Source organism: Argopecten irradians, chromosome 15, assembly GCF_041381155.1.
Source record: "Argopecten irradians isolate NY chromosome 15, Ai_NY, whole genome shotgun sequence".
NCBI lineage: Eukaryota > Metazoa > Mollusca > Bivalvia > Pectinida > Pectinidae > Argopecten > Argopecten irradians.
The window spans coordinates 17714-89802 of record NC_091148.1 but is presented as its reverse complement, the minus strand read 5'-3'; the positions used below and the strand labels follow the sequence as shown (position 1 = coordinate 89802).

The window sequence follows — 72089 nt, the reverse complement described above, 5'->3', positions numbered from 1 at the left end:
TTCTGGATTATGATTGGAGGGTCAACGATGATCTTTGTGGGAGCGATCACTTTCCAATTATACTAAAAAACATAGGGTCACCAAAACTTGAGGAGCCGGTTCCTCGTTGGAATTTACTTAAGGCGGATTGGGCTCAGTTTAAAACCTTATGCGCCGAGGAGCTCATCGAGGATAATTTTTTGAACCTCGATGACCCCATTAAAATTTTCACAGAAGCGCTCACTTCTATCGCTACAAAAACCATACCAAAATCCGTGCCAAAACCTACAAAGTTCCTTCTGTCAAGTGATTCATTTATCAATAGATCTGGTAGAAATGCAGCTCTTAGGCGGTACTTGGCTTCGCCAACCGTCTCAAACTACAACAATTTTAAAATATGGAGAGCTAAAGCTCGAAGGTCTATTAAGTCCGACAAGAAAAGTACTTGGAAAGAGTACGTTTCAAAAATTAACTCCAATACATCTTCTAAGAAAGTTTGGGAAATGATTGGCAAAATTAGTGGGAAAAGAAAAACAACACCATCCTCCCACCTCATTAACCAAAATAAAATCTTTTCTACAAAATCCGAAATAGCCGACGCCTTTGCCAAAAATTTTGCTAACAATTCATCCGACAAAAATCATTCAAAAAAATTCCAAAAATTTAAAAAAGAGAAGGAAAAGAGACGTCTAAATTTTAAATCTTCCAATAGGTGAAAGTTACAATAGGCCTTTTGAGATACCAGAATTGTTGGAGTCCCTCGAGAAATCAAAGGACTCGGCAGCTGGACCAGACGAAATTCCATATATGTTTTTAAAACAATTTACCAGACGCTTCACTAAACTGTCTTTTAATTATATTTAACCAAGTCTATTCTTCTGGCAAAATTCCCGAGTCTTGGAAGGAATCTACTATTATACCCCTTCCGAAGCCCGGGAAGGATGCTACTGATGCCAATAACTATCGTCCTATCTCACTGACGAGCTGCATTTGTAAAACTCTAGAACGTATGATAAATACTAGATTAGTTTGGTTCCTGGAATCAAACAATATTTTAAGTCCTTTGCAAAGCGGCTTTAGAAACCGCAGGGGAACGGTAGACCATTTAGTTAGACTGGAAACATTTATACGAGAAGCCTTTGCCAAGAAAGAACATCTTGTGGCCGTATTCTTTGACCTTGAAAAGGCATACGACACAACTTGGCAATATGGAATCATGAACGATCTTCACGATATCGGCATACGTGGTAATTTGCCAAAGTTTATTTCAAATTTTATATCTGACAGGCATTTCAAAGTTCGAACGGGTTCAACTTATTCAGAAACACAAAAACAGGAGATGGGTGTCCCTCAGGGTGGTATCCTGTCCGTCACACTTTTTGGATTAAAAATTAACAGCATAACTAAATGTCTTGGCCAATCTACGGAAGGGTCTCTATTTGTGGATGATTTCTTGATCTGTTACAGATCAAAAAACATGCACACTATAGAACGACAACTACAACAATGTTTAGGCAAATTACAAAATTGGGCTGACGAAAATGGCTTTAGATTTTCAAGATCAAAAACTGTCTGTATGCACTTCTGTCAAAAACGAAAACCACACAATGATCCTGACCTCACACTCAATGGAATTAAAATTCCAGTAGTTGAACAAACTAAATTTCTTGGACTAATATTTGATTCGAAACTGTCCTTTGTTCCACACATAAAACATCTGAAGGATAAGTGCTCGAAGGCGCTGAACATTCTACGTGTTCTGTCCCATTCAGATTGGGGTGCAGACCGTGAAATGCTTCTGCGTATCTACCGTGCACTTATTAGATCAAAACTTGACTACGGCTCGATTGTCTATGGATCGGCTCGCAGCTCCTATCTACAGATGCTTGACCCTATCCCTATCTAGACGATCGACGTAAGAAATTATCCTTACAGTATGCTGCTCAACTGAAATCCAATCCCAAAAACCCCGCATTCGATCTTGTATTTAATCCACAACACCAGGACATATTCGGACAAAGTCAAAAGCTCATACCAACATTTGGCATCAGAATTTCAAAGTTTTTGCAGGAACTAAAAATAAATTTCGACACCATTGACGAGTACACCATATCGGATGTACCACCATGGCTCATTCAAACACCGGATATCAATTTATCTTTGCATGAGAGGGCAAAGTCCAGTGCATTACCCGAAGAACATAAATCCTCCTTTCGGGAGTGCATCAGGACTTTCCCTGATCATGTTAAGATCTACACTGACGGCTCAAAAGATGGTGATACAGTTGCGGCAGCATGCTGTACATCTAATCACTGTTCCTCTATCCGACTTCCAGATGTTGCCTCCATTTTCTCTGCGGAAGCCTGTGCTATCCGTCTGGCTCTTGACCACATCGAAGAACACCGCATTGAAAAGGCAATCATCTGTTCAGACTCTCTTTCGGTTCTTCAGGCTTTGAAATCAAGAAACCCTAGAAATACTCTAATCCAAAATCTTTTAATCCGAACCTTTCAATTATCTTCTAAAACTCAAATTACTTATCTCTGGATTCCCAGTCATGTGGGTATAAAGGGGAATGAACAGGCTGATAAAGCAGCTAAGCTGCTCTTCGCCTAGCACAAACAGATTTGAAACTACCATACACCGACATCAAACCTTCAATTCAGTCAGCCATCAAACACCATTGGCAACAAAGGTGGTCTACCGAAACAAACAATAAACTGTTTAAAATTCAACCTACACTTAATCCTAAACTGTCCAGTCGGAGAGACCGCAGAGAGGAAGTTGTTCTCTCTCGGCTCCGAACTGGACACACATATTTTACACATTCCTATCTATTGAGAGGGGAGGATCCTCCCACATGCCATGCATGTGATTCTCCTCTCACAGTGGAACATATTTTAGTGCACTGTATTGATTTTAAGCACATACGAGATAAGTACTACGATGTCTCCGACATGTACACTTTGTTTCATGCCGTGAGACATAATCGTATTTTTAATTATCTCAAAGAAATCGGTATTTTAAACAAAATATAAACGTTTTCTCATCATATCATCGTATCAACTCAACATTTCATCGTTTCATCAACTTTGTGCATGAGTTTTCTCATGTGTTTTAGCCAAAACTATTTTATCCAATGCAAACCTTTTTATCAAATAAACGTTTACAATCTGTGTTTTAGTCCTTACCTGCCTTTTCTTACCCTGATCTTTTATCCTGATAATAATGCATGACTTGTAGTTTGGCCCTAAATGACCTTAGTTGTCGGTGGGCCGTAAAACTTAAACAAACAAAAACAAACAAACAAATAATGTTATGAGAGATGATAACGTTAATTCTAAGCCCTTGAAATTGCAATCTGATTAAAATACAGGTCCTTATTATCACTTCGTTTGATAAGAGGATCTGAGAAAATCCCATTTGGGGTCATGTCCAGGTGACCTTTGAAAATATCGCTTGCTACATCAATTGAAAACGACATTTCGTCCCAGTTTACATAAACAATTAGCTTTGTTGTGCTCTTTGGGCGAGATGACTACGTAAACCAAAATAATTCTGACATTTTTCAAACTATTTCGTCCCCTGAAATTCACTGTCAAAATTCTTTTCCAGTATTACTGGTTAATCAATAACTTGTTTTTACCTGGTTGCAAAGTCCTACGTTTAGGAGTACACTTTGGTGGAGGGGCAAGAAATGACTCTCCAGCTTGGAAAACTGTAATGAACAAAATTTGATGAGTTTGGATTCATGAAACAATATACTTTCACATCAATTCTAAATTGCTGCTTCTATGACACAAAACTAATCATTTTCTTAAGTAATAGTTGTAAACATTTTTTGACACATTTGAATAATACAATTATTGTAAATTCTTTTAGTATTTTACTATTTTAGGTACTAACAATGAAAGTTTATGAATTGTTCAGTCGCCAATGTTACCTGGAACTGTCACCAGAGTGGACCACTAATATCCCCCTCCCTACCACTGCACAAATTTAGTAATAATTATATTGATAGGGGACATGTGGCAGGGCCCCATGTAGTTTATAAAACCCCTTAATGTCAGGGTTCTGTGTACCAAATTTTATCAAAATCTGTCAAGTAGTTTAGGAGTTAGCCGGACAAAGTTGTGTCCACAGACAGACAGGCAGGTACAGACAATCTGATTCCAGTATACCCCCACTTAACTTTGATATGGGAGGTATGAAAAAACATGTATGCAATATGGTTGAAATGAATCATGCCGATTATCCTTAGAGAATGTCATGACAAATAACAGCCTCCACTGGATTTTTTTGCAACAAATTTTAATAAACTAACAGTATTCTTAATTCAGGTTTTGTAGTTATGACTTTGTGCTCATATTATGAGTTTTTGTAAAACAATATTTTTTAGCCAATAAAGTTCAACAAATTTTTGTAAACTAAAGTTTCTGAATTTCTTACGCTGTCTTTTAACTGGCTTTGGAGAGTGAGTGAGGTTGGGGTCCTCTGCACCTTGACTTGAATGTGCAGTACCTGAGGAAAAGAAAATTGATCTAATAACATTCTCAACGCAGTTGCTAATAAATATGTTATTGACAAATCACTAATCTTTTAAACTTTCTAACTGACTGGAAAATGCCATAAAACTTAGATTAGAAATTGTGCAATTAATCACGAAAAAAAACCCACACAAGTTCATGAAATATTTAAGTCAATGTTGAACATATGCTTTGAATATTATAGCTTTCACTCACATTTGAAACATGGACAGGACAAATGGAATACAAATGTAGTTCAAATAATTGATATCAAATTGTCTTATAAATTATGTAAACAATTTACTCACCTGAAAATTATTTATTTTATCAACAGATTATACATACATCTAATATACATAGACTTCAGCATATAATTACAACTGATTATCAATTAAATTTCAAATAAAAGATGTATCTTTTGAATAGTTTGCTATGAAATGAATAACAAAATATCTTTGTTAATATGTTTGTAAAATCGTAACATGTTTTTTTCTACTGAAGAACATTTAATTACATTGTTTTTAAGAAATGAAAGCAAAATCATATTCTTTTGGAAGTAACTTCATCATTGTTTGGAAATCAGTAATTTGTATATTGTGGAAATTTGTGAATATATTGATACTGATTAAACATACGTGAGAAGCATGCACAAGATATACATTCATACATCAGAGGTTTTACATCACACAATGTTTTCTTTAAATTTCAACAAAACTAAAGTATCCTGTAAAGTTTAGTAAGCACACCACACCAAGTGACAACACCAAATTCATATTGTTTGTTTCAATCATTTCAATATACAATTCTATTTGTATTAATTAGCATGCAGTGAACAGGTTTACATTAATTTATAAGGTATCTGGGGTTACTGAATGTTTGTTTAGAAAGTAATGGTTAAAAATTCAGAAGTAGAGTACCTAGGATTACATAATCTCATTACAGTATTACAGTTGTTATCTATTGTTGAACAATAATGGTTTTATAAGAGTAAAACATTAAACATAGCAGTCTAGCATCTATTGGTAATACTGGTAAGCAGTCAAATGGGCTTGTGAAACTAGAAGTGTTTGCAGATCATAAATGCTCCCACATATAAATCAAAGCAAGCGAGGTAAGGATGGGACACATCATTAGAGGATATACATGTATATGACTTTCACATAAGTATAACTTTATAACCCATTCCGAACTTCTATTAACTACCAGTTAATTGGTGATCTGATAGAAAAAAAACATCTATAAGTACCGGTATTTTGATTAACAGAGAGAGAAAACCATCACCAAAATAAAACCAGTAGTCAAATGTTTTCCCAAAAAGGGAAAGATTTGGATTAGGATCTAACATTAATATATTTCCTATCAAAAGAATATTTATGGACAGATCAGGTTTGGTTGGTATAAGGTAGGCTGAGATAAAGACATTAAGCAATCAATAGAAAGTATATATGACAGCGGTACAAAAGTAGCAAGCAAAGGTGCTAATAGCATAGTTACCAAGACACCCACAGAAGTCACAACCACAATTGGTGCTTACGATATATATATATATATATAGCTTAGTCCACATATGATGGAAAATTTTCCAATGCCATCAGATCTATTTGCATGTTTGTCAAAACAGAACAAATGAACATTTTTAATAAATACATGAACATTTAAAATTTTTCTGATCTCATGGCAGTGGAAACTTGAACTTACCTTATCCTGCCTATCATTTCAAGTAACAAAAAATCAGGATTGATAAGACATTCTTCACAACAAAACCTATCATCCAAACCACATCATACATAAAATTAGAGGATCAGAGTGTTTTCATGCCATGTCAGACAACAGTTAACTCTTTTCCTAAGATGTTGGGACAAACCCAATTTACAAGTTTTACAGAACTGTTTATAGGGTGGGTCCCAACACTGAAGGGAAAGGGTTTGCCTCTTGACTGACATGGCATTAAACAACTGTTTTGTTACCTGAAGAAAACATTGTAAAGCTATCTTAAGAGTCAATGCAGCTGCTTATGAAAAAGAGGTTCATTGAAAAATATTTGCTTCAACACGCGGCACATCTTTGTTTATCAACAATCAAACACATGCAAAAATTCACTGCTGATCAGCAGTCAAAATATTTACTGATCAATAGTTTCTCTGAGGATTTGTACATTTGAAATGATATTCAAGCAATTTCCTGTAAAAACTGCAAATTATTCATTTATATAGATTCAGGTAACAAAAAGTTTTGTTTAATGATGATAGTATGTAAACATTTTGTATATTTACATAATACTTTAAGGCTTTATAAATCAATTATTAGATCATGAAAACTCTTCCTATTTTCTTCATCATAATTTTGACATTTCCTTTCTGTTATACACAAACATACTTATACTTACATAGATGCTGATGGGCGATCTCGTACTGGTCCAAGCAATCAACCAGCTCACGGTCATCTGTGCTCGGAATGTCTTTTAAAGTAAAAAAAAAAATAAATAAAAATAAAAAATAACAAATGATGCATTTAATACATTATATTTTTAGACCCATCATTATAAAGGTGTCTTTTTCAAATTTCATAAACTTAATGATTCATAAAGCAATGTTCAGTATCTTCTGTAACTAGAAATTCATCATAATTAGTTATATACATGTTTTACAATGGTGATACAAAAAGATATTGGGTCAACGATAAAAACATAGCAGTCTAGAATCTATTTGGTAATCAAGATAGCAGATATCGCGAAATTTGAGGGTCTGACAGACATGTCCGTCAAAATTTGACTCAGACTGCCTATTTTAATATCCGGTCCGGACCGACCGTCTGGTAGAAATGAGGTCGGTAGCAATGGCGTCTCTTAAGTATAATGCGGGTGCCGAACCTCGCAAAAATGTAAACTGCATAAAATAATCATGAAAACAGCTGCCTGGATACTAATAGCAGGAAGTTATGTTTAATTCCAAAATTCACATTAATGTTCGGCCCGGCTAACTCGCAGTCCTTGCCAGTCCGAAAGTCCGGCCATTTTTTTAACTTTCACAATGTCTGAGATAGGACATGATGTGAAATGATGGGATATTGTCATTACAGGCAAAACCTCGTCCATTACAACATTTTTCAAAGACCCTATATATTTCTGTATCTCATCACCCCTGTAAAACACTGATATGGCTTCCCAATGGTCATGTGGCCTATACAAAATCAGGTTTGCCTCACTTTAAACGTAATTGTCATTTTCATTTATGGTTTACTTATCGATTAATCAAGTAGATTTGATGTAAGTGATAATTCATTTATCATATGCTTACATATATACAAGTCAGCTACTTACTTGGTTCAACCCGTGGTGGAGATGACCACCTCCTAAGTAGCCTCTGGTGAGCACCCGGAGGCTTCCTCAGTAGCTGGCTAACCTGGCTTGGAGTAAGCCGTCCCCGTTCACTTGACTTTTTTTTCACCAGCTCTCGCCCGTCGTCAAACATCAGTATGTAGTCCTGAAAACGAAATCAGTTCCAAATGCATACAAACGTAAACATAACTTTATTGAGGTTTTCAAAAGACGTTACTTTGATTATACTATTGGAATAACATAATAGCATTTACTTTATGTAAGTGAGCTACCACAAATATCATACCAGACATTACAGTTATCTCCCTTGTGGAGAGGTATCCCCTCAACGAAACTCGCATAATTTTTTTCTGGGAAGTAGAATGTTATGCTCACAAATGCATGATTTCACAATTAATACCTATCCGCAAAGGTAGATAACTCTGTATTATGCATACAGAATACTAACAACAGAAAGCTATGAATCTTAATTTAAGCTCAATACAATGTATCATGCAAATTGCCTTAGTGTTGTGGCATAAACATTTAATGTGAACCTGATTTATTTACCTTGAAAGCAGTTTTGATTGACCGTGTTGGGATTCCAGCCTGTTCCTGCTCCTCCTTCATGATCTCCCCAACAAACCAACCAACATATCCTGGTACATTCTCTGCCAGCCACCGGAACCTACGCCCCCTGTACTTTCCACTCTGCAGAGCATATTTACCTGCCAAATAATCATTATCAAATAAGCACTGAATTTGGTTACATTCTGGTAAGATGAATCAAAAGAAAACAAATCATCACATATAACTGGTCTGTTCAGCAATGTGTTGAATATTGTGCGACACATGATTAATCAATTTAACAGTAATAAACGCGAAATTCATTTTGTCACAGGAAATAGACAGGCCTTGGGAAACCAGAAACTTGCTATATAATCCCTAAACTGCATACTTTAGCTGTTTGATAATATACATACAGTATAACTTGTCTAAACCAAACCCTGTATAAACCGGAAACTTGTCTATACCGATTAATGTGTTTGGTCCCCGCAAATTTCTTAATAAACTATAGTACCCAAAACCTGCATAATCCGGAACCTGTCTTCTCTGAAAACCGGAACTGTCTAGGTAATGTTACTTAACCTTTCTTTGTAAAATTAACTTGGGCAAACCGGCAGCAATGTTTTCACATGGGACTGATCATGGGGCGCCTAAGGGAATTTACCTGTACCGGTATACTAAGGGCTAGATAGTTGACCACTTTTCATTTTTCATTCGACGGTTTTGTTACATGTACATTGTATTTGTGAAAAAATTATTTCCCTTCAAGGACATCCCTTTTCATCAGCCAACTTCTCCCTGTTATTGCGATTGAACCTATCATCTAAAGACTCTTCCTGATAGGCCTCTCCTAGAGAGAGCCGGAACGGTGACCATGCTGGTTTGGGGCTCTACCCCTGCAATTCTGGCCTTCTGCAGGAGTCGTGAGTATCAGGCTCCCCAGCCTTGGTTTTCCTGAAAATTCTGGATACCTGGGGCCTCCCAATATTCTGTGGATTAACATAATTACACAACATTTATCAAGTGGAAACACACAAACCACACCGAAATTTTATACTTGTGAATTATAATCTAAATAATATTTTGAAGAAAATTATGTATTAGATTGAATTGGTGTTTGTCATTGGTGTAAAGTGTGCTTAACTAAACTTATACAGGATATCTTTCGAGTTTTGTTGAAATTTAAAGAAAACATTGTGTGATGTAAAACCTCTGATGTATGAATGTATATCTTGTGCATGCTTCTCACGTATGTTTAATCAGTATCAATATATTCACAAATTTCCACAATATACAAATTACTGATTTCCAAACAATGATGAAGTTACTTCCAAAAGAATATGATTTTGCTTTCATTTCTTAAAAACAATGTAATTAAATGTTCTTCAGTAGAAAAAAACATGTTACGATTTTTACAAACATATTAACAAAGATATTTTGTTATTCATTTCATAGCAAACTATTCAAAAGATACATCTTTTATTTGAAATTTAATTGATAATCAGTTGTAATTATATGCTGAAGTCTATGTATATTAGATGTATGTATAATCTGTTTATAAAATAAAATAATTTTCAGGTGAGTAAATTGTTTACATAATTTATTAGACAATTTGATATCAATTATTTGAACTACATTTGTATTCCATTTGTCCTGTCCATGTTTCAAATGTGAGTGGAAAGCTATAATATTCAAAGCATATGTTCAACATTGACTTAAATATTTCATGAACTTGTGTGGGTTTTTTTTTCGTGATTAATTGCATAATTTCTAATCTAAGTTTTATGGCATTTTCAAGTCAGTTAGAAAGTTTAAAAGATTAGTGATTTGTCAATTACATATTTATTAGCAACTGCGTTGAGAATGTTATTAGATCAATTTTCTTTTCCTCAGGTACTGCACAGTCAAGTCAAGGTGCAGAGGACCCCAACCTCACTCACTCTCCAAAGCCAGTTAAAAGACAGCGTAAGAAATTCAGAAACTTTAGTTTACAAAAATTTGTTGAACTGACAGATTTATTGGCTAAAAAATATTGTTTTACAAAAACTCATAATATGAGCACAAAGTCATATCTATAAAACCTGAATTAAGAATACTGTTAGTTTATTAAAATTTGTTGCAAAAAAAATCCAGTGGAGGCTGTTATTTGTCATGACATTCTCTAAGGATAATCGGCATGATTCATTTCAACCATATTGCATACATTTGTTTTTTTCATACCTCCCATATCAAAGTTAAGTGGGGGTATACTGGAATCAGATTGTCTGTACCTGCCTGTCTGTCTGTGGACACAACTTTTTCCGGCTAACTCCTAAACTACTTGACAGATTTTGATAAAATTTGGTACACAGAACCCTGACATTAAGGGGTTTTACCCTGCCACATGTCCCCTATAAGATGATTCACTTGGCTGTTTACTACATGTTTGCAGTATACGGATTAGAACCACAGGGGGATATTAGGAGTCCACCTACGGAGATTATGCCAGCCAAAATTCAGGTAACATGTCCTTCGCGACTGAACAATTCTTAAAATTCATTGCAATTAAGCACCCTAAAATAGTAAGGAATATTAAAAGTAATTTAAGATTACAATATCTTTTATACAATGTGTCAAAGTAAAATCAGAAGCAACTATTACACTCGCTAGCAACGAAAATCTTATATTTCGAGTGTCAATAGAAGGCAGCATAATTTAGAATTGATGGGTTACATGAAAAATGTATATTGTTAGGCATAAATCCAAACTCATCAAATAGCGATTGGATTGTATTTACAGTTTTCCAAGCTGGAGATCATGTCAATTAAAATTGCAACCATTATTCCAATAGGAATCCGTCTTTCCTAAACGTAGGACATGCAACCAGGTAAAACAAGTTCTGATTATACCCAATCTGTTGTTGATATGTTTAGACAATTCACATCTTGAATTCATTACGTATTGAGATAACGTTAATCATGTTGAGGACAAGATCTAATTCATTTATACGGTCCACATTTTACAGTTATCAATTTAGTGACCCTTTTGTGCCAAGATCCTTCACCCAAATTCATAGTAGTTTACTTTCTGAAAAATTGATAGCAAATTGTTTGGGCCATCTAACCACCAAGGATCAATACGAACTCTCAGGATGTCAAAAATGTTGATAAGCAACATGGGACTGCATGACAATTTTTATTAGTCAATTTTTCTTCTGATCTACGCTCCTATTTCACCCTTAATAAACGAATTGATTTTTTTTGCCCAAAAGATCTAATTTTACGGTCGATGCCTGTTATACCATATTAGTTCGCAAAAGATGTTATGAGGGCGAAAAAATTCAAACAATGAACTCTATGAAAAATGGATTATTAGCCTCTCGATAAGACCTACATAAACACGTAGAACCCAATAAATAGGTTTGATGTCAAAATAATTGCTAACCCTTGCCCATGTGAACGGTGAGCATCATTTCCAAATGCGTTTACAAAACATACCTTACATGTTTCATACTATGTATATGATGTGTTTTTGTGCCAAATGTTTGTTTCGAGTTTTTACGGCCACAATCGACAACCCTAAGGTCGATTTAAGGGCCAAAACTACAAGTCAATGCATTAATATCAGGATAAAAGATCAGGGTAAGAAAAGCACAAGCGTAAGGACTAAAAAACAAGTAGATTGCCTAAACGTTTATTTGATAAAAAAGGTTTGCATGGGATGATAAAATAGTTTTGGCTAAAACACATGAGAAAACTCATGCACAATGTTGATGAAAACGATGAAATGTTGAGTTGATAAACGATGATATGATGAGAAAAACGTTCATGATTTTTGTTTAAAATACCGATTCTCTTTGAGATAATTAAAAATACGATTATGTCTCACGGCATGAAACAAAGTGTACATGTCGGAGACATCGTAGTACTTATCTCGTATGTGTGTTTAAAATCAATACAATGCAATAAAATATGCTCCACTGTGAGAGGAGAATCACATGCATGCATGTATGGGAGGATCCTCCCCTCTCAATAGATAGGAATGTGTAAAATATGTGTGTCCAGTTCGGAGCCGAGAGAGAACAACTTCCTCTCTGCGGTCTCTCCGACTGGACAGTTAAGGATTCTAAGAGTGTAGTTGAAATGATTAAAACCGTTTATTAGTGTGTTTGTCTGAGTACGACACCTTTTTTGCCAATGTGTGTTGATGGCCTGACTGACCTGAAAGTTTGATGGTCGGATGTATCAATGTAGTTTGTTTTTTCACAAATCTGTTTGTAGCGAGGCTGAAAAAGTGCAGGTTCTCTAGCTGCTTCATTTCAGCCGGTTCATTCCCCTGTTTTATTATATACCCACCTTGACTGGGAATCCCTTCACGATAAGAAATTCTGAGTTTTTGGAAGATAATCTCGAAGATATGTTCCGTGATTAAAAGATCTTTGAATTAGTGAATTTCTAGGGCTCTATAACGTCTTGATGTCTCAAAGCCTGTACTAACGCCGAAAGAGTATCTGAATCAGATAATTGACCTTTTCATGAGTATCAGGTTGATGTCTTCGACTGGTGTCCAGAAGCCTAGAACGTTTGCTCTAGCTTCAGTCTGGAGTTAATGGTGATTGCAAACATCCTGTGAAGTCGGATAGAGGAAAAGTAATTTGGATGTTAACAACTGCGCTATAGGGGCAACTTTCATCACTCATCTTTTGAGCCGTCAGTGTAGATCTTGACATGAAACGAGGGCAAGTCCCTGATGCCCATCCCGAAAGGAGGATTTAATGTTCTTCTGGTAATGCACTGTACTTTGACCTCTCAAGCCAAATAAATATGATATCAGGTGTCTTGAATGTAGCACACTCGTGTTGGTCCAATCCGATATGGTGTACTCGTCAATGGGTGTCGAAATTTATATTTAGTTCCTGCAAAAACTATTTTGAAATTCTGATGCCAAATGTTGGTATGAGCTTTTGATTTTGTCTGAATATGTCCTGGTGTTGTGGATTAAATACAAGATCGAATGCAGGGGTTTTTGGGATTGGATTTCAGTTGAGCAGCATACTGTAAGGATAATTTCTTTCGTCGATCGTCTAGAGATGGCTCATTAGCTTCCACATGGAGACTCTTCACAGGTGTTGTGTTCGAAAAGCTCCAAGTGCCAGACGCAGTCCCTGATTCTGGATAGGGTCAAGCATCTGTAGATAGGAGCTGCGAGCCGATCCATAGACAATCGAGCCGTAGTCAAGTTTTGATCTAATAAGTGCCCGGTAGATACGTAGAAGCATTTCACGGTCTGCACCCCAATCAGAATGGGACAGAACACGTAGAATGTTCAGCGCCTTCGAGCACTTATCCTTCAGATGTTTGATATGTGGAACAAAGGACAGTTTCGAATCAAATATTAGTCCAAGAAATTTAGTTTGTTCAACTACTGGAATTTTAATTCCATTGAGTGTGAGGTCTGGATCATTGTGTGGTTTTCGTTTTTGACAGAAATGCATGCAGACAGTTTTTGATCTTGAAAATCTAAAGCCATTTTCGTCAGCCCAATTTTGTAATTTGCCTAAACATTGTTGTAGTTGTCGTTCTATAGTGTGCATGTTTTTTTTATCTGTAACAGATCAAGAAATCATCCACAAATAGAGACCCTTCCGTAGATTGGCCAAGACATTTAGTTATGCTGTTAATTTTTAATCCAAAAAGTGTGACGGACAGGATACCACCCTGAGGGACGCCCATCTCCTGTGTTTTTGAGTTTCTGAATAAGTTGAACCCGTTCGAACTTTGAAATGCCTGTCAGATATAAAATTTGAAATAAACTTTGGCAAATTACCACGTATACCGATATCATGGAGATCGTTCATGATTCCATATTGCCAAGTTGTGTCGTATGCCTTTTCAAGGTCAAAGAATACGGCCACAAGATGTTTCTTTCTTGGCAAATGCTTCTCGTATAAATGTTCTCTAGTCTAAACTAAGTGGTCTAAACCGTTTTCCCTGCGGTTTCTAAAGCCGCTTTGCAAAGGACTTAAAATATTGTTTGATTCCAGGAACCAAACTAATCTAGTATTTATCATACGTTCTAGAGATTTAGGAACCAAACTTTACAAATACAACTCGTCAATGAAATAGGACGATAGTTATTGGCATCAGTAGCATCTTTCCCGGGCTTCGGAAGGGGTATAATAGTAGATTCCTTCCAAGACTCGGGAATTTTGCCAGAAGAGTAAACTTGATTAAATATAGTTAAAAGACATTTTAGTGAAGAGTCTGGTAATTGTTTTAAAAACATATATGGAATTTCGTCTGGTCCAGCTGCCGAGTCCTTTGATTTCTCAAGGGACTCGAGCAATTCTGGTATCTCGAAAGGCCTATTGTAACTTTCACTATTGGAGGATTTAAAATTATGACGTCTCTTTTCCTTTCTCTTTTTAAATTTTTGAAATTTTTTGGAATGATTTTTGACGGATGAATTTTTAGCAAAATTTTTGGCAAAGGCGTCGGCTATTTCGGATTTTGAAGAAAATATTTTATTTTTGTTAATGAGGTGGGAGGATGGTGTAGTTTTTCTTTTCCCACTAATTTTGCCAATCATTTCCCAAACTTTCTTCGAAGATGTATTGGAGTTAATTTTTGAAACGTACTCTTTCCAAGTACTTTTCTTGTCGGACTTAATAGACCTTCGAGCTTTAGCTCTCCATATTTTAAAATTGTTATAGTTTGAGACGGTTGGCGAAGCCAAGTACCGCCTCAGAGCTGCATTTCTACCAGATCTATTGATAAATGAATCATTTGAGAGAAGGAACTTTGTATGTTTTGGCACGGATTTTGGTATGGTTTTTGTAGCGATAGAAGTGAGCGCTTCTGTGAAAATTTTAATGGGGTCATCAAGGTTCAAAAAATTATCCTCGATGAGCTCCTTGGCGCATAAGGTTTTAAACTGAGCCCAATCCGCCTTATGTAAATTCCAACGAGGAATCGGCTCCTCAAGTTTTGGTGACCCTATGTTTTTTTAATATAATTGGAAAGTGATCGCTTCCACTTAGATCATCGTTGACCCTCCAATCATAATCCAGAAGAATTGATGGAGTTGGCATGGCAAACGATAGATCAATGTGGGTAAGCGAGCCAGAGGCAGGGGTGTAAATATGTTGGGGGCATTTGGTGTTATAAAGACATAAGCTGTTTTTTATCAATAAACTCTTCGATACGTCTACCTCTATCGTCATGTCAGTGCAAATGGGGAGCCCCAGAGGCTATTATGACCGTTAAAGTCACCCATGATAAATATATGGCACTGGTAGTTGTGATACGATAGGAAGGGTTACTCATTTTCATCACAACTAAATGGAGTATTTGGAGGTAAATATATAGAACAGATTGTTATTTTTTCGGTGAAGAGTTGCGCTTAAGCAACAGCTTGTAAGGTGGTATTTAGCTGAATGTGTCTGTGAGGGACGTTTTTTATGCACCGCCACCGCCACACCACCTGATGCCGCGGCCACCTGTTGTTGGAGTGTTTTGTGTAATAGTGTAAATGTCTGAGATTGATTGGTGTCTTTCAGCATTATTTCTTGAAGGCAGAATATGATGGGTTTTTTGTTTTGTATAAGATGTTTTTAATTCTTGAAATATGTTCGCTTTTAAATCCGCGTATGTTCCATTGTATGATAGTGTATGTCTCACATGTTGTATCCTTGAGATAGTTTTTGTCGGACCGACAGGACTACTTGAAGTAGGTTGTTTGGTGGCGATAAATGTGTTGTCACCAAACTCGCTGTCGTCCGAGAGAACATCATAGATGTTCCGTCCAAGGATAGGGTCATCTGATCCCTTACTGTTTGGGTTTGTTGTTTTTAGTGGCAGGGAGCCTCGCCAGCTTTACCTTTGTTTGTTTTTTGTCTGGCGTTGCCTCCTGCGGTGGTGTATTTGCTGGTCGCTTGGCTTTATCAGGAGTTTTTTAACGTCAATAGACGGTGAAGATGTAGCACGTCTATGACGAGCGGCGGTAACTTGGTCCGCGTAATTAGCTTGTTCGGTGTTGTTGATTTGGTGTTGTGTAAGTCCTGGAGACGTTTTAGTGTAATTTGCGTTTTAGCTCCAGGTGGCCCACGAAGGTGAAAACACAAATGGGATTTTTGTTTTGGTTTGCAGAATTTAAAGAATCGATAGATTATCTTTCCAGTCGACTCGAACCTGTTGGGTCCCCACATGACAGTTGCTTCACTTTGCAGGCCTGTGTTAGCATCAGCCATATCTGGGACATCATTGTCCCAGTTAGGAAGGTTTGTCAACCAAGCCAGGACCGACGCAATGTTTTGCTAAAACGAGTGACACTGTCAACAAGGCGTCTTTACTCCGGGTGTATCTGAATATGTATAAAATGTGGTGCCACATAGTGACATCAGGTCTGAACAACTCTCGACTATCCTCCTAGCCTTCATGAGGAAAGAGGTACAGTTTCGGGTTAATATGTTGGGTTTCTTGTAATAGTCGGTTCCCCAACTCAGGCAAAGGTTGATTAAGCAGACATGCATTCCATGTTTCAGTAAGGATCGGTTATTGTGTTGATTCAGTTTTTGCTACAATGTCACATTCGTCTTTGAAGATCGTCGTGATAAGATATCACCCCCGGCCACAGTGGCATCACAAACCCATACATGTGCAGACATCGTCTAGCCAATTAATCTCAGTAGGCCGTACCTCTGGCAGTTACTGGCAATCAATTGGATTGGAGTGTGTAGACAGTGATCATGTAACGTTGTAGTATCCAAAATTCAGTAAATAACTGACGCCCTGTGGTAATGTTGGTGTAGCGAATGTTAAGATAAATGTGTTGTTGGGACCAAGTGTCTTTAAAGAGCCAGACCTGTGGCGCCTTATTTCCGTACGAGTTGATGCGTTATTTTAACCATTGATATACCTGAATGGTTATCAACATAGAAATATGACAAGTGTATGTCAGCCTGAAATTGTCATTGCGTCAAGGGCTGGGTTACCTGGTATTACCCCCTTGATGCTGCAATTCAATGAAATACCGATTATATGGTTTTACACACCACCTTTGCTCTGAGGCCGTCCAAAACTATTGGTTAGATCAAGGAGTTCTCCGCGTGGTTGTGTCCGCTATTGGGAAAACCTTATTATGGGATCAAATTAATCCCAAAAGGCTTTGACAAAAGATTTGACATTGACCAGGCAATGCCTTTGTTTCCCTATCGACATATTAATGTACGATTGAGTTGTTTTTGTTTGTTTGTGTTTTACGGCCCATCGACAACTTAAGGTCATTTAGGGCCAAACTACAAGTTCATGCATTAATATCAGGATAAAAGATCAGGGTAAGAAAAGGCAAGTAAGGACTAAAACACAGATTGTAAACGTTTATTTGATAAAAAAAAAGGTTTGCATGGGATAAAATAGTTTTGGCTAAAACACACGAGAAAACTCATGCAAAATGTTGATGAAACGATGAAATGTTGAGTTGATACGATGATATGATGAGAAAACGTTCATATTTTGCTCTAAAATACCGATTTCTTTGAGATAATTAAAAATACGATTATGTCTCACGGCATGAAACAAAGTGTACATGTCGGAGACATCGTAGTATTTATCTCGTATGTGCTTAAAATCAATACAATGCAATAAAATATGCTCCACTGTGAGAGGAGAATCACATGCATGGCATGTAGGAGGATCCTCCCCTCTCAATAGATAGGAATGTGTAAAATATGTGTGTCCAGTTCGGAGCCGAGAGAGAACAACTTCCTCTCTGCGGTCTCTCCGACTGGACAGTTTAGGATTAAGTGTAGGTTGAATTTTAAACAGTTTATTGTTTGTTTCGGTAGACCACCTTTGTTGCCAATGGTGTTTGATGGCTGACTGAATTGAAGGTTTGATGTCGGTGTATGGTAGTTTCAAATCTGTTTGTGCTAGGCGAAGAGCAGTCTTAGCTGCTTTATCAGCCTGTTCATTCCCCTTTATACCCACATGACTGGGAATCCAGAGATAAGTAATTTGAGTTTTAGAAGATAATCGAAATGTTCGGATTAAAAGATTTTGGATTAGAGTATTTCTAGGACATCTTGATTTCAAAGCCTGAAGAACCGAAAGAGAGTCTGAACAGATGATTGCCTTTTCAATGCGGTGTTCTTCGATGTGGTCAAGAGCCAGACCGATAAAGCACAAGCTTCCGCAGAGAAAATGGAGGCAACATCTGGAAGTCGGATAGAGGAACAGTGATTAGATGTACAGCATGCTGCCGCAACTTTATCACCATCTTTTGAGCCGTCAGTGTAGATCTTAACATGATCAGGGAAAGCTCTGATGCACTCCCGAAAGGAGGATTTATGTTCTTCGGGTAATGCACTGGACTTTGCCCTCTCATGCAAAGATAAATTGATATCAGGTGTTTGAATGAGCCATGGTGGTACATCCGATATGGTGTACTCGTCAATGGCGTCGAAATTTATATTTAGTTCCTGCAAAAGCTTTGAAATTCTGATGCCAAATGTTGGTATGAGCTTTTGATTTTGTCTGAATATGTCCTGGTGTTGTGGATTAAATACAAGATCGAATGCTGGGGGGATTTTTGGGGATTGGATTTCAGTTGGGCAGCATACTGTAAGGATAATTTCTTTCGTCGATCGTCTAGAGATGGCTCATTAGCTTCCACATGGAGACTCTTCACAGGTGTTGTTCGAAAAGCTCCAAGTGCCAGACGCAGTCCCTGATTCTGGATAGGGTCAAGCATCTGTAGATAGGAGCTGCGAGCCGATCCATAGACAATCGAGCCGTAGTCAAGTTTTGATCTAATAAGTGCCCGGTAGATACGCAGAAGCATTTCACGGTCTGCACCCCAATCAGAATGGGACAGAACACGTAGAATGTTCAGCGCCTTCGAGCACTTATCTTTCAGGTGTTTTATGTGTGGAACAAAGGACAGTTTCGAATCAAATATTAATCCAAGAAATTTAGTTTGTTCAACTACTGGAATTTTAATTCCATTGAGTGTGAGGTCTGGATCGTTGTGTGGTTTTCGTTTTTGACAGAAATGCATGCAGACAGTTTTTGATCTTGAAAATCTAAAGCCATTTTCGTCAGCCCAATTTTGTAATTTGCCTAAACATTGTTGTAGTTGTCGTTCTATAGTGTGCATGTTTTTTGATCTGTAACAGATCAAGAAATCATCCACAAATAGAGACCCTTCTGTAGATTGACCAAGACATTTGGTTATGCTGTTAATTTTTAAGCCAAAAAGTGTGACAGACAGGATACCACCCTGAGGGACACCCATCTCCTGTTTTTGTGTTTCTGAATAAGTTGAACCCGTTCGAACTTTGAAATGCCTGTCAGATATAAAATTTGAAATAAACTTTGGCAAATTACCACGTATACCGATATCATGAAGATCGTTCATGATTCCATATTGCCAAGTTGTGTCGTATGCCTTTTCAAGGTCAAAGAATACGGCCACAAGATGTTCTTTCTTGGCAAATGCTTCTCGTATAAATGTTTCTAGTCTAACTAAGTGGTCTACCGTTCCCCTGCGGTTTCTAAAGCCGCTTTGCAAAGGACTTAAAATATTGTTTGATTCCAGGAACCAAACTAATCTAGTATTTATCATACGTTCTAGAGTTTTACAAATACAACTCGTCAATGAAATAGGACGATAGTTATTGGCATCAGTAGCATCTTTCCCGGGCTTCGGAAGGGGTATAATAGTAGATTCCTTCCAAGACTCGGGAATTTTGCCAGAAGAGTAAACTTGGTTAAATATAGTTAAAAGACATTTTAGTGAAGATTCTGGTAATTGTTTTAAAAACATATATGGAATTTCGTCTGGTCCAGCTGCCGAGTCCCTTGATTTCTCAAGGGACTCGAGCAATTCTGGTATCTCGAAAGGCCTATTGTAACTTTCAGTATTGGAGGATTTAAATTTTAGACGTCTCTTTTCCTTCTCTTTTTTAAATTTTTGGAATTTTTTGGAATGATTTTTGACCGATGAATGTTCAGCGAAATTTTTGGCAAAGGCGTCGGCTATTTCGGATTTAGTAGAAAAGATTTTATTTTTGTTAATGAGGTGGGAGGATGGTGTTGTTTTTCTTTTCCCACTAATTTTGCCAATCCATTTCCCAAACTTTCTTCGAAGATGTATTGGAGTTAATTTTTGAAACATACTCTTTCCAAGTACTTTTCTTGTCGGACTTAATAGACCTTCGAGCTTTAGCTCTCCAATGATTTTAAATTGTTATAGTTTGAGACGGTTGGTGAAGCCAAGTACCGCCTCAGAGCTGCATTTCTACCAGATCTATTGATAAATGAATCTTTGGAAAGACGAAACGTTTGTAGGTTTTTGACATTTGTGACAGAAGGAACTTTGTTATGTTTTGGCACGGATTTTGGTCCTCGGCGCATGGTTTTTTGAGAACAACGCCTTATGGAAGATTCCAGTAGCCCTATGATATTATTGAAAGTGAGCGCTTCCACAAAGTTGACCATGCCAATGAAAATTGATGGATTAACGATAGATGGGCGAGCCAGAGTCAGGGTGTGTAAATATGTTGGGGCATTGGTGTTATAAAGACATAAGCTGTTTTTATCAATAAACTCTTCGATACGTCTAACCTCTATCATCAGTACCTGGGGAGCCCGCAGAGGCTATTATGACCGTTAAAGTCACCCATAATAATATAAGGCACTGGTAGTTGCGATACGAGATTGCTTAGTTCATCACAACTAAATGAAGTATTTGGAGGTAAATATATAGAACAGATTGTTATTTTTCTGTGAAGAGTTGCACTTACGGCAACAGCTTGTAGGGTGGTATTTAGCAGGATGTGTATGTGGGGGACGTTTTTATAGCACCCGCCACCGCCCACACCAACCTTGATGCCCGGGCACCCGCCTTGTTGTTGGAGTGTTGGTGAATAATGTAAATTGTCTGAGATTGCTGGTGTCCTTTCAGTATTATTTCTTTGGAGACAAGAAATATGGATGGGTTCTTTTGCTTGTACAAGATGTTTCAGTTCTTTTATTGTTCGCTTTTTAAATACTGCGTATGTTCCATTGCATGATTGTGTTTGTCATGTTGTTCCCTGAGGATAGTTTGTCGGACTTGACAGGACTACGAAATGACAGTAGGTTGTCCGGAGTGGCGATAGTAGATGTGCTGTCGCCAAACTCGCTGTCGTCCGATAGAACATCATAGATGTTCCGACTTCATCACGACAAGGACATCGTCATCTGATCCCTTACTGGGTTTATTAATTTATTGCTGGGAGCCTCGGCAGCTTTACCTTGGTGGTTTTTGGTCCGGCGATGCTCCTGTGGTCAAGTGATTAGCTGGTCGCTTGGAGTTTCCAGACGGGAACCGAAAAGTTTTTTTAACGTCAATAGACGGTGATGATAATGCACGTCTATGACGAGGGCAACCGTTATACTTGCTCTGTTTTGTTCTGTGTTTGAGGTCTTTGTGTATTAAGTCCCGGTTATTTATCAGGCAGGGCAGTTTAATGTACTCGAAAGGAGGTTTTTGCTCTGGTGGCCGTGATGTTTTTTGCTGTGGATTTTACAATCCTACCTGTCATAAGTTTGAATCCTGGTTCCGGTGATCCCCCATGAATTAGCTTTGCAGGAACCTTGTGGTCATACAGCCAGTTTGCCATCAGACAATTTATGGTGGTGACATCAATTGTCCCAGTTAGGCTTGTCAACAAAGCATGGACCGAGCAGGTTTGACGGTAACACTCTGAGTCAGGTGTCTTTTGTAATTGTGATCTGAGCATAGGACACTATGCTAGTTAAGGTCTGTACTCTCGACTATCCTCCTGGTACCTTCAGGAAAGAAATGTTTCGGGTATATTTGACCCGAAACAATCTCCCTCTCTTTCTCCAGGAAGGACAAAACGCGATGACGAAGCTGCATGGTGCGAGCCTTGCAATTGTAGGCACAACTGTTTTTGCCTAGCTATAACTCTTCACAACGTCACATCTCGTCGTTCATGTGACCTCACGTCCACAGTGCTCACATACCTTTTGCGCATGCATCGATCCCTCATGATGGCCATATCTCTGGCAGTTGTACTACATCTACTAGAGGTTTGTGGTAATATATGGAGTGACTGCATTGCACAAGCGCACAGTACCCTACCATAGAACAGATGATATGCGTGGAGGTTGGGAACTGCGATACGTAAAGCTATGAAAGGTGTTTGTTTTTTGCTGACAAGTTTGAAAGGGCTTTATCAGTACCGTCAACCACCTACGAGACCGGGATATTCTCTGTTTGAAGTACCTGAAAGTATATCGGCATCGGTAATCATTCTGCAAGGTCCAGGGCATCTGATTACCCCTTGCAGCAATTAATGAATGGTGTGGTGCCTTAACATGTACAACAACACCGCAAAAAATCTGGTAAACTTCCAACAAGTTTTCCGATTGTTACAATATTCGGAAAACGTGTCTACATGGAGGTCTCCGATCTTGAATACGGAAATGTTTACGGCTATTTCAAGAACGAATGTCACCTATGGCTCCCTTGGACATAACCTTTTTATATCACAAGTAAGTCAATAGCATGCAACTTTTGTTTCCCAATAGTTAATGTCCTATGTTAACAGCTATAAGAAACTGGGGAAAAGATGGTAATCCGCCCTGCGTAGCGACTGACATGATCACAATGATTATTGTGGGTTTTGTTTGTACCGTACTTTTTGACTTCAATCATTATTCAGGAAACGATACTGTAGAGTGGTTGGTACACAAATAGTCCTTGCGTTAAGGAATGCTATCACCGTGACCCAGCCACGGAGTCCAACATCGCCAGCTATTAATACACGGATATACAATGTCACACAGTGCTCATTCGGCATATACAGGATAGTATCCCACCCTATGGCTAGTCAATGACGTTCGAGTACGCTGGTGTGACCCTCCAGGCCTAGGTTGCGCACAACGTCTGACATTAAAAGTACATTAAAACTATCGAATAAAAATAATTGTTCGTGCGGAACTATAACGTAATCGACAACTGATCTGCCCCTTCTTGAGACATGAGTAAAATCATCAGATCCAAATCTACCGTTAAGACACAAGTATTGGTTTCAATCATAAAGTCAATAAAAACATCACCATAATGATTTGATCCGTCGTCAATTGAGTGTCTAGGGGAGTAATTGTATCAACACCTTCAATAAAGTCAGCTGAATATCGCTTATTCTGGCATTGAAGTCTCCTGCTATACATATGTTACCCAAGGTTTGATAAGAATAAATACTTTCCAACAGGTTATGGAAAAAAAGCATCACTTTCCGCTGACCTTGTTGAATGTTGGGGTGGTAGGTAAACACACACAAAAAATAAAGGTCCTTCTCAGCTCCATTACTGAGTTTTATCCATAAAATGTCATCCGTATTATCATTTAAAATGTTAATTTCGTACGAATTGTAAATGTCATTTTTTTATAAAAACGCCTACACCGCCGCTTCCCCGCTTAGCTTTTTGATGTAAAGCTTTCCGGTTATTTCCAATCCATCGATATCCATTGATATGTGGTTCCTCATCACCTCTCAGGAATGTCTCGCACACCGCAAAAATGTCAAAGTTCATTGCGGTGATTACTTTTTGTCTAAAGTCAAAATTGTTTTTATTATTCACTGACAACCCTGCCAAATTCCAAAATCCTAGAGACAGACGGGATTCTCCGTTTCCCTATCTACGTTCATTATAGTGTCGTGTGTTTTGACGGTCCTTGCCCACGTGATGGTTGTTTACGTTACCACGTGTGGGCCTAGGCGTAAGTCGGTCACGCGTGTCCCTGTTATCGCATTCGGTTCTGTTATCAAACCTGTCATTTTGACGTCTATTTGAATTTGTGCCGTTGATTCTCCATGAGTTTGAAAAACTATTGTCTCTGTGTTGGTATCCCCCATTTCTGTGGTTTTCGTCCCGCGGACGACTGTCATGAGCATTCACGTGTGTGTCACTGTTATGCACTTGTTCACCACGTGCACGCGTACGCGCCGAGTCACTGTACGAGTCATCCTGGCCTGAGTTGCGCTCATGATCACGTGTACGACGCACTAATCGGGTACCCTGTACTCGGTATTTATTATTTCTGCCGATTTCTTTTAGGACTGTGTGTAGTGTACGTTCTGTCTCAAGCTCACTTTTTGATTTGTCACTGTCAATGTACACATTGTTGTAGTTGTCTGTACTTTTCAGTTTCTTTTTCTCTTTCATTATTTTTGTTTTGTTTTCAATCGTGTCCACTGAAGCGATCACAACACCCGCATATCTACCTTTCGGTTGTTTACGTTCTGCATGTGTGATTTGTATGTCCGCTAATTTTAGACCGTCACGTACCAATGTTTTCACATTCTGTAATGTCATTTCATTTTTGTTTTCACCATTTTCTTCTTCCAATACTGGTAAATTTTTTACCTATGTACTGTGATAGCTACATAGACAGTGCTTACCAGTGGTATAGTAGTGACTTTTTGTGAGTATACACACTATATAGACAACATGAATGATAAAACTTCCACAACTGATGAGACTGATAGTGTTATCAGCAGATCACTCAGAGAACTTTTAACCTTAGTGGGCAAGCTGGATTTGAGACTTAATGTAATTGAAGAACAGGTAAAAAAAATCGATGGTGTTCAAAAATCCCTGAATTCACTGACAACTCGAGTGCGATTCCTAGAAGATGAAATCCATAAGGTTAAAGACAAACACATTGAAATCGAGAAGAGTGCAGAAATGATAAGTGATTTGTATGACGACATGAAAGACTCCACATTAAAAACCAATTCAGAGATAAAAAGTATGAAGAAGACAGTAGAGATGGTTGACTCCAACACAAAACAAATTGAGACAGTGGTAATGACAAACAAAGACAACCAGCAGGCAATATTAGACACTATAGAGGACATACAGTGTCGATCAATGAAACAGAACCTGGTATTCCATGGACTCCGGGAAGACAAACACGAGGACACTGAAAGTAGACTGAAAGACTTTATCTACTATGAACTATGTATCGAGAAAAACATTGAATTCACAAATGTCCATCGTTTTGGCAGGCATGTATTTGGCAAATCGCGGCCGATCGTAGCAGTGTTTATGTACCAAAAAGACCTGCAGCTAGTTCGAAAAAACGCACATTATCTTAAGGACACAAACTTTTGGATCAATGAGCAGTTCCCCAAAGCTGTGGAACAACGGCGTAGAGAGCTATACCCTATTCTGCGATCGCACAAAAGAGCAGGCCACCAAGTTAAACTTGTGAGAGACAGACTTTACATCGACAATCAACTGTATGATGGTCAAGAGACACCTAGTAGAAGTTGTTCTATCATCCAATGTTAACAATGGTAGAATTGTCAAAAAACGATCACGTGTTCCCTCTTCCCCATCTATGCATAATAATGCCCCCGTTATCCAGTCGGCCACGTTTGTCATCTGATCGTGAGCCAGAACAGTCACGTGTGCCTCCTAGTACTCCTGGGCAACCAGTAGAGGAACGGAGGGTTAGCGAGGGTAACCTCGTCCTGGCCCAGTCAGGGCAGTCACGTGTGCCTCCTAGTACTCCTGGGCAACCAGTAGAGGAACGGAGGGTTAGCGAGGGTAACATCGTCCAGGCCCAGTCAGGGCAGTCACGTGTGCCTCCTAGTACTCCTGGGCAACCAGTTGAGGAACGGAGGGTTAGCGAGGGTAACCTCGGCGAGGCCCAGTCAGGGCAGTCACGTGTGCCTCCTAGTACTCCTGGACAACCAGTTGAGGAACGGAGGATCATTGAGTCTCGTGAGTCTAGTACACATGACACCTCGAGCTCCCAGTCAGTAGGGGAACAGAGGTAGGACAGGGAGGAGAGTGAGTTGTCGGTCCTGTCATGGAACATTGGTAAAGGGCTCCATTATTAAACTCACCGACGGAGATTTTTTAGAAATATTATATAAATATGATGTCATATGTCTGACTGAATGTTGGATAACGAGTAATGACGTAGTTGAGTTGAATGGATTTTGTACATATGTTTTTCCCAGACCTACTGGAAAAGGGGGTGGTGTTGTGCTTCTGCATAAAAACCATTTAAAAAATATGTTTTCTATCGTGGAAAATATTGTTGATTGTATATTTTGGGTAAGGATTTACTCTGGTAATAAGTCAATTTTTTTGTGTTTTTGTTATTTTCCTCCGGAAAATAGTATCTTTTATAATAGTTGTGATATTGATATATTCATGAGTCTAGAGGAGTCAATAAGCCGTTACAAAACAAATGGTAATGTGTATGTAGCCGGTGACTTAAATGCTCGAACAGGAACTAGGCCAGATTATATTGTAAATGATGGGCTTGATGATGAATTGTTTGATGATATGTTTTATAATAACGATTCAACTAGTTGTCCTCGTAGTAATATGGATAATCATGTAAATACATATGGTAGAAAATTACTTACATTGTGTAAATCTACAAGTATGCGAATAGTTAATGGTCGTCATACAGGCGATAAAAATGGAAATTACACCTTTTGTAACAACAACGGAATGAGCCTAATTGATTATCTATTAGTTGATTGTGATTTTATTTCAAATGTTTTAAAATTTGGCACGGGCGAGTTCAATACTATGTCTGACCACTCACCGTTGAGTTTTTCCTTCAATATGTGTAACACTAATATAATTGATGACCGCAATAATGTCTTATGTAGTGGTAAATACAACAAAAACTGTGAGATGGAACAAAGACAATGTAGATAGTATATGCAATGACGTTCAAGCAATAGTTCAAGACCTTCTTTAATATATGTGATATGTCGTTAAATTCTCAAGAAAAAATTGATGAATGTGTAACCAAATTTTGTGGTGATATAAATCATGTTGTTTTACCAAACTGTAATGTTAGAAATACAAGTAATAAGAATCAATACCCGCAACAGTATAAAGGTGATAAAGAGGACAAACCATGGTTTACTGATGAATGTAAAAATAGATATAATGAGTATAAACGTGCATTATTTAATTTTAATGTTAACAAGACACATGATAATCATGCGGTTCTTATAAGTAAAAAACAAACTTACAAAAAGTTGGAATATAGACTTAAGCGGCAATACAAAGACAAGAAGGTGATATGGTAGAGTTTCTCAGAAAGAATAACCCCAAGAAATTCTATAAATATTTTTCAAAGCGTAAAAATCATGTATCTCAACCACATATTAGTATGGATGAATTTTTAGACTATTTTAGTAATATTAGTAGTAACATTGATACAGATGACACTAGTGACGAATTGTCGCATAACGATATAGATTCAACAATATTTAATGAATTAGATGAACCATTTACTGAAGAGGAGATACATTTTGCAATTCGTAATCTGAAAAGAGATAAAAGTTGCAGTGAAGATCTAATTTTTAAACGAATTATTCTTAGATTGTGAAGATATTTTGATACCTTGTATATCAAAACTCTTTAGTAGAATTTTTGAATCCGGGTTCTTTCCAGAAGTGTGGTCACGTGGCTCCATTGTCCCAGTACATAAAAAAGGTGATATAAATAATGTCAATAATTATAGAGGTATAACTTTAGTCAGTTGTATGGGAAAGCTATTTACCGCAGTGTTAAACAGAAGGCTGATTAAGTGGGATAAGGAAAATTCTGTTATAACTGATGCTCAATTTGGTTTTAAAGCTGGTCACTCAACAGTAGATGCAATATTCGTCCTTCAATCACTAATTAATAGAACTCTTAATAAAAAGAAACGTTTGTACTGTTGTTTCATTGATTATAAAAAGGCAATTGATCTTATTGATAGAGGGAAACTTTGGTGTAAACTTATAAAACACGGAGTTCAAGGAAAATTTTTAAAAATTATTAAGTCTCTCTATGAAAATGTAAAATCATGTGTGAAATACAATGGTCATATATCAGAATATTTTGATAACAAAATCGGTCTCTTCCAAGGCGAAGTTCTCTCACCAATTTTATACAGTCTTTTTGTGAATGATTGTGAAATGAATTTTATAAAAGAAAGTTGTCAACCGGTTGAAATTGGTATGATATCCCTGTTTTTACTTATGTACGCGGACGATACAGTGCTTATTGCAGAAAGTCCGCATGCTTTACAAACTATGTTGGATGTAATGTTTTTGTATAATAATGAATGGAAGCTTACACTTAATGTAGAAAAAACTAAAATTGTAGTTTTTAGAAATGGTGGTATTGTAAGACAAGAAGAAAAATGGTTTTACAACCATAAAGAAGTAGAAGTGGTAGATGATTTTAACTATCTAGGTATGTTTTTTAATTATAATGGTAAATTTAACAAAACTCAACAACATGTAGCTGAAAAGGGCAGAAAAGCACATTTTGCATTATCAAATAAATTAAAAAGTCATTGTTTTAACACCGAAACATTGTGTTCAGTATTTGACACTTACGTAAGTAGTGTATTAGGTTATGCATGTGAAGTATGGGGTTTTCATAGAGCACTTGAGGTTGAAAAAGTACATGTTAGTTTTTGTAAAAGAATTCTAGGCGTCGGTAAAAACACTTGTAACGATCTTGTTTACTATGAGTTAGGTAGATTGCCTATGCATATTATCAGGAAAATGAAAATATTGAAATACTGGGTAAAACTTAAAGAAACCGATAATTGTATATTAAAAGCATGTTATGAGCAAAGAATATTAGATAATGATGATTGGATCATGAATGTACAAGCCGAACTGAATAAGCTAGGATTGGGGTATTTGTGGAATAGTACGTATGAGAGTAATATTGTATATAAACTAATTGAACAAAAATTTTATGATGTATGTACTCAAGAAATTTTAAACAGGATACAGAATTCCTCAAAAGGAATTTTTATATCAACATCTAGTAGACAATTTTGGTTTACAATATTATTTAAAGAAACCCATTGATCAAAAGTATAAAAACAGTATTACAAGTATACGATTAAGTAGCCATAAGTTAAAAATTGAAAGTGGTAGGTTTCAAAATGTAGCACGACCTAATAGAATATGTACAGTTTGTAATACCAATGATATAGAAGATGAGTTTCACTTCATCCTTAAATGTCCTCTTTATACCCAACTACGAGTTAGATATCTGAAACCTTATTATTTTTATCATCCAAGTGTGTTCAAACTTGTTCAATTACTCAGTGTAAATAATGTTAAAGTTTTAAATAATCTCGGAAAATTCTTAAAACTTGCATTCCAGAAACGTTCTCAGTCTCTTAATACACCGTAACTGTATAGTATCTGATGTATGATAATTGTGTACTAATGTTTGTGTTTTATTGTATACAATCACTCTCCTGTACATGTTTAAATTGTTCAATATGTATTAAAAATGTACTTTGTGTCTTATAAGCCGCAAGGCTTACGGAAATAAACAAATTGAAATTGAAATTGAAATTGATATAGATATATAATTAGCCATGTCTTTTGTTTGATGATTATGTAATACCAGGACCATGATGTTGTTTACCTGTACGCAACACCATTCATCGAACTCACCTGTAATTACCTGGCCGCGGGCAATTTGCTATTCGGTGGACTATATCGGGTATTTGGTATTGTCTTACTGTCAATCAGGCTTGGACATCCGTTAATTGGATTGTGATTTGAATTATGGAAAACCCCGTAACATCAATGCTCTAGGTATTTTATTGTCACCTCCATTTTAAAATGAAGATGTAAAAAGCAAATGGAAATGAAATATCCCTGATCATACCTAGGAAATATATATGACCAACAACACACACATATATATATATATGTCGTACACAGATAAAATAATAATGGAAGTTGACTTATTCAGAAACAAAAATGGTTCTAAGAAACTATTTCAACTAAGGTTTAACCTTAAAAGTTATTCCAGATCAAGTACTGAAATAACGTAATCGTGGCATTATAGCAATCTTCCGTAATTTCTAAGGTATAAGCAAGAATTCGTAAGCATGTATTTTCACCGTTTCGAATAGTCATACAAGAAGGGTTACAGCATTACCACACTAAATATACTTATTTAAATATCACTAAGTATGTTCATATATCACACTATTAAAATCTCGGTATGATATACAAAAGGATCGACAATGAATAGGCTATTTTAAGGATGTAGCATAATCGTTTAATAATTTTTTTTTAAATCTACACTTATACTGTATCCTAAAATCATATATCAGAAATATTAATGTTGTATGTCTGCTTTTTAGTAAACGGTTATGGATAAAGTTTCAAAGGCAACAATATAGATATACATAATTATTTTCGGTATAAGATCTGGGGCTACGGCACCATTAAAACTTTCTCAGGATTTTTTACTCAAGTCTATGAACAGACAGACAGACAGACATTCTTTATTTCCTCTGAATCGAGATTGTCATTTTAACATTTCAATTTAACTGCAAAACGGACGTATTTACATTATAATTACAAGAACTCAGTCATTAATGAGTACATTCATCTCCGTAAGCATTCCTTCCACTGCATTGCTTAGAGCAACCATCATATTCTGCCATTCGATATCCTCCAATTGAATAAGTGTCCTTCCGCCAAGAATGAATGAACACTTTTCATCTGGCTCTAATGTGTCAAAACTAACGTATTTCTCTACGCTAATACAGTTTACAATTTGTTCATATAAGTTGTCCCTGCTTTTGTACAGTGATGGACACTCAACTAAGAAATGCTTTACGTCATTGTCCACTCGTTTGTTGCACAGTTTGCAAATTGCATAGTTAAGTTCAACCCGGTACGAAAGTTTGACCAATTCACAAATTTTCCACGTATTCTTTGGAAATTTCAGTGTTAAATCCCATAAGGGATTTGGTCCGAGAAAATGGTGAACTGCCTTATAATATGATAAACTAGGACGATTTTTACATATTTCCGAACATATATCAAAGTAAAAAATTGTCACTGCGTTTTTAATGAACGATTTCCACTGAAATTCTCTATAAAATTCACCGGAGATAACAAAGTCAAAGAAGAAGGCTTCAATGCTAAATTTCACCATTGTGTCGAGGATATCCACGATAAAGCTGACTTTTCTAAGTTTTTGTGGCGTAAACATCAATGTACATAAACGAATAATAAAGAGAGTTTTCCAAACAAAAGACGACTTAGCACGACACAGCTTGTTCCATAGATACAGTTTCCTAACTTCCACATCCGACCATATATCGTCAGGTAGATCTATAGCCCTGGCAGTTATAGCTGAGGGTGATGTTTTGTCAAAGCCTTGGCATCTTCGCGCAGCGTACCGTATTGTTGTATTCAATATATCATTCGATTTCTGCGTAGTATTCGCCCAAAGTTCACATCCATAGAGAATACCTGGTATGATAATTCCCTTAATGAGTTTTGCACTTTTTAGAGGGTTTAACCCGCCAGGATAAATAACTACACTTATTAAAACTGTTGAGGTTCCGTCTACCTTTGTTACACGCGTTTACTATGCCAACGTCAGCTTTAAGGTCAGAACAAAAAGTAATTCCCGCGTAAACTTTCGAGTTAGTCCATTCTATTATTGCGCCTCCAAGTGAGCACACTGCTGTATGGTAACTGGCATTTCGTTTCTTGTGAGAAAATTGCATCAGCGAAGATTTGCAAGAGTTATAGTTTAGCCTCCAAGTTCTAGCATAGGCACTAACGACATTAAGTTGAGCTTGTAGATTTGCAATACTACTTGCCAATACGAGAGTGTCGTCGGCTAACAAAACACAAGGAACGTGTAATGTCTGAATATGTAGGCCAAATTTTGCGTCATCAAGGTCACGCGCCAGATCATTTATCATAACGAGAAACATCCAGGCTGACAATGTTCTCCCTTGACCAACCCCTTGCTTGACCGGATAGGGTTCGCTCAGTTTATCTTCAAATAATATGCGTGATGTTACGTTTTGAAATGAGTTGTTTAATATTCTCCAGAATTTTCCATTGAAACCTAAGTTGTACACTTTGTGTAGAAGCCCGTCTATCCATACACTATTAAATGCTTTGGCATTGTCAAGGAAAGCTGCGAATACGTTGGACCCATTTTCGATGTAATGACAGATTGATTCCTTTACCGTGAATGCGGCCATAATACTGCCACATTCCTCTCTGAATCCTTGTTGTAATTTATGTGGAAACTGAATTTCGGCACAACGAGATGATATGCGTTGGTAAAGAATTTTTTCAAATAACTTTTGTAGAACCGATGTTAATGTAATGTCTCTGTAGTTGTTTTTGTTCAGTTTATCTTTATTTCCGCCTTTGAATAGTGTTATAACTATGACTTTTTTAAAATGATCGGGATATTCCTCTTTGATTAGTATTTGGTTAAACAACATAACAATCGCTTCTAGTAGGCTTTTGCCGCCGTAACGGATATGTTCGATTACTATGCCGTCGTGGCCTCCGGCTTTACCATTTTGCATACTTCTGACTGCTGCTTCAGCTTCTCTTAAAGTTATTGAGCGATCACAAATGCCATCTTCATTCTCATAGCTATTTACAACCATGTTCTGAATATCCATTTGAACCCTGATCTTATGAATATCATCAAAATCGTTTTCCTCAGATGGTAGAGCTAGTTGCCTGAAATGCTCACACCACACATTCCTCAGTTCATCGGAGTCACGAATAATTTTATCTTCAACTTTTAGTCCTGAACCTTTTTTATCTGAACATCTGCGTGCACGCACGACCTTGTAGAATGTGCCGACATCGATTTCGGCCGCTTCCTGTAGCTTATCGAGCTGCTGTTGTTCGTAGAGTTCTCTTGCTTCTTTTAATGCGTTACGAAAATATTTTTAGAATTCTTGTAGTCTTTGTACACTGTATGTTCCATACCGCGCGGACGACCATTCTCTATCCAAGCTCTACGGAATTGTCTCATGTTCCTGTGATATTGTCTGACACTTCCAAAATTCCAGTAGGGTTTTAAGTATTTACGATATCGCTTAACTGGCAGCGTTTTCGATGCATCATTGATAACACAGACAATGTCCTGTACGAAACTGTCAAGCTCATTACAGTTTTTCTCGTAATTATTGATAACCTTTTTGATCGACTTCGAGACTTTCTCAGTGTAAACGATTTTCTGTTCTGAGGATATTTTTCCTCCAATGTATTGCCGTAGTCGAAGTGTTTCGAGGCTTGTTTCGTATTGCGCATCGGAGTTCAAAGGACACAGGAAGATGATCTGACGCGTTTAGAAAATGATCGTCGTGTATAACACATTGTGTTACATTGTCGATGTATTGTGCTTCTATTAAGATATGGTCAATCAGTGAACTATTCAATCTATCCCATGAAACGTACGTTACATTGCCGCCTTTCGACCATTCTTGTGAGTTGACTGATACGAGATATTTCTCAGTGATGAAAGTTTCAATGAGTGCTCCTCTGTCGTTGGATTCACGCATATTCTTTTTACCGAAGCGTTCAGATATGTGTCCATTAAAGTCTCCAAGAATTATAACTTGCCCTTGTTCACTATATAACTGGTATAAATCATTTAAAGTCTGAAGAGTTTCTCGATATAAAACCATCGATAAGTTAGTTGACGGCATCAAAACACCAAACACATATACAAACGATTTGTCATCGAGTTGTATCGACGCGCCTATAATACGATCGTTTCCTTCATTAAGAAGAGGAGATACCTTCAAACATTTGTTCCAAAGTATCGCAATTCCACCAAACCCTCGCGGATGCGTCCTCAGTTCCAATTCGATGGGAATTCGTGTATCGCTGCGTCCGAACGATTCAAAATTACTGTCAATAGTATCAAGAAAGTTGAGCTGTTCTGGAAGTAACCAGTGCTCGGTAATAACAGCAATGTCTGTATCTCTCAAAATATCAGCGAGCAGTGGGGCTCCATACATTACCCCACGAGTGTTCCACGTAAGAAGCTTCACGGTGAGGATAAATAAGAACCACACCAATGTAACATACTTTATCACCATGAATATTGATTGTCAAATCGGCGATTTTTCCTTCTCGACCATTCACCTTCGCGGCTTCCATATCGGTTGTCGACACGATCCTCCCATTCGCGTACGAGAACGCCATCGGGCCAAAAGTAAGGATCCAATGCCGTTTCAAAACTATCTTCGGATACATTTATACGTGCTGTATACGTTGGATCATCTGTGTTCCAAAACTGTATTACTCACATCATAGTCACTTTAACCCCTCCTTCCGCCGCGTATGCCTTCACTGAATTCTCAACTTCATCTGTTGAGCCATCTGCAGTAATGCGTGACATTTAGAGTCGTTTGCTTCTAGTTTTACGACGCACGCCGCGAAACTCGTAAGCGGATGTCTTTTTCTCCTCAGAAGACTGATTCTGTTGGACATCGCGGTGTTCACTATCAACTTTTTTACATTGATTATCTCGGTTCTGTCTGATCACACCATTTTCACTATTACTGTTGCTCGGTTTATAGCGCGACGGTTCATACGATAATTAAGACTCATGCACCTGGTAATCAATACTTGATGTATATACACGCGTACTCTGATGAAATGTATGATGATCCTTTTCTAACCACACGAAACGTAATCGAGAAACATTTAATCAATTAATCATACAGAAATGAAATCTCGACAGGTATCGGTATATAGCCCCCCCGGTTGGAATATATACCAGATAATTTTTACATGTATAATTGATAAAAAAATAAAGGAGGTAATAGCAACGGTATATATGTCAATTAAGTGCTGGGTCCTAACAAACACATATATGTTGGGTACATTATTATTTCCTTTATTTCCTCCAATATTGAAGAGTTTACAGAAAACAACACATAAATAAAGATAGAAACATTCTAACATACACACGTTACACACATATATACATATCTATCAATACAAGAAAATACTATTAGATATTCGACTACATTTGCCATTATCTAATAGCGGAGAATGCTTATAATAATTAGCTACAAACATATGTAGACGAGACATCACAAATGATACATGCAGTTTGTAATAACAGATATATACGTATCAAGAGTCTATATATAGGGCTAGCACAAAAACATACATAATACAAATACTCTGGAGTTCACAAGCAACTTTGTACGAAATAGTCTACAATAGCTAATTGCAATTTTAATTACTCTATGGTCACATGTTCCTCCAGATTTCCTCTTTGTACATAGTTATGTCACCATCATGTTTACAAAGGCACCTGTGATTTTTACATGGTCAGTTAATTATCACAGTGTGATTAGATGCCATGCGCTGTGTCGCAGTAAAATGTCTGATTCTTAGCAATAAATTCTGATTGGCGTATTTCCACAGTATTCTGCATTGGCCTGATCATCAGAATACGGAAAAAGTTCTTCGGACAGTTTTGGTTCATACGTCCAGCTCTTCACTCAGAGCTTGGACAAGGAATCTTGTTATTTTTTAAAAATCATTTATTTCAGTCATCAGTCATATTAGCTATTTTGACATTATATTGTTAAATGATTTATGTTTCATTTTGATTTAAAAGTTTATTTAATTTTTCAATGCTGTATATAAATTTTTCATTTGTATATTTTACTAGCTTGATAATGTATTCTGTGTCGCAGTCTTTCTAACAAAAAGAAAGAATTCATTTTACCTATAACTTAACTCTAGGAGTGACCATGTTCTGTAAGAAATCAGTTTTACCTAAAGTGAAGCGTTACCTGTTAGAGTTATCTCCCCTCTGTAAGATAAAATAAAATTGACTGAGCGACATGTGCGAAATACATAATGTACATCGTTTCAATATCAATTTCATCATTGAGGTAACCTTTTTACCTGATCTGAATGAGCGAAAACTACAAGTGTCATAACGTTTTTGTGTCAGTTGCTAAACGTCAATGAAATAAACATAATGCAGTAAGCTCGGTGATTATTGATGATGAATTTCGGTCTGACCGGAAATATACATGCCGGAAGTTGATAGTCAATCTTATTTCATGGGTCGTGCTTATTTTATAAATGTTGTGTAAATGATGGCTACATTCAAGTACACTGTGCAATATGAGATCATTATACATTAGACCACAAAAATGACACAAATATATAAATTGTCATTATCGCGCATTTCTACGCATATTTTAACAATTCGTTTAATGCATGAACTATACTGTGGAAAACGTAAAGCAAGTTTCCATATTGCAAATGGTTCTAATCTTTTATGTAAAAGACGAAAAATGAGAAAAATCTTTATCAGCTTTCATACTTTCACAAAGTTGAACTGTTCATATCTTTTTTAACATGGGTATTTACTAAACGTTTCCATTTGCATTTGTTTGGAAATGTACCACATTTTAAAAATCCATCCAGTACAAAATACAAATAATATTTTTTTCAAAATTTGGATAATGTCAGGGATAAATCCTCTGTTAAAACTGCAAAATTTAAAAACTCCTATATCCATGGAACATATTCTACCAAGGAACAACAATTTTTTAACACTAATATACACTTCAATAGAAAACCAACCAATCAATGATGTGGACATATCTGTCCTCGTTCTTATATTAAAACCTTGTATAGATTTGACAATGAAATTTTGTGAAATAGAAAGCAGTTATACATGTATATAGTAAGCTATTGGTCCACCTCTTTACATATGTTCTAAGTATTTTAGATATACTGTGCTCTCCTAACTCTCAAATTATGAATAGATTAGTAGTATCATGATATTTACTATCAATATATAGTTTGGGATAAATACTGTATTTATCTCAAATTATTACACGAGAGGAAAGTTAAAATCAACTGATCATTACCAAAATTGACACGGCCACGTGTTTATAATTTGGTACGATAAAATACCCCATATGGTGCCCCATGTACGTATTTCACTATTTACACACTATTTTTCGATTAATACGTATTTTGTATTAAGCTTTATATAAACTATATGTAACCTTTGACAGGACACATTTATAATTTGTGAAATCTGATATGTATCATATACTAAAACAATTATAGAACATTGTATTGCTCACCGTTTGCTCAAAACTGCCCTCTCTCTCGGCCATGCGTGTTTTTGTTTACTATCCGGGTACCGAACATACGTATACACGAGGTATTTTTAACTATGCAAATCAACCCGTTCTATTTTAAGAATTCTTTACTAATTGATAATTGCGTAATCATCTTCATTGGAAAGAAACCAAATGAAGAACCTTTCATAAGGGATGTTAATATATATTTTAGCAAAGTTTGGTGAAAGCATAATGGGACTTTAAAGGTGGTATGAACGCTATGGGATACAGACATATTCTACATGTAGCGCGTTTTATTTACATAAATAAATCTTCTTTTACGTCAAATTTAAAAACGTGATGGTTGCTAAGTTGGGTAACTACGGTAGTCAGGGTAGTGATGCGGTCCGGAGTGGAGCTAGCCGCCATATTTGATTTTCAACCAAGGAAATTAACTGTGATATAGCCTATTGATGTTATGACCGTTGAGCTGCTGAATGTTTGTCATGTATGTATCGGTCTAAGAACGCGATATACACTAAATTCTTCATAGTCACGACTTATTTTATTGTACGAAGGATAGACAAGTGTTTGCGTGTGTGTAGGCCTATTTTGAATGCAAAGACGGGGCTGTTTAAAGCTGATGATACTGTTTCGGATAGGCTTCCTGTGATGGTTTTTTTTCTGGAAACCTTTATATGATCTGTTAATCTATTGTTCACTTCGACGCTCCCAGAATTGTTCACCGACAATCAGGTGTTAAGGTGAGTGACCGTACACACATGTACATCTGACGTAACTGTGACCGTACACACATGTACATCTGACGTAACTATGACCGTACACACATGTACATCTGACGTAACTATGACCGTACACACATGTACATCTGACGTAACTAATGGATTCCCGGAATGTCCCCCCCCCTCCCCCGCCCCCCGGTTGTAGCCCCGACCAGCGATTCATTTTGTAGTTTATTACCATTACAATGCTTGAACACATCTTTTGATGTCAAATACATATTTAATTGGATCTAATAAAAACTCTTTATTAATAATGTTATTTTGAAATCCGTCAACTTATGACGCAAAATCTTATTGAAGCGTGAACTAGAAGTAGTCCGAACCTGCAATGCGTTTGTATTCATATGTCGTTGCGATTACGCTAATTTGAACGCAACTCCCCTCCCGTTGACTATATAGGGGCATATGTAAAATATATAGAGATTGAACAGTGTTTTGATTGCGTTAAAGGTGGTATGAACGCAATGGGATACAGGCATATTCAATGTAGCGCGTTATATATCAATAATGTCCATTTCGAATAAAAATTGAGATAACCAAGGCGGAACGACTACCGGTATGTACATGTATCGTTGTCAGGGTAGTGATGCGGTCCGAAGTGGAGCGAGCCGCCATATTTGATTTTCGACCGAGGAAAGTGACTGTGATATAGCCTATTGATGGTATGACCGTTGAGCTGCTAAATGTTTGTCATGTATGTATTGGTCTAAGAACGCGATTTAGACTAAATTCTTCATAGCCATGACTTTTATTTTATTGTACGGAGGATAGACAAGTGTTTGCGTGTGTGCCAAGACGCCAAGACGCCCCCATTTAAGCTGATGATACTGTTTCAGATAGGCTACCTGTAATGTTTTTTGTTTTGTTTTTTCTGGACCTGTATATGATCTGTTAATCTATTGTTCGCTTATACGCTCCCAGAATTGTTCACCGACAATCAGATGTTCTGTATATTTAGGTGAGATAAGTGACCGTACACACATGTACAACTGACGTAACTATGGGATTCCCCGAACATTCCTGAGGAAAGCCCCCGGTTGTAGCCATGACCAGCGATTCATTTTGTAGTTTATTACCGTTAAAATACTTGAACGCATGTTTTGTTTTGATGTCAAATACATATTTAATTGGATCTCATAAAAACTCTTTATTGTTATTTTAAAATCCGTCAACTTATGACGCAAAATCTTATCGAAGCGTGAACTAGAAGTAGTCCGAACCTGCACTGCGTTTGTATTCATACGTCATTGCGTTTACGCTAATTTGAACGCAACTCCCCTCCCGTTGACTATATAGGGACATATGTAAATATAGAAGCATGATATTACGTCATCGCTTCAGATGTCACGTCATTATTTATTTCATGACCATGACAACGCATCGATTGCCTGACCAACACTGCCAAACAAGAACGCCCCAAGTCTCGTAAGAAAGCCTATGATTCCTTCCAGGACAATTTAACGACTTCAAAAATCATATGTAAGACAGGCTCGAAAATGGACCGGTCTCGAAAATTAGCCTAGAATTTCCTACCAAAACAGACTATAAGGCGCGGCTTATCATCGAGATTTTAGGGCATTATACTGTTGACATATCCAAAAACATTGAACATAATTCCAATGATTCATTTAAGATTCCAATCACATTCACGCAGTGTTTCCGTTCCGCTTTCTATTTTGTTTTTCTTTCATTGACCTACATAATTGTTTGGTGGATGTTTGGAATGAAGAGGTGAACACTGACTGTTTTGCTTTAAAAGACATTAAGTTAACCGTGAAATCACATGCCAGACAAACCAAAGTATACGGTAAGTATAACTGGCAAAGAGTCTGTAATCATAATAACATTTGGAATTTTTATTTTTACGATTTTTGTTTCAGTGAAAATTGCATGTATGTTGTTAAGATTTCAAAGTATAAAAAAAAAAAAAAAAAAAGGACAATAGCATTTACATGGCTGACACTCATGTACCAATTAAGGATATTTCATTTGGTATAATGATATCATTAAAACACAGATCCTTATTCGTTTCACATAGTAGTAAGTGTTTTAAGTATGTCAAGTATAAAGGAAGCCATTGTTTGTAGTAAGTTTGTGTAGAAGAAATTCAATTAAATGAATGACATGATTGTGCAATATTAGTATTTTTGATAATCGAATTTGTTTCAGGGATTTCCTGTGGAAAAACAAAAAGAAAGGTTTGCAGTACAATGTTTGTTACAAATGTTTGCTGACATAAATCTCCGTAGTAGCAGACACATTTTCTGTATTAACAGTCATATCTCACTGAGAACTGATTGTATCAAATTATCATATTTCTGTTTTAACACGTATCGGTAAGGATTCTGAAATATTCATAGCAACACTCCGTACAAATGGTATTAAAACAAAGAATAAAATTCATTTCGGGAAACAACAACGACTATCAAATATTTCCCAGAAGACACGATGTCATGCAATAAAAACTAAGAGATATTTAAAGGGGGTGTACCGTTAATGCTGAAGCTACAATTATCTACGTAATATATCAAATAACACTCTAGATTTTTTTTTATAATTACCTGATTGACTAATGGAGAACTGTTAAGGTGTTGGGTACCATGGCAATAATCACGAAACAAATGAATTATGAAATGCCATGTTTTAGATCCCTCGGAGCTTGCTTGTTTGCTTCAATTTCCAAATATTTCATCGACAAAAAGGTGTTAAATGTCAAGAGGACATTCGACTCCTCTTCTTACTTGTAAATGTCAAGAGGACATCCAACTCCTCTCCTTACTTGTAAATGTCAAGAGGACATCCAACTCCTCTCCTTACTTGTAAATGTCAAGAGGACATCCGACTCCTCCCTACTGTAAATTCAAGAGGCATCACTCTCCTTACTTGTAAATGTCAAGAGGACATCCAACTCCTCTCCTTACTTGTAAATGTCAAGAGGACATCCGACTCCTCTCCTTACTTGTAAATGTCAAGAGGACATCCAACTCCTCTCCTTACTTGTAAATGTCAAGAGGACATCCAACTCCTCTCCTTACTTGTAAATGTCAAGAGGACATCCAACTCCTCTCCTTACTTGCTTGAAATTGAATTTTATCCTGCAACTGTCCCACATACTGACCGATAACTACTGCCGGGTAAACCTGTGCTTTATCCGTCAATACGAAATGCTTTATCCGTTAATACGATCACGTGAATTTGTTCCATATCTGACGGAACTTTTTCTAACTTGACCCCAAACTTGAACCTTCCAGTGAATGAAACGTCATTCAGTCCCGCTAAAACGTGACGTCACATTCACCGAAATGACGTCATTTTTACGATATCGAAAATCTCGTATGGCGGTTGTCGTCGTTTTCTTGGCTCATGGCAAAGGTATGCATTCAACATTAAATTAGCTTCGATATTGGATTGTGGCTCTATCAACAAACATATACATCTGTTCCTTATGCATTAACTACATGAAATACCCATTTTAAACCATAAAGTTGTAATTATATCACAGTCCTTTGAAAAACTAACGTCATTTTTAATGTTTGAGGAGAGTCTCGAGGCGTAATCCCCGCCTTCATCGGCCATTCTTGCATAGTCGAGCAAGGTGTTACAGAGTCTATTTTTATAACAAACCAACCAATCATCGAGCTCCTTTGCCTGAACCACAACAAAATATCTAAGAATAGATAGAAGGATTTTCCTGTATCAGCCAATCAGTAAAAAGGTCGTCACTTTAGCCTTTTCCAACCACGGGAAATCACCCGGTGCAGTCGCAATTTTATACCCCATATCTCTACTACGGAGTTGTCGTTCCTTACATATTTCAAGAAAACGTCAATGAAGAGCTCTAGTTTTTTCGCAAACGATTTATCAGTAGAAAATTGATATATATATATATAAATGAAATAAACTTATTTTATATTCAAGAAATGATATTTGACAATTAAATTTTTGATTGCAAGGAAAGAAAACCCCATGCTGTGTTGAAATAAAAGAATATACATGAAGAAGTGATGATAGTACAAATAATTAATTTTAATTGCATTTGATAGAAACCAAAACCATTTCAATTGATGCAATCATTTCTGAAAATATATTAAAAAAAGTTCACAAATAACAGCACCATATCTTGGCTTATCACGAATAATAACAAATGTAAAAAAAAAATCAGAAATGTATAAAACAAACAATATTTTTCAAAATAAAAACAAAAGGAAAATAAACACATTATTCCCTAATTTCTTCTAAAAAAAGTATTCAGAACTTACATGTAACAAATAAGAGCACCATACCTTATCATATCATGAATAAAGGTACACAAAATGTAATTTAAATGTAAATAAAAATTGTATAACAAGATATCCCAGAGGGATCTTGACGCTAACCAAAGAACTTGTGATCTATGCCGGACTATGGAAAGAGGGATCTTTTCCCTGCTTTTCAAACTTTTTCAAACATACTAAATATAAAATTTGAGACAGATTGCTTCTGTAATTTCTGAAGAAATAGCGTTAACAAACTTCAATGATGAAATAGAAGATGGCAGCCGGTTGGCCATCTTGTTGATCGATCAGTCTAAAAAGGTGTTATGCACAACTAGGGTCCTAGTTGTGCATGTTGCATTTGAGACCAATTGGTAACATACGTATGGAATTTGCGAGAGACCCCTTCAATTACTTCTGAGAAATACATGTAGCGGTAACTCACAAAATCCAAAATGGCGGCTGGTCAGCCATCTTGTTGACCGATCAGTTACAAAATGCAATATGCACCACTAGGGTCCTAGGGAAACCTAGATGAATTTTGAGAATGTTCCCATCAGTACTGTCTGAGAACTAGACGACGGACCACGGACAAAAAGCGATTTGAATAGCCCACCATCTGATGATGGATGGCTAAAAAGCAAGTAATATAAAAAAATATATTTCATCAAAATAATCAAAGTACTGAAAGTACTGAGAGGCTAAGACCATGCAAAGATATTTTTTTAAAGAAGATAACCCACTGTCAATGTTTGTTTCAAGAAACGTTTTGTGATAAGTGGGATTGAATGAGCAGTATTCAGAGATGTTTTAAGCAAGTTTATCATTATAAGTGTACAGTATTTAAAGTCAGCCCCCTTTTGTTTCTTGAATAAGTCAAAAGCTTTACAGCATTATGCATACAGAATACCCTGGCTCGCCACCATAAGATAATTAGTCAAGTAGTTCCAATCACTATGAAGTCAATTGAGTTGGAATCAAAACTATCTGAATGAATAAATCTAGTATAGAATGCAGGGAGCAACTAGTTTGTTGAAAGAATTTGAGCTTTTGTGTCATTCATGGGAAAGATTATTTTAAGATGTTCCACCCCAACAGATTAATAGCGTATACATATGTGTAAGAAACACAAAAATAGAAATAAATAAATAATTAGTTTTGGTTTTATGTTCTGTACAATAAATACCTCATTTCAAATAGAGGATAGTGCCATGGATTATTTTATGTACGGACGAGTTTGATGGTCAAGGTAAGCTGGAGTACCCAGAAATAATCACCAACCAGCAACTGGCACCAGTATCTGGCAACTGCCCGACATGGGATTTGAACTTGCAATCCGGAGGTGGGCTTGTGGCCCGGGTACATCTTAACCACTGGGCCTCAATATTACAATTATTGCAAAGTTTGAGTTTCTTAGTAAAATACAAACCTCAAACTTTGCAATAATGGCTATTGTGTAAATTATGAAGTGTTCTTACAAAAGGATAATAATAATATGACTGCTGCCGATTTAAGATAAAAATTTCCTTTAGCTCGCAGTGTAACGCCTTTAAGTTGATAAATCTTAGTATGGTTCAAGAGAATTTCCTTTAGCCAGCAGTGAAACATTTTTAAGTTGATCAATCAATTAGTATGGTTCAAGATAGCAATGCGCAAGTGTATGTCTATAGGGGAAATTAACTGCAGTATTCCGTCTTTGAACATTACAGAGTTACCTCCCTAGATAGTATGTATCTCAAGTTCATATTGTTGTCTCTTTAAAGTATGTTGTTACAATTACTATCTGTACTGTAAGGGCAGATGACTGTAATAAGCAAATACAAAGTTCATACAGCCCAATAGGTAATAAAAGACTAACTCCAGCATTTAGCTAATTGTCATTTTATTATTTTCAAAACTACATTATTCATATCATTTACTCATGTAACAAATTATTATATAAATTTAATGATTTATCATAGTAAATCTTTTAAATTTATCATATATTTTATGTTAATCTTTGAAGTTGCTTATACTTCTACATCTTATAAATCTTTTGATTTACAATATAGACCATGTAACTCTTGTAAGGTTATAATAAACTTATGTAAATCTTTGAAGTAAGCAACTTCTACATCTTGTAAATCTATTGATTTACCACATACATGATCATATACTTAATGTATATCTTTGAATTAAGCAACTCCTACATCTTGTTGATCTTTTGATTTACCATATACATCATGAAAATCTTTCAAAGTTATCATACACTTAATGTCAATTTTTGAAGTAAGCAACTTCTACATCTTGTAAATCTTTTGATTTACCATATACATGATCATATATACTTAATGTAAATCTTCAAAGTAAGCAACTTCTACATCTTGTAAATCTTTTGATTTACCATATACATGATCATATACTTAATGTAAATCTTCAAAGTAAGCAACTTCTACATCTTGTAAATCTTTTGATTTACCATATACATTATAAACTTAACGAGACCTTTGAAGTAAGCAACTCCTACATCTTGTAAATCTTTTGATTTACCATGTACATCATGGAAATCTTTCAAAGTTCTTATATACTAATGTAAATATTTGATGTAAGCAACTTTTACATCTTGTAAATCAAAAGATTTACCATATAAATCATGAAAATCTTACAAAGTTCTTACATACTTAATGTAAATCTTTGAAGTAAGCAACATCTACATCTTGTAAATCTTTTAATTTACCATATACATTATATACTTAACCAGACCTTTGAAGTAAGCAACTCCTACATCTTGTAAATCTTTTGATTTACCATGTACATCATGAAAATCTTTCAAAGTTCTTCTTTACTAAATGTAAATCTTTGAAGTAAGCAACTTCTACATCTTGTTAATCTTTTGATTTACCATATCCATCATGAAAATCTTTCAAAGTTCTTCTATACTTAATGTAAATCTTTGAAGTATTTGATTTACCATATACATTATATACTTTATAACAAGATCTTTGAAGTAAGCAACTCCTACATCTTTTTAATCTTTTGATTTACCATATCTATCATGTAAATCTATTGATTTACCGTAATTTAATACTTCATGAAAATCTTGTAAGGCTATCAAATCCATCAAGTGAATATTTCAATTTACGATACACATCAAGTAAATCTTTCAATTTACCACAAACATCATGAAAATCTTTTGAATTGCTATATACATCATGTGAATCCTTATAGTTATCATAATCTTCATGCAAGTCTTTTTAGTTACATAAAATCTACATATACTTCTACATCTTGTCTTACCATATACATCATATAAATCTTTTGTTTTACCATGAAATGATACACCTTATATATTGTTTCTGAATGCTAGCAAAATTTTCACCAGAAAAAACAGAGGGTGATTACAAGTACCATATTTGCAACTTTGGGCTGCTAATCAATCATGTTTCAAATTAAAGGCACACAACCTATAACCAGTATTGATTGCTAGTCCCAAATGGAAATTAAATCTTTTCCAATGACTCCTTTGTTAGCAAAAGGAACTCTATCTAATATATGGAGTTAGATATCTGTTATTGTCTGGTATGTTGCAGCATTACTTATTTTATAAGGAAAGAAGTAAAAAGACAGAAAAAAATCAATTATCAAATAAACATTCTCATCTGAAGGTTGAAATTCAAAAATATAATATCCATTACTTTAATTCTATGTTACACATTTGTAACTGTAAAAGCAGTGTATGCACCATATTCAATCATGAGGTTATATAATTAGTATAGGTTCACTTAAGGTAACATATCCACTATCTTCCAGGTAATTGGTATACCAGATACATTTTCACACTATATGGTAACATACAAATATTCAGTAGTCACAACTGTCAGTTTGGTATCTAAAACAAAATCTTGTGTAAAGTCGATATGATGTTCCATGTTTTATGGAAAAAGCAAAGCATAGTACGAACACTACAAACTCAGTATACAATTCAGAATGTTATTCAAGGCAAAAGTCGGCCTTAACATGTACACTACAAACTCAGTATACAATTCAGAATAATATCAAGATAATTAAAGGCAAAGTAGGCCTTAACATGTATACTACAAACTCAGTATACAATTCAGAATAATATCAAGATAATTAAAGGCAAAAGTAGGCCTTAACATGTATACTACAAACTCAGTATACAATTCAGAATAATATCAAGATAATTAAAGGCAAAAGTAGGCCTTAACATGTATACTACAAACTCAGTATACAATTCAGCATAATATCAAGATAATTAAAGGCAAAAGTAGGCCTTAACATGTATACTACAAACTCAGTATACAATTCAGCATAATATCAAGGTAATTAAAGGCAAAAGTAGGCCTTAACATGTACACTACAAACTCAGTATACAATTTAGAATAATATCAAGATAATTAGAGCCAAAGTAGGCCTTAACATGTACACTACAAACTCAGTATACAATTCAGAATAATATCAAGATATCAGTAGGCTTTAACATACACACTACAAAGTTTGAGCTAGGAACTATCACTCAGGACGATCCCTTGTTCCATCTTGTGATACAGAAATAATGTCACCACCCTTGGTTGTAACAGTTATCAGGAATGGGAGCATTTCTGTTAGATGATCTTCCAGGGACTCTTCTGAATCCAAATGAACTGACGCAATCAGGACATCCTTCCTGATTGTTAGATCCTGATAGGTTTCCCCTACTTGTAGGGCAATCTCTACTTTGTCTTCGTCGACGGAGATGCCCTCTACCATTCCAGTATATGTTGTTTCAGGAATGTCTACTTGCTGAAAAAAGAATTATTGAAATATCATTATATTAATCCAAACAAAGGTTGCAAGTAAATACACACACCAAATTTACAATTATAAACTGTAAGCAGTATTTGGAAATAAGAATGATAAGAAATAAAGCTTTTTTTTGTGTACTAGACTGTGTTAAAAATACTGGTATAACAATTTTGGCCCAAGTCTTCAGTTGAGATTGGCCAAAGATGCTACAAGTTAAAATCATCAGCAACATATTTACATGCACTGATGCAATTAATAGCAACCACAGATATGCATACATTCAGTTTTATGATAATACTCAAGAAATTAGAATGTCATTATAAAAGAAAACAAGCATTACATACATTTTTGTAACTACTGTAATTAATATTTGCCATATATTACCACCACATCCTATTCTTGTAAAATAATGTAATTATTACCATTACATTACATTTGTTTCTATCATGTGCCTGCTGTTAGCATACTTACTGTGACCTTAGTGTTTCTGGTGGAGTTAAGCTTTTTTTGGCCTTGCCAATCTCCTGTTAGACACTGTGTGGCCTCAATATACTGGCCAACTTTCAATGGCACTTTTGCCATTTCCCTCCACAATGACAAATTGATTTCATCTCCATCTGATTCGATTCTAATCGTATGTATGTCAGCATCCTGCCCGGATGGGCCACCAACTTTCACTGTGCGGGTGCATTCATCCTACAAAAAGGAAAGAATAAGAATTATTAGCAATAAATGATCAGACCTAGATATGCTATGTTTTAATTAGAGGATGAAACAAACCCAACCATTAACAAAGTTCTAGGAATAATGTTATAGCTACAGAGTAAAAATGACATAATGTATAATGTAACTTGCATTTTATTTATAAATAATCATCAATGATTATTCCTCTTAGTCCACCATCAGAAAACTACAATAAATATATCCATGCTGAGGACTCAACTTTACGAAAATATTACAAAGCAACACAGTAAGCAAAATTTATCTCAATACAATCATATTTAATTTATCAAATCAAAGAATAACTTCCAATGGAAATAAACGTAATCACAATACCGACATTTGTAGTTTTGAGCAACTTAAATTTTACATACATGGATAACAATATTACATACCTTCACAATTTTGCCAGTGACTGTGACAATAGGATTTGATTGGCATAGTTTTCACTTTGGCTATTTTCTTTCTTGTAGAAGGTGGCTGTATTAGGAACACTGCCTGTTGTATAATGTCTTCTGGCACTTCTATTGGGCTGCAGGTCATCAGCTTGGATAATTTTGTTAAAATTATCTTGTTATTTTTAACAACAAAGTTTCTAAGGAGGAGACATTTCCCTTCTGCCACTAACTTGTGGCGCTTCTGATCGTTGAGTGTGGCCATGATGGAATCGGTTGTGTCGGCCACACTAAAATTTAGAATCACCATCTCCTCCCCATTTGATGCTGTGAAGTTGGCCGAATGACCAACTTTGGCGACTTTCACCCTGACTGTACAGTCAGGGTAGGGTCCAGCACGTCCAGAGTTGGTTTTCTTGAGATCCTTGATTGTTTTTTGAGCCATTCTGAAAAATTTAAAAATTTATTCAAATATTACAATTATATGCAAGTATAAACATTCAGATGTTACTAAGTGAAGTGTCCAAGCAATTACAGTTTTTTGGAAAAGAAGAATGTGTAAGATGCTCCATACCTTTTCTTTTGATGTATATAAGTAAATAAGATTTGATCATAATAATGGATAATTTACATGCATTAAGTTTTGTGTGTATATATATTAATTTTACAGCGAAGTAGACAATATCATGATTTTTGGCAATACTGTTGAAATTTATTTTGTGAGCTCGTTACTTGATGTAGTTAAACTATAACCTATGCATTTCTCAAAAGCCTTTGCATTTCTTAAAGTGTTGGTGAATTTGGGTTTCTACATTTCATAAGTTATTATCATCATCATATAACAGCTCACCTAATTATAAGCAATATACTATATCCATCTAAGATAACTGGTTATTAAATATAACTTGTTAAAGTCTTAACACATAATTTACAAACATGCTTTTAATATTATGAACATTTTCTTTATGGACTTATTCATCAACAACATCATCATCATCTTATCTCAGCTCAGCTATAGCAGTATATGAATACAACATACTTTGAGTATTCAAGATAACTGGTTTATCGTTATCCAGTTTAAGGCTTAAAGTCTATTTACAAACATCAACAGTCAATTTTACCAATAAATAACAACAACTTGAAGATCAACTACATGCATTGCTAGTGGTAGCTATATATATATAGCTAATAAGGTAGATAAGCTACTATTGGCTTATGATCAGAGAAACAAGATTCAAGAGTGGCACAGGAGATCTGCTCATTTGTCAGCTTTTTGGTGTACACATGATCTAAACAACTTTGATAGTCTGTTGTCAAGCTATGCATAATTTGGGTCATTTCATTCATTAGCAAGAAATTATGCAAACAACCAGGCAAAGAATTGCTATCTATGTTTGTATCTCCCATTATTATAACAGGAATTTCCGACTCAAAACTTTGCATTAATTCTTGTAAAAACGAAATGAATTTCTTTGCAGAAGCATTTCTTGGAGAATTGTATATGAATGCCAATTGGACAACCCTAACCCTAACCCTAACCCTAACCCTAGCACCACAATGACTAAATTTTGCAGCAACAGTTTCTACATCATACAGAGTGAATGCTTTGATGTCATTCAATGCTATCCTGGAATACAGAACCATGCCTCTGTAGGGTCTTCCTACACCTTCTTTGTCATCAGCCCTGTACATGATATAACCTGGAAGTTCAAATACAGTATCTGTATCTGTACTAATTAGCCGAGATTCAGAGATTGCAATAATATCAGCACTAAGAATGTTTGAATCATTTCTTAAATCACAGATGTGCAAATGGAGTGATCTGATATTGTGATATACAATCTTAAAGTCAGTGTCAATGTTTTCCAAAATAGGAACACATGAGAGCAAAGGTGCAATATGCCGCAACCTATCCATTTCAAGCATTACATCTTTGGAAACAGCAATTTTATCTTCATTGAGGTGCAAAATATGGACATCTTGCAACTTCTTCACACGACTCAGACCAACATAATGCATATGTTCCTGTTGCCTTGTTCCAAAGTGAAGAACAGCTGTATTCATTGTTGAGCCTTGAGATTTATGAACAGTTTTGGCTGCAGCTAATCGTAAAGGAAATTGCCTTCGGGTCACAAAACAGCCCTGACTTCTACCTACAGAAAACTTTCTGGTTATTTCTAAAATGGGAGTCCATGATTTGCAAATATCCTGTGCATACAAATTTGAATACTTTGTTCTTGTTTTTGATCCAGTGGTAGGTTCAGAAAATAGTATCCACACAAATACTACACCTATCTGAATTGGGAACTCGAAAGTCCAATTTCATAACTTTAGCTGCTGCTCCATTGGTTAGTCCATCTCCAACATCCACATTTACACAAATTTCTGCAGGCAGATGTTTTGCAATGAGAAGTGTTTGTAAAAGACCCATTGTTTTGATAGGACTTGCCGGTATTTGTGACAAAATTCTTTACTCTAACATCATCAGGTAAATCTCCATTTACGGTGTCAATTGCATTCACAAAACATTTGTTTTCAGGAGGAGCTTCATCATATGCCTTCATGTTATGTGCATCCACTAGCGCATTGGTTGTATATAGGTGAGGTTTGCAGGATACAGATAACGGATCTAATACCATTCTATCCAAAAGAGCTGTTACATCCTCAGAGGTGTGGAATCCCTCCCTTAGCCTATTCTGTAAAGCAGCAAAATTGCCATCTTCTTTCTGTCTCATGATTTCTGTCAATTCAAAAATTTTGAATTGGTCTTTCCACAGATTTGATGCCAAAGGACCATAGTCTAGTTTCATGTCTTCAAATATCCAACTATCCATCACTAGTTTTAGTTGATACAGGTCACCTATAGCAATGATGCTGATTCCTCCAAAAGGCAAACTTGTAGCAAAGATTTGTTGCAAACGCATATTGATGTAATTGAACATCTTATTTCCAACCATTGATATTTCATCTATGAAAATAACTTTCAAACTGTGCAACTTAACTCTCATTGAGTCAAGTTGTTGTGCATCTAATGGTTTATACTTAAATGCCTGATTTGCAGGGATACAAAAAAGTGAATGTATAGTACTTCCTCCAATGTTGTGAGCTGCTTTTCCAGTTGGAGCACATAGAACAGCCTTTATATTATCTGGGCAGTCACGAAGGTTTTTTGCAAAAAATCGGGTTACAGCTTGGTAAAGTGCCGATGTTACAACACTTTTTCCTACACCTGCTCCTCCAGTCAGAAAACAGTACAGAGGCTTTTGCTCAGTTTTAAACCAATGAAGAACATGGTTGAAAAATATTTGTTGCTTTTTTTATTCAATGATCTAACCAGTTCTAAGAATTCTTCATTTGACATGTCATTCACAAGTGTTTCCTCTGTGTATAATTGCTTTCTTGTAACACCAAGGTCTGATGCCAAGTCATATGTTTTCTGGCTTTCAGTAGGATTAAAACATCCATACAGGGCACTTGGAACAGCACTTTCCTGTCCATCAATTTCTTCGGTATGCTGCATTTCAGACACAACAACTTCTGGATGAACAAGTGATTCTAAATTTTCTTCAACTAATTCAAGAATGTTGGAATCATGACTTTCAACCAGTCTCTTATTTGATTGGACTACATCAATATGGAAATTGAAACTTTCTTCATAGCTACTAAACTTGCCAAGTAAATATATTGTTTCTTTTCTCCAGGGAAGAAAGAGCATGAGTTGTTCTCGATAATAATTTTCCGGGTCCAATGCCTTGCTGAATCGAACATATCGAATGACCTTTGGTGTTTTTCTTTTTTTCAAAACTGCACCATTCTTCATGTGGTATTCGTTTGAAATAGTTTTGTCTTCTACTTCAACATCACTTTCACAATCTTGCAAGATTTCTTCATCATAATCTCCAATATCTTCTGGCAAAACAGACTCATTTTTCTCAACTAAATTTCTCTTCTGTTTTGGGGGCAAGATTGTGTCAAAATTTGCAGTAAAAAACAGCTAAGCAATAGGTTTCTAGCGCTCTTGGTCTCCTCTGGTAACTTTTAACGTTGTTATCAGACTCTATATCTGTTGAATGCTGCGGCATGTTTTCAAGTTCTTTCAAGGGTTTAAGCAAAAATGTCCTTTCACTTTCTTCGCCTGTATTAATGAAGACCACACTTCTACTACTGTGCCGTAAAGGCATCTGAAGGACCAAGTATGCAGCTTCTTGAGCACATACTTCAACGTGAGTCAGGAATTTATTTCCAATATGGCGTACTTGTTGTTTCAAGTCATGATTACCTGAACGGACATCTTTACATGCTTGATGCAAAAGATTTGACATACCTCTTTGACCCTTTGATATGTAGGAGACAATGTAAGCAGCACACGAGTAGGCATCAAGTATGAATTGAACATCCATGTTTGCTTCCCATGCCTCCAACAGAAAATTGTTGTACGAGTTAATCCTTATTTCTGATGGGTTTGTTTTTAGAAATACTTTTGGTGAGTTCAAGGAAGAACGAATCGCTTTCATGTATTGGTCATTGTTCATGTCTAGTAGTTCCAAGAATTTTTGAAATGAGATATCTTCACCCAGAGTGATTCTATCAAGCAGTTCACATACATTGATGTAGTCAGCCGCAGCCTTTGGGTATCTTGCACAGTCCTCATCATTGAAAGGTTCAAGAATTGTTGTTTTCTCCATAGGTGGTATTGGATATCCAAAGCGACATATAGCTTTTCCCCTTTTTCCTGCATGTACGTGCATGCCTGTGAGTCTGATAATTTATCAAATCCTCACGCTCACTGTCTTTGGAACAAGTAGCATGCTTGTCTATGAAATCTTCAATACTTTTGTTGGAAGCAACACCATATACTGGTGCACTATCAATCCAGACAAGCATGTGAATATGTGGAGACCCCCTTTGCTGGAACTCTACTCTGTAAAAATAGTCCTGTATTTTCCCCAATGGTGTCAACTCTCCCTTTCAAGACTTTTGAAACAAACACCTGCACTCGGTGATTGAAGTATCTTGCACATGTAACAGGGTCAGATTTTATCAATTCACATTTTTCAATCCATGTCAGAGACTTCAATTCCTGATCTGTGTATGACTTCTTCTTGATCAGTGTTCCAAGAATTCTCAACAGATCTAGCCATCTTGTTTCAGCAGCAGAAAATGAGCAAAACCAAGTTGGAATACCTAACTGTCTTATCAAAGCAAATACGTCTTTTTTGGCATGCTCCCAATAAGCTGGGGACCTTCGAAGGGTACGCAATATCCTGTAGCCATCATTATGTCGAACAACATTGTCAAAAGAAGTGGGGTTCAGAACCTCTCCAACTGTTATCTTTTTGTTAGTTCTACATTTCCTCATTGCTAAAGCTACTTTGTCTTGAATCTGCTTGACTTGCAACTTCTTCATTTTATAGAATAAATTTGGAATTGAGCAAGCAGCTCTCCTATCCATGCATCTGAGTTCCCATTTGCATATGGTACTGTAATATACTGGAGTTTTGCGTTACTTGTTTTCAGGGCGTCTCTGACCGCAATATATGGTTGGAAAAGAAAGGTATTCTGCATCTTTGTCCTGATACAATCCAAGGGGTGTTTGTCCTTCACCTGGAGCAAATGACATCGATTTGTTTTGCACCTGTACATCAACTGGATGCAATAACGTATCTGTATTTCCAGTTAAGCGCTCATCAAAATTTTTCACTTCTGTCCAGCAATCAGAATCCTCTGAATCACATAGAGTTTCATTGCACTGTTCTGTGCATAATCTAGATGTTTCCAAAGCATTTGAATTTGATTTCAGTCTATTTGAGTATGACTCAATTGGCTGATTTACAAAGCTGTTCTCTACTTCTGAGCATGAGTCTATGGATGCATTTACATTTTGTTCCCGGTCAGTCGTTTTGAGTAATTGCTTCTTAGGTTGTATATTGGAGTTAAGCTTTTCAAAACATTCTGCTGAACCCCTTGTTTCTTCATGTTCTCGATATGACCGTACCAGTCTCTTTCAACACCAAGTATCCAATTATCATTCAACTGAATACCTTCTGCTTGAAAAACTGTGCTATTGGCAATCAACCACTTCAGAGCTGCAATACACTTGTTTGGTCTGATACTTTCATACATGACTGAGTGTACATTGCTAAGTCGTCTTTTCAACTTAACCTGGATAGTCTCTGTGTTTGCCAAAGTTCTAGGCAAACATTTGACAGTATTTTGTACATTTGATGGGACATTCACAATATTGCCTCTTAAACTTCTCTGACCACCACGTGGTTTTTCACTCAACTGCATGAAAGGAATTCTTGGACTGATTAGCCGCTCCTCCATTTCTGTTATATCTAACTCGACATGTCTGTTTGGAAAACACATTCCATTAACTGCAGCACATGCTGGTACCTTGCCTTGTCTGATAGAATTAAGACATGTTTCACATATCCATTCCATATCACTTTCACTTTTTACACCTGTTAGACAAGATCTTGCAAATGCTGTTTGGGCACACTTGTTACTTGAAACTTTCTTCACATTATTTTCAAACCAAGTCTGGGTGCAGCAGGAACAGACGAAAACTGGACCCTTAGAAACTGTACGTCTAAAACTTTCAATACTTGTCAATTCTGCCTTCCTTATTTCAGATGTCAATTTCATCTTTGTCAATTCATCATTTTGCTTATTATTCTTTGTTGTTATGTTGCTGTTAGTGGGCTTAAAAGGTATATTTTGGGATGTCTTTCATATGACTTGTTCTACATTTCTTATGTCCCTCAACATTGGAAATTTTGGCAAGCTCTGTTAAAGTAATATCAGAGTGTCTTTTCCGCATTCCCAGAGGATCAGGTCTCAATGTTTTTATAAAGTTAGTTTTTTTTTGCATCCACCTCAACATTGACTGGTTTTGCTGTCATGCATATCTTACTGTGCTTCTTGGTTTGCTTGATCCCAGCTCCAAACAAATCTGAGTCTCTTTCATTTGCTAGAAATAGGCTATCAAATTCCATTGTCTTCGTTGGTTTAGGACAATTGTTTATAGGTGATAAAGACAATTGTTTGTGAATCCGAACAATATCAGGATAAGCTGTAATTTCATGGAAGGCACACTGAGAAGGTTTTTTGTTTGAACTAGTCAATTTTACAGCATGAATTTCAAATTGTACTTTATCTAATGAAATGTTTGATAAAGAATAACACAGTGCTCTTAGAAAGTCACAGAGAGAATGAAAAGATGGCAACAAGGACAATACACAGGTTCCATTCGGTTCACATAGAGCATCACTTCCTCTACTATGGGAATCAAAAACATAGAACAACCCATTCTGAGGCATGACTGCAATAGCAGATCCATGGAAGACAATCAATGCAAATTTTGTTCTACAATATGAAGTAAACACATAATTCAAAGCATGTTCAAGGGATAAACCCACAGGAGACTTGAAGCCTTGATTCATACCGCCTACATAACATTTTTGAAGATTAATTCTGAAATACACATTAGTAAGCTTTACACATTTTGGTAAATCAGTGGCAAGAAGCATTTGATCTTGTTAAGATTTGTATAGAGAACATCTCCTGAATCAAGAATTACATTAAGATCACTACGGTCAAAATTATGAATTTGTTTAAACTGTGTGTGCAGCATGAAAATTAAGCAATTTGTCATGCATTGTTTACCACGAGATATAGCTTTGAACTTCTCTGCACCCTGACTATAATCTGCTCTAATGACTGAACTTGGCCTACTACTATACGTTTGAAGTGTTGACATTATAGTTTTATATTTCCTCAACTAATATGGTTATCTATATTTAAAAGTGATGATATCTGATCAAATATGCATATCTTGTATGTCATTTTCATTTCAGGAAAACAAATCTTATAATTTGCCAACACCAGTAACTTCTAAACAATCTACTAGTATTTCATTATTTTTTCATGATATATTTGAATAAATAAGCAATGGACAGTGCCATCATTTTTTGATGATCAAAAGTCTGGTAGTAACATATGATGATAATGTAACTGCTACTTACATGTATATGAATTGCCTAGATCTTAGTTTTTGTGCTCACTTAGAGCCTAGGTTTCTGGTGTTGATTTTGAAATAAATAAATCATGACATGAAAATTTATATGTTTGTTAATCTTATCATATCAGCAATTCTTTCAGAAACATTTCAAGTCATTATCTATATCTAATGAAATATTTACTACCTTTACAAATTATTCAGGAGCTTGAAAGTGTATTATTCATTTCTCTTCAAGTTTATATCAAATCTTTATAAGTTCTCTATTCAGAAGCTTAGTGAACTTCATTTTCTCTTTAAACATTTCCATACCATGAATTCATACATCAGTTTCAAACACCACTACTAAATTCTATGACCATCATTACTCTATCATGTGTTTACAATTTCATTTCCATTAATTTTCATCATTGTGCTCCTTTCTTTTTCTTTGTCTTTTAATTTTCATAGTTGTCCATTCAATCAGTCTGAAGTAATCTAGTCTACATTCTCATTAATAAGTAGCTGTCTGTGCCAAGGATATTGTGTTAATGAGATACTATGACTATCATTTCTCATATTCACAGATATTCCAACTACTATTTTTTCTCTTATTATGTCCCTTCATATTCATGTCTGTAGTTAGGATTTGTTCCTTTCATCTACATGGTAATTTCTTTAAAACCGTAATTTCTTTAAAATGATAGTTTCTTCATGTAAACATCACTTATACAATGTCTCTTCATATTCATTTTAACATTTCATTTGAAAATTTCTCTTACTGTTCTCATTCACATTATCGTGTTAATAAAGTTCACAAATTAATTCACAAGGTGTGAAATTGAAAACTCAAACAGTGTATTATGCTCATGAAATGCTGTGAGTATCATTTTTCAATCATTCTCATTTTCACAATATCATAAATATGCCTTTATGTTCTTTGGCATACATGTCTTTTATATTTACTAATTTCATCCGCAACATAAACTCATGGAAATGAACATGATAATGTTTTGTTAACATTGTCTCATAATATCAAATTTAGATCTCATTTCAAAAAGTTCTCAATTTCTCAAGTTCTCATATTGGTCTGAGTCACAAGTTCTCATGTAAATAAATCATTTTAATAAATCTAACACAAATGTTCTCATAAGACAAACATGTCAATATACTTACATTATGATCGATTAGGACTGTGAGTATTATCTGGACTCTGTAAATATATAAAAAAGAGAATGTTTATTACGGAAATTATTAGCAACAATTGAAAGTCAGCAAAGAGAATTATAATTCAAATATTTTATAAAAAAATAATTTACATATATGGATAAGGAAATGAAATTCAAGAAATTATTCACATCGGAAAGGATTTATATCGGCTTTGCCTGTTGTCCAATCCATTTGCTAAATTGTTATGATTTATATTATAATTATGTTTATAATTCTTGTAAGTCGTATTATCAATGAAATATTTTGAAATGATAAATTGTTAACATTATACTAATACGTAACAAATATCGGACAATTTTTATACTTTTGTTTTTTGTTTGTTTTCCTTTTTTTCTTTTCTTGACTTGGCATGTATACTTACAAGTTTTTCGTAGGTGTATCAAAGTTTTGTGGTAGGTAACCGAATACCAATTGCAATCTGGCCTGTAAAGGAAAACAAAGAATAAGTTATAAACAACTGCATAGTAAGATCTTTTTGTACAGTCGGTGTACATATATGTCTAATTAACACAAAAGAATAATATAATTTATTTATTTATTTTGCTTTTGGTGCATGCGCAATCAGTACTTCAGGATGAAATTAATTATATGTATTTTTAATATTTTGAAATGATAAATTGTTAACATTATACTAATACATAACAAATATCGGACAATTTTGATACTTTTGTTTTTTGTTTGTTTTCCTTTTTTTCTTTTCTTGACTTGGCATGTATACTTACAAGTTTTTTGGAGGTGTATCAAAGTTTTGTGGTAGGTAACCGAATACCAATTGCAATCTGGCCTGTAAAGGAAAACAAAGAATAAGTTATAAACAACTGCATAGCAAGATGTTTTTGTACAATCGGTGTACATATATGTCTAATTAACACAAAAGAATAATGTAATATAATTCATTTTGCTTTTGGTGCATGCGCAATCAGTACTTCAGGATGAAGTTAATTGTATGTATTTTTAATATTTCTATCTTGAAGTAAAATTATAAGCTCATAAATTGGAATTATTTGGATGTGGTTATATTGTGACTTAAAATTTGAAAGTCTGTATCAAAAGCTAATATCCCAGACCTGTTTAGACAAAATGGGTTGTTTTTGCACAATACTGTTTGCTTATGCATTGTAAAATGCACTTTGGTCAGTAATAACTATTTTCTTCAAGCATATATTTTTCAGAAATCCTACTATTTGATCAAGGGTTTTTTTTCTCCAAATTTCAATTATACAATTTTTGAAAAATTCATAACTTACAAAATAGCATGGTAAGGTTTGTTCTTGTTTAAGGAATTCCTTAACTTATTTTCCATAAGTAAGCATAACAGATTTTAAGGAAGGCTCCTTAATTTCAGATTTTATCATTACTTCTGTAATGCTTTTTTCAGGAGAATTTTGATTTAAGGAATTCCTCAAACTTACCGTAAGTAATGTTCATGAAACTGGGTCCTGGGCCCAGGTATCCTGTGGTATGCAAATTATTCCCATTATTCAAGCGCCCTGGGCACTGATAAAAGCATATTACCGTATTCGACCAAATAAGGGCCCAGGGTGGTAAAAAAAATCAAAGAAAAATGAAAAGATGCTGATAAGACAAAATTATTGCAAATCTATACAATTTTGTGTAGTTTTGATCTTAATTTAAGACTTTGCAATTATATCGAGGCCTCAAAATGGGTGAGGGGCGCTTATAGGGACATGGGCGCTTATTTGGTCGAATACGGTATATGGTAGGCATAGATTAACTGTATTTGAAAACTTGTCATTTTTTGCCTATTCGTTGATAGTATTTGGCTATAAAAACAATAGAGATGCGCAACCTTTTCTTTGTTCTGAATATGTAGGTACCTCAGATAAATACGATGTCTGTACAAGGATGTGCTCTATGGTTTCGAGATGAAAAACTTACAAAAATGGTCAGAATTGAGTAAATTTCAACATTTTTATAACTTATGCATATTTAGAATGGTTACCATAGCAACTACATCTGCAACGATACATGATTATCTTACCTAAATTATCAAAGATGTACTCTATATTTGATATTCAACAATTTAATCACTACTAGGCCAAAATAACTGGTTTGATGATAAGTTATGGGAGCCAAAATTTGAGAAACCACACAGGCCTTCCATTGTCTTTTTGGGGTTGTTGTGGTGCAAATTTTAATAAGAAGAATTGGACAAGTGTGGAGTTTACTCTATAATCTTAGTAAATGTATGCATGTATGTATTTATTACAACAGACGATGTTATTTTACTATGCTAGCAGACGAAAAATGTCTGATATATCGGTGTATAAATCCAGAGCAATTTGCTGCAAGAGCTGTACAGTAGACAGTATATGGTGTAATCCCATAGTATCATTAGCAGACAATTTATGTTTCTTTGGATAATGTTATCAGGGTAAATTGTAATCAGGTTGACTTGGTTACCACATTCTATGTTTATCAGAACGCACGTCGGGTTGACAATATTGATGTTGTGATAGGAAACTAACAAAGTTAAATTGTACTTTAAAAATGAATCCTGAAAGACATGCATCTTGAAATTGGTCGCATTTTGAATAGCAAATTATTCAGTTTCCAATCTTAAGCTTCAATGTACAACTGACATGACATTGTAGTCTATGGAGATTTGATCCGATATTGTAACTTAATGATTACTCAAATTCAGGACTATCCCGCATATAGGCTCTCTGGGGCCCCCCATGTTATATTCGAGAGTAACGTTATGCCCTTATGTGCATGGAATCGGCAAATAGACTAGTAGACTAGTATTCGACACTGGTAACAACTCTTATCTGCAGTCATCAATTCTTATTTCAGTTTCAAATATGTTTGTTTGTTAACGTAACGTACCTGTAAGCCTAGTTTGCAATAAGTTGGAGTAACCATGTTATTACAACAGACGATGTTTTCACACCACTGGGTAGGCGAACATTTTATTATCAATCAGACTCTTGCATTTGTTTACAGAGATTTGAATGTTGTCAAGCGTCTGGTTGAACGAGATATGTGCAAAGTCGGTAGGACTATGACCAGCCGCACGTTTCGTATGTAACATTATAGAACTACGCTGTTTCAATGCAATTTAATTTGGGATGAAACTTCCGAAATATTATCACGCTAATTCGGCGCATCAAAAATACCAGAAGAATTCTCAAAACACACTAAGGTCGGGTTCAGTACAGTACATAGGCCAACGCACATGGCTTCATCACCTTCCGCCATTTCCCTATAAGCTAGGCCTACTGCACGTGTAACGTGGCAAGACGCCACAAGGTGGCCCATTGAAGTTCTATCACGACCAAAACCTCTTTTTGACAGGGAAAATGTTCGTAAATTCGTTCGTTACTCAAATATTTGCAGATAAACCATGTTTATAATTGCATTAGGCATAGATTCCCGGCTAACGGAAGAAAAATAGGTATGTTGGAGCATTATTCTACACAATATTACAAACGATTTCAAAAGTATTGTTGTTCGTTTTTATATATGTAATTCACAAAACGATGTCTAGGTCTATTTGCCAATAAAGCGTCCATGGGTATGTTAGGGGTCATAGCCATAGAGATGCAGCTTAATCTAACTTAATACTGGGTTATAAATGTTAACCTACCATAGCCTAACCGTGGTACCGTTGAAAAACGTCAACCTGACACGACAGAGGGTATTTTGACTCATGGAATTCGTGGATGGATATAACTACGATTACTTCACCTGTTATAATCCTAAATATTGATAAATGCCTATGTTTCGATTCCATACTTCTTCGACAATATTCTGAATATATTTGCCGTATCTCTGCATGTCATGAGTGTTGGGCCTATCCTAATCCCGAATAGATTGTTCTATGATGGAAGATACGAAAGGGACATACAGTTGTATCTGAGTGAAAAAAATCTGTTTGGAAAACATTTTTGAAAGAATTTTTTTAATATAAATTTTCGTAGTGGCATCACTTGAAAAAAATCTGTTGTTATACAACCTTAAAATAAATAAAGCATAATTGACAATAATGCTTCTGTTTACAAATTCAAACCCGTAAATTTAAAGAAATTTAAATTATATAAAACGGTCAACAGTGAATACTCAAATAAATACTGAAATGATTGATCAAAATTCACACACACAACGGGACCTAACACTTTGTTAGGTTTATTCCCAATCTTTATTTTCTTTCTCTCCAGGATTCAGATGTTAATTTTCATCTTCATTCTTCCCGATCTTTATTTTCAATAATTTTCAATCCACATTCGTTCTGGCATATCATTCAATGTTGGAGCAAAATTGGGGATGATTCCGAATCTATTGACATCAATTAGCTGATTTTGTTTTAAGAAGGAAAGTATTAAAGAATATCTAAGTATATATTTCTGATAGAAATAACCCCATAGAGATAGTGAAGCAGGAAAAAATTCAGTCTGTCACAGTTGAAGGTGTACGTCTGGGTGTGAATGCAAAGGATTCATGATTTCTATATGAAATATTTTCGTAAATATCTAAATAAATAAAATAATTAACAAGATAATATTCAACACTGAACGTCACTTTCTGCACAATATAAAATAATTTCTTTGCAAAGTAATCAAATGTTGTGGTGGCTTTACTTGTAGAACAACTTAAAATAAGTGTAACATAATTAACACAACAATGTTATTTTAATCAATAGTGAATGGAGTCTACTCAAATAATTACTTAAATAATGTAATCCACACACACACACACACACACACAACGGGACCTAACACTTTGTTAGGTTTATTCCCAATCTTTATTTTCTTTCTCTCCGGGATTCAGATGTTAATTGACATCTTCATTCTTCCCGATCTTTATTTCCAATAATTCTCAATAAACATTCACTCTGACATGCAACTCATAAAATATGCTATATTGATTATACCGGGTAGTATGGATAATGCCATACTAAAGACGAAGCGGTTAGCGGGTTACAAAAAAAGTTTGGGAAAAGTGTCATGGCGGCCAAGTTTGCGTGGTGCGAATCTTGGTTGATCAGATCGTAGCTTAACAGTTAGCTAGTAACGTTATCATATAACATAACTACTTTAAATATGCCTATGGAATCGGTGTTGAAATCAATAGCAACAAACACATGTTTCGTATTATCGACATCATTATTGTGATATAATAGCAAAGCTAAAACAAATGTTCGATAACGTAACAAAAGTGTCATGGCGGCCAAGTGCGCGTGTGGGGAAAAATGTCTAATGGATTTCAATATATTATTAACTGTATTTCCTGTTATTTGAACGAAACACGGTAGCCGAATACTCTCGCAGAATGACATCACACGTTCAAAACACGTCGCTAAGTTTTATATATAAGATTATTGCTTACGTAAGTTACGATTTTTACATTTCAAAATAAGTGTCATGGCGGCTGATCATGCATGAAAAAAAAAAGTGTCATGGCGGCCAAGTGCGCGTGGGGCGAAATGTCTAATCGATTTTAAAATAAAATTAACTACATTTCCTGCTGTAAGAACGAAACACTATAGCGAAATACTCTTGCAGAATGACATCACACGTTCAAAATATGTTTCGAGGTTGTTATATATAATATTATACTGCTTACGTAAAGTTACGATGTTTTCATTTCAACCAAGTGTCATGGCGGCTGATCATGCTACAGATTTAGGAACACACGATTTAAAATTGTAGTTCTGCGATAACAATTACAATTTGGCATGAAAAAAGTTAACATTACAAAACATTTAACGAAATTGGTTCAATTTTAATATCGACAGAGCACAAAACAATACATTTATACTTACGTAAAAAAGTTTTGATGCAGAGAATTTGACACCTGACAGCGCTTCCCGCCTTCTTCTTCGCAAACACTCGAGTCGACGACTATTTCCGAAATTTAACGATATGCTTTAAGGATTGCAAAGTACTCGTGACTATATTTATTTTACTTTCCGTTGAAAAATAATCAAATAAATGTTCTTTTGGAAAGCGTTTAGCAATCTAAAAATAAATAAATAATAATAATAATAAAAATACAATCCACCCACAATGCACCGCGATGACTTCCGAATCCGCCATTATGACCATTCGGAAAACATCCGAGGAGTTCCGAGTATAGTAATCTACCGACAGGGCGGCGTAGGAGTAAACTTCCATAGGATCAAGACTGCGTTTGAATAGCACGCCCACACCTACTGAATTGCTCGTAAGCATTTGATTGACGATGATTCAAAAGGAAATGTAACCACATAAGGCTGAAGACCTCTTGGGAGGTCTTAGCCTAAAAAAAGGACAAACACAAAAAATTCAATGTGACCACAATATCACAATCCACATGGAGGCATGTATCACATATAGATTGAAATGTCCAACAACTGATAAACAGATACATGTAATTGAAATATAAAATTATACTTCTTTTTCAAAGTTCCTTTAACTAGTTTGGTCATAAAACACATAAAATTTATGAAATCTTTATGTGGCAAAATATGTACTCGAGCAGGTAGACATAAAACTCATGCCTGCTATTTGACACTGGTGAATTCTGAAATCTAGGGAATGATTTTCAAACATTAGTAGTATTTTCAAGGCACTTGTTTCTAACGATGACCTTCAATGTGACACTTTGTACAGATTGTTTGTTTTTCTTTCTGACGTTGACATTTCTCAAGGGCAAACATCCTGTTTTGCTTTTCAATAATTTGCTTTAAAGCTGCATTTCCTTTATGATTAGTAGCTCTGAAAAACTGTTTTGTAATGTTGTCATTTGCCTTCTCCAGGCCTTGCTGCGTAAATTTCACAATGTTCTTGTGTCTCTCCACAAGTTCAGGTACATGGCTTCTCAATAAATGCATGTACGGTGTAAAAGTCTCGACACTGATATACTGTCACATACAAGTTGCTCCATTCATCTACAAGTCTATGAAGAGTATCTGGATCTGGATCTTCTGATGACAGCAATGACATTAATACTGACAAAGTTATCCCAAATATCTTGAATTTGTTCAGATCTTTTGCTATCCAAGTGCAAATCGGATATCTTCAGTTTATCAAACAATACATGTTTTTCAGGGCCTTGAAGGTCTGAATACTCAAGTTTGTTGGTTTCCTTGTTGATGTGAAAATTGAATTTGATCCCAAGTTGTTGCAAAAATATTTTCGAAGCATTTCATATGCTGAAATTTCTCTAAATCTAACCCTGTTCTGAAAGTTGAAGTTGATGAAATATTATCTAGCATTCTGATTTCTGTAATCAAGAGAGAAAGAAGCTTATCACTTATTCTAAGAAACATATACAATGTATCAATGACAACATCTGTCAAAGGTATATTTTCAAACAAAGGCTTCCTTGCCATTGAGAATGAAGTTTTCTTGTTCGCTTTCTTTCCTCCAGATGATTCTTCAAAGTAACCAAGTCTGGCTCCTTGATCAGCACTTGACATTGACCAGTGTTTTGATAGATTTCCTCTTTCTTTCCTTCCACATTTACAATAAATACAAGTGAATTCAGCTTGTATAGATGATATCCCCACGGATGTCAAAAGAAACTTGTAGTCTCCTCCCAAATAAATTCTTACAGTAAATGTTCTGTGTGCTATCTGTATAACTGTGCCCTGCATATCTTTTACATCACTACAGATGTCCGACAGACCCAATTGTAATTCCTCATATTTTTCTGGAGTTTTGATGATTGCTAGAGGGTAGTTCCCCTGTGCCGATCCACATCTCGATTCATTCATAATTGTAAATGTCACATTTACCAAGTTTAAATGTTTTCCAACTCTTGTTCCATCTCCAGAAATTTTGATGTGCAGCACATTGTCATTTTCAGAAAAATTGGAATTATCCTTCATTAGTTTTTCAACTACAACCGAAAGTCTCTCTTTCAAGGATTGTTGAACTCCACAACCGTCTGGAGTATCCGTAATACTGAAATTGCTATTCATTGCAATAATATACTGCGACAGCTTGTAACTCCGTGGTAGTGATTTGTAAAGCATAGATACTTCATGATAAGCTTTCTGGGATATATTTAAACGAATCTAATATGTATATCAACATATTGAGTTCTTCTATATCCCCCTGCATACCCGTCCCTTTGCCATCATCATTAGTTCTCTCAAAAAGTTTCAAGCTTTCACATTTTCCATTGCGTAATATGTTGACAGAGGTGACTTGACATCCATTCTCTTGTAAAAAAGATAAGGCACTTTTGCATTTTTCTACCTCTGTTTTTCGTAACTTAGACTGATGAGATTTACTACAATCTTCAAACAACTTCCTTTTCCCTCGTGTAGAACTTGCATTGGAACAGTTATTTTCATCTTTTTCAGTTTTATCTAGCAAAATGTTCTTATGATTTTTTACTTTACCACTTAACACCTGATTTTCATTCTGTAGAAAACGTACAGTTTCGGTTAATGTATTGTTTTTATGTTCAAGCTCATGTGCTTTCTCAGTAGAATCTTCAAGTTTCTTTTGCAAATTGTGGCGATCTAATGATACATTCCAGTTGTAAGTTGATTTTTTCAACGTCTTTAAGAATTCTGCGTACTGTCTGCCACCTTTTTTGCATGCTTGCAATCCGTTTTGCTTCAACTTATGAAGAATAGTTTTCAAATTTTTGATCTCTTGATTATTAACAATAAAAGATACATTTAGGTGATCCTCAAGTAACTGAATATATTGAAAAATGCTGTCAGATATACCCTTATTCCAAAAATTTGATTTTAGAATATTGAAAAGAACATATTTGCTAATAAACATAATTTATAAATTACCTACTGTAATATACATATAGATATGACTGAAATTTAGTGGAGTGAAATTTAGTTTTACAACATTACAAAACTGCCTTTCATAGTTTACATCATAGATTGTTACATGTAAAACATATTTTCTTACAGCAAATCATTATTCAGCAAGTTGCACAGGAACGCATTGTTTCCTGCACACATCACAAACGTGAATGTTAGGCAAACGCCTCTGTCAATGGCTGTTTCCACTTTATGGTCTGGAAAAATTATGTATTCTTTAAGTGGTTGGCGCTTATACATCCAGAACTTCACTGTTTCTGTTTTTACATAAAAATTGTCTCCAGATTCATTTATTACTCTATAGTCCCATCCCACACCAAGTGGTGTTTCTAGACTCTGACGTTTTTTGATATGGTACACTATCCTGTGTGTTGTAACCTTATAAACGCTTGCATGTTCTTGAAGAGACTTGAAATCTTCCAAATCAGTTATTGCAATTCGAAGAATAATCCTCGAATCTGTCGTTGTGCTTGCTAAGCGCTCCTTAATTTGGACCTGCAAGACAAAGCAGAAATAGAGTATTTATGTTAATATATCAAATGTATCAATGAACTAGTAACAGATATTGATTCAGTAATCAGAAAATAACAAACACAAGAATAAACGGACAAAAAGAGAATGAAGAATATATCCCTCATAGCAATCAAAGCAGTCTGAATAAGTAATTCATAAAATTACAAAATCAATGTCACAGTGACCTTACTTTGGTTTGCAACATACCATCTCATCAATTTAATTATTTTGTGCATAATCATATTCTGAGTTATCTGCCCTTGTAGGTAGGTGTTGATAGTTACATCAGTAGATTCATAATCATCTGTGTGTCTTAACATAATATTTTTTCTCAAGACAATAACAAACAATGACTACCTGCGGTGACAAATAATTTGTATCTGTTTCCCCATCCAATAACGATGCTACTGATAAAATTTTGACTCTGACAGAGTATCAAACAGACAGAGCAGTTTGTTGACAGACAGACTAACTGCGATGACACAATATCGCATAAATATAAGCTCAGATGGGTCTTAACCAGATGAGCTAATTAACAAAACACTTACAGCAAGTTGTTTGCAAAGTGTATTGGTTGATACACTAAGTTCAACCAAATCCTCCCTGTTCCGCCACTCGTCATAACGTCTTGGCCAGCCTGCAGAAACACAAAAATATTGTAAATGATAATACCCATGTTACTAATTGGGATAACTTGAACAATTACAGTATTAACCACCAATGAAAAACTACAGATATGGCAGATAAAAAAAGACATTACATAAAAAAATATGCATTATCACCTTCATACTATTTTGTGATAGCTAGTACATGTAGATAAATATAGATGTATCTATGGATTCTTCAATTCTTTAAAAGTGTACATGACATGTATCAGACTGGAGTTTGAACTTCATCCCTCTTAGCACCTAGCTATAGTCACATGTAATGTCTATTCTATAGGTACAAGTTCAACTGCATTTAGATTTATCAATTATATCAAGTAAAATGACTTAAATAGTGTAAAATATCACCCATGAAATCAATGATAATTTAAGCATGATGTATGGTCAACACCATCTCCATCCATAACGTAGTCTAGACACAGAATTTTTTTGTTTTGGAAATTTCGGCTCAGTTACTAAGGTCTGTTCTGGTTGCATGAGAATTTTTCAACAGTTATATAAAAACTAGGGGGCTGCCGTGAGTGAGTGGTAAAGGTGTCATGACCCATGATCATCATCAGTAGTCATCGATCCACCTCTGGAGTTACAAATTCAAACCCTATGTAGGGCAGTTGTCAGGTACTGATCGCAGGCCTGTGTTTTTTCTCCGGGTACTCCGGCTTTCCTCCACCAATAAACCTGGCACGTCATTACATGACCCTGGCTGTTAAGAGGATGTTAAACTAATAAAACACAAGCCCTAGAAAAACTCAAAAGACATTTCCAAATTACCCTTGCTGTTGGTAAATAAAATAAATCAATATGAAAACTCACCAATGTAGTGGATTCTGACTTTCTTGTTTTTACTGTCCTCAACTGTGATTGGCCACAATTTATCACCATCACTTGGCCTTGAATAACTTCTAGCAGTATCTTTTTCTGCATATGATACTTTAAGTAGTTCACTGAAATCAAAATATATATATAAATATTTAAAATTATATATATATAACAATACTAATGATAAATTTAAAGAAAAATCCTTACGGATGAAATCTATAAGAAATAAAACCAATAACGACTGACTAGTGAGCGCTTTCGCCCCATTCAAGGGAGCTCTTCAGACTGTTTATTCACCATCATATTTATAATAAACAGTCTGAAGAGCTCCCTTGAATGGGGCGAAAGCGCTCACTATTCAGTCGTTATTGTTTTTCTTATATATATTAATAATATTTGTTATTTAACAATTTTGATTAATATGAGACACAAGCCAACGAGTTATATATATTTACTACGGATACAACTTGTAACACCCCCTACCCCCCCCCCCCCCCCCCCGATTGACATGTAGTGTAGTGGCCTAACGCCCCCACCCCCACCCCACCCCCCCCTATACACCCATTTAAATTAATTTCTGTATTACTAGTAGTCACAAGTGTTGGTTTACAACGTAAATGATATATAATTAATATTAATTTATGTCATTCAATATAATTTTGCAATGCCGGGCAATATATCCTGGGTATGTATTTGATATTCACCGTGCAAATCGCAAATATTCTAACAGATATTCTAAATTAACGTATATTATTTCCCCGCATATGCATCGACCGAACATTAATTGCACATATTACAAGCATCTACATCTCAATATAAACTTACTTGTATGTACTGACCTGACGGCCTTCCTTGTTTGTTATTTGCTTTTTACGTTCAGCCGCCATGTTGTTTTTCAGAGAATTTGGCGCCTGTTGTAAAAACAAGGGGCATAACAATAACTATTTCGTGTGAATTCATTGACTACGTATCGTCGCCGAAGTTAGCCCGTATGAGCATACGTCTCCTGGAGCCTGGATGTTTTTTGAGAGTAAATCTGTCTTTTTCGTCGTTTTCGACAACTCTTTGAACGTCGGCGTATTTGAAATCTTCCAAGGAGGAAAGTTCCAAAATGTCGTCTACAAACAAATATCCTTCTGCAACGCAAGGACAATGAATGTTGTTATAATTAAATTAAGTAATTTTATATCAAAGACTGAGTTGAAATACATAAAACGATCCAATTTTGATACAAGACATACCGCCCCCGAACTTTTTAGCTAAGTTCTAGTAACCATGTGGCAGGTAGTTCGAGAGTACGAATGCATATAGTTACATATAAATGATATTGTAGTGTTATGGAGACGTGCATTCCGATCAGACTGGTCAGAAAATACCTAATAGGCAAGATTTCTGTCCTCGGGTTAATGGAGAATATTATACCAAAAAATTGCAGATAAGGATCTACACTTATGAGAAACAAGTGACGCAATATTACAATTTTGGGTGTCTTAAGGATGTATTCTTCTGTGGTTTCAGTCCCGTTAAAGTCTCGTTTCGACATAGATCATAAACGTTATGAGATTTTCAAATACGATTTATCAATATCTGTAGCATGTGGTCTGTAGCAAATTTTGTCAAAATATTACATTTCTATTTTTAGTAGATTTTTTTACACAGCGATTTTTAGAAATGGCCCATTTGGCGGCCATTTTGAAATTGTGTCTTTTTTGGCTTTGAGAAGAGCCATCGTTTTCCCATTTTTTACTTAAATTGTTTTTACTTAAATCATCACCGCGTCAGCATTTTCAGTTGTATCGAGTTAATTTTTGCTGTAAATCTTCACTGGGTTCATGTTAATTAAAATATTGAACATTAATGTGTGAAATGATACACTTTTGTCACTTTATTTTTACATTTAATGGTAATTTGAGCACTTTTATTTTTTAGTCAAAAATATTGAAAAATAACATATATTTAAATGGGGCAAAAAAGTAAGCACACGGACCCCCCATTTTTCTGCCTGATTTAGAAAGAACAACCATTTCCCTATTGATATGCAAACTATTGACAAAAGTTTAATACCAGAACTTTTTCTATAAAGTATTAAATTTGACAAAAATGGCTGAAAATGGTGCATTTTGGAGCTCAAAATTAGGGGGTAGGGGTAGCATATGTTGTTATTTTGAGAAAAAATATGACTCTTATTAATCATAACTGATATATTTTTAATGAAGACTACTGGAAAATAAATTCTACAAACATCCATACATATCAAACACCTCATTAGGAAATTATGGCTTTAAATTCTAGTGTATGTGGTCAAAACGGCGAAATTCCAATAAAATCCACTATTTTGTCATTTTGGTATCTTTGAGTGACAATAACTCAAAAACGAGCACACGGACATATGTTTTTTCTTCCATTTTCTTTCATGGTATGAACTCCTCTTTCCAAAAATTTATATGAGAAAAAAAGTTTAATACAAGAAAATTTTGACTTCTCAGAGGAGTACATCCTTAAATGTACAAACCTACAAGTTAGTATCTTGTACGTACAACTTAGTATCTTGTACGTACAAGTTAGTATCTTGTACGTACAAGATAGTATCTTGTACGTACAACTTAGTATCTTGTACGTACAACTTAGTATCTTGTACGTACAACTTAGTATCTTGTACGTACAAGTTACTATCTTGTACGTATATCTTAGTACTTGTACTTAAGTAAGTATCATTGTAACGTACGAAGTTAGTATCTTGTAACGTGACACAGATAGTATAATGTTGGAAACTCTCGGTAATTAAAGGCTGTTGGCTGAATTGTCTTGTCTACCTTTGTTATCGACATTGAAGCATATAACGTGATATTACCGCTACCTTTGTATAAGCCAAGGGATGAATTAAAAGAATACCTTGCGACATGTGGTGTGGAGTTTGTTAATGGCTGTGTTAAGTTTCCTCGAACGATTTTAGTTGTAAATGTTTATAACCAGAGTATTAACTATGATCAATCCATTTTGACAATCAATTGATGTGTTTATATATGTCTTATAAAAACACAAAAATAAACATATATTGAAAATAATTTGTTTTGCTTTTTGTGTGTCAGTGCACAATCAGTAAAATCATTTCCGAATTTGGGCATAATGCCTATACAATTGTTTTCGGAGGGACACTTTATTATTTTCGAATTACTACTATTCTGAAGTTGAAAATAAAATGCCTCAACACTTTGCCAAGTAATGGGCGCACATGTGGAGAAGTATATTTAATATTAATTAATGAAGAAAATTACGAATTTGTTTTTGCCCCTCTTTCTTTTTGAAATAGATAACACTTATCTTTCCATCGAGATGTAGTCTTGATCCATTTTATCACTAAATGTATCTTTGTTGATAAAACAAGTCCGACTATACAGTTTCCTCGGAATGAACGTATACAGTGTCGGTTTCAAAATAATGCAAACGTGTAGACAATACAGTTTTCAACTCATAATCATGCAAATTTCATTTAACGATTGTGAAAAAGATATTGTTTCCTCATTAATATAGATCTATATTTATTTAATTATTGTCAAATAAGTTTATAAAACCTTGTATATCGTACTTGAAACGCAGTTGTCCAATTAGATCCGACTATCTTCAATTTACTAACAAAATATCAGGCGGATGGAGACTCAATTCCTGCGGTGCATGACAGCAGTTCAAACTCAACTATGTCTATGTACAAAATACATAAGTTGTACGTTACAAGATACTATCTTGTACGTACAAAGTACAT

General features: G+C 35.6%; 4 protein-coding genes across 4 annotated transcripts; 1 reads left to right on the top strand and 3 right to left on the bottom strand.

Annotated features, from left to right (window-relative positions):
* Positions 1 to 6566: 6566 nt before the first annotated feature.
* Positions 6567 to 8540, bottom strand: LOC138308449 (uncharacterized). The gene is made up of 3 exons (XM_069249432.1): positions 8392 to 8540; positions 7825 to 7987; positions 6567 to 6963 (listed from the first exon to the last, which is right to left on the bottom strand). The coding sequence occupies exons 1-3, from the start codon at positions 8449 to 8451 to the stop codon at positions 6866 to 6868; spliced, it is 321 nt and encodes a 106-aa protein (XP_069105533.1). The 5' UTR covers positions 8452 to 8540; the 3' UTR covers positions 6567 to 6865.
* Positions 8541 to 24890: 16350 nt separating this feature from the next.
* On the top strand, positions 24891 to 25736 carry LOC138309584 (uncharacterized). The gene has a single exon (XM_069250809.1). The coding sequence runs from the start codon at positions 24891 to 24893 to the stop codon at positions 25734 to 25736; it is 846 nt and encodes a 281-aa protein (XP_069106910.1).
* An 18207-nt stretch (positions 25737 to 43943) lies between these two features.
* On the bottom strand, positions 43944 to 63797 carry LOC138309583 (uncharacterized). Its single transcript, XM_069250808.1, has 8 exons — positions 60386 to 63797; positions 58258 to 58319; positions 57897 to 57958; positions 57482 to 57518; positions 48307 to 48752; positions 48123 to 48133; positions 47663 to 47887; positions 43944 to 47188 (listed from the first exon to the last, which is right to left on the bottom strand). Exons 5-8 carry the CDS (start codon positions 48749 to 48751, stop codon positions 46919 to 46921), a joined length of 951 nt encoding a protein of 316 aa, XP_069106909.1. The 5' UTR covers position 48752; positions 57482 to 57518; positions 57897 to 57958; positions 58258 to 58319; positions 60386 to 63797; the 3' UTR covers positions 43944 to 46918.
* A 2619-nt stretch (positions 63798 to 66416) lies between these two features.
* On the bottom strand, positions 66417 to 69217 carry LOC138309580 (uncharacterized). Its single transcript, XM_069250807.1, has 4 exons — positions 69155 to 69217; positions 68324 to 68454; positions 67394 to 67482; positions 66417 to 66827 (listed from the first exon to the last, which is right to left on the bottom strand). Exons 1-4 carry the CDS (start codon positions 69214 to 69216, stop codon positions 66417 to 66419), a joined length of 693 nt encoding a protein of 230 aa, XP_069106908.1. The 5' UTR covers position 69217.
* Positions 69218 to 72089: the final 2872 nt, after the last annotated feature.

Coding starts and splice junctions, on each gene's coding strand:
- LOC138308449 (XM_069249432.1), bottom strand. CDS start 8,451: ATGAAGGAGGAGCAGGAACAGGCTGGAATCCCAACACGGTCAATCAAA. Junction 7,988..8,391: donor CAATCAAAACTGCTTTCAAG/GTAAATAAATCA, acceptor TTTCGTTTTCAG/GACTACATACTGATGTTTGA. Junction 6,964..7,824: donor TCCACCACGGGTTGAACCAA/GTAAGTAGCTGA, acceptor TTACTTTAAAAG/ACATTCCGAGCACAGATGAC.
- LOC138309580 (XM_069250807.1), bottom strand. CDS start 69,216: ATGGCGGCTGAACGTAAAAAGCAAATAACAAACAAGGAAGGCCGTCAG. Junction 67,483..68,323: donor AGTCAGAATCCACTACATTG/GTGAGTTTTCAT, acceptor GTGTTTCTGCAG/GCTGGCCAAGACGTTATGAC. Junction 66,828..67,393: donor CACTTTGCAAACAACTTGCT/GTAAGTGTTTTG, acceptor TTTGTCTTGCAG/GTCCAAATTAAGGAGCGCTT.
- LOC138309584 (XM_069250809.1), top strand. CDS start 24,891: ATGAATGATAAAACTTCCACAACTGATGAGACTGATAGTGTTATCAGC.
- LOC138309583 (XM_069250808.1), bottom strand. CDS start 48,751: ATGGCTCAAAAAACAATCAAGGATCTCAAGAAAACCAACTCTGGACGT. Junction 47,189..47,662: donor CCAGAAACACTAAGGTCACA/GTAAGTATGCTA, acceptor TTCTTTTTTCAG/CAAGTAGACATTCCTGAAAC.